General features: G+C 50.3%; 1 long non-coding RNA gene across 1 annotated transcript; it reads left to right on the top strand.

Annotated features, from left to right (window-relative positions):
* The first annotated feature begins 29,401 nt into the window (after positions 1-29,401).
* On the top strand, positions 29,402-66,512 carry LOC143435452 (uncharacterized). Its single transcript, XR_013105772.1, has 2 exons — positions 29,402-29,494; positions 64,939-66,512. It is a non-coding gene; the product is annotated as an uncharacterized LOC143435452 (long non-coding RNA).
* The last annotated feature ends 4,886 nt before the right edge of the window (positions 66,513-71,398 follow it).

The raw sequence follows: 71,398 nt of genomic DNA, 5'->3' as shown, positions 1-71,398 counted from the left end.
CAAGTGGCTGCAAATACAAGGTTTCTGTTTTCATGTAGGTGTGGATTCCTGCAGAGAATGGGCTTCCAATAGACGTGTAACTTCAGGGGTCTGCAGAGGTCAGAGGGGCGAAATGGACCTATGGGTTCATGTTCGTGCTAAGAACAGGACAGCAGTGTGCCCATGAGTGTAAGTGTCTCCAGAGGTCACAGGAGGGAGGTTGCTCTGTGGGTGCAGGTGTCTAAAGAAGCCAGAAAGGGGCCATGGACATGTGAGTGACGTTTTCTTCATGGCCAGATGAGTTCAGTGGACATGGGATTCCAAGTACCTGAAGAGGGCAGAGGGGGGAGGTGGATATAGGAGTGTTGGTGTCTGCAGAGACAGAGAGAGGCAGTGGGCATTTGTGTGCAGTTATCTCCAGGGGCTAGAGTGGTGTAGGTTGTATGTGACTGTAGGTGCCTTCACAGCAAGGGGCAGTGGGCATGCATGTATAGACTATGTCTATACATAGACATGTATACATACTGTCATATGTATAGACAGTGGTCATGTGAATTCAGGTTCCTACAATAGCAAGTGTAGGGCAGTGGGCCAGAGGCAGGGAGCAGGCATGTGAGTGCATGTACATGCAGAGAGCAGAGTGGAGCATTGTGTATGTGAGTGCAGGTGCCTGCATATGCCAGAAAGCAGTATTTACGTCAGTGCAGATTCCTGCACAGGCTAGACAGTCATTGCTTATGTGAATACAGGTGTCTGGAGAGACCAGAGAGGATCAGTGGGCATGTGAGTGCAGGTGCATGCAGAAGCAGGAGTCATGCAGGGGACAGACAAGGGCACTGGATCTGTGAGTAAAGGTGCCTGCATTGGCCAAAGGGTGGCATTTGCAACATCAGTGCTGGTGGCTACTGAAAACTGGTGGGGGCAGTGGGCATATGAGTGTGGGTTCATGCAGGAAACAGGATAGTGAGTGGCCACATTGGTGTGGGTGCCTTTCAGAAGCCAAGTGTGCATTGCTGATGTGAATGCAGTTGCATGTAGATGGCAGGGATGCAGTAGGCATGTGAGTGCAGATACATGCAGAGATTATAGGTGTGCATAATGGGGAAGTGGGCATGTGTGTGCAGGTCCATGCAGAGAGCAGAGTGCAGCAGCAGGTATTTAAGTGTAGATGCCTACAGAGGTCAGAGCTGGGTACTGGAAATGAAAGTGCAGTTGCCTGCAGAGGCTAAAGGGAGGCAGTGGGCACGTGACTGCTTGTGCCTGTAACTCCCAGGGATGCAGTGAGCATGTTGGTGCAGGAGCCTTCAGAGGGCTACATGGAGCAATGGGAATGTGAGTGTACATGCCTGCAGATGGCAGGAGATCAGTGGACTTGAGAGTGCAGGTTCCAGCAGATTCTAGACCAGCAGTTAATATGTGAGTGTAGCTAAGCATCAAGACCAGATGTGGGCAGTGGACATGTCCTCTATAGGGAACACAGATGTGCAATGGGCCCATGAGTGCAGGTGATTGCAGAAGCATGCAGAGGGCAGTGGGTGTGAGTGCATGGACATGTTAACACAGTGCATGCTGAGGACAGGTGAGCCATGGCATGTCAGAGCAGGAGCCTGCTGAGGGCTGAAGTGGTTATTACATATGAGAACGCAGGTGCCTGCAGAGACCAGAGAGAGACAGCAGATATGTGAGCACAGATACCTGCTGAGGGCAGAGGAGGGGAGCGAGCATGTGAGTGCACATATATGCAGAGAGCAGAGGTGAGTAGTGCAGTGGGCATGTGAGTGCATGAGCATGCAGAGAGCAGAGTGTGGCATTGGCTGTGAGTGTGTGCAGACATCACGGTGCTCATGTGTGTTCAGGTACCTCTCAGTAGCCAGGAATGCAGTGCACTTATGAGGGCAGATTTCTGCAGAGGACCGAGAGGGGTTGTGGGCATGAGACTGCATGTGATTCTAAAGGGAAATGAAGGCAGTGGGCATGTAGGGCTGGTGCATGCAGATGCTAGATGGCAGTGGGCTTTTGCATTCAGGATCCTTCAAATGGCCAAGTGAAGCAGTTGGTTTGTGAGTGCACCTGCCTGCGGATGCCAGCAGGACAGTGGATATGTTAGGGCAGCTATGGGCCATGATCACATGTGGGCAGTGGACATGTTAGTTCAGATTACTGCACAAGACAGGCAGACATTGGGTGTGGAAATACATCTGTCTGTAGAGGCCAGAAAGGTGCAGCAGGAAGATGAGTACAGGTGCATGCTGAGGTCAGAAGGTGGCATTGGAAACGTGAGTGCATGTGACTTCAGAAGTTAGGAGGCTGTGAGTGCATGTGTCCACAGAAGATGAAGAGGGCAGTAGGTATGAGTGTAGGTTCCTGCAAATGTCCCCAGAATGAGGTTGGGTGTGTGAACAGATGCCTACAGAGTCAGAAACAGGAAGTACACATGTGACTACAGTTTCTGCTGAGACCAGAGGAGGCCAGTGTGCATGTGAGTTCATGGACCTGCAGAGAGCAGAGTGGAGCAGTGTGCATATGACTGTAGGTCCTGCAGATGCCAGATTGGTCCTGTGTGATGTCTTCTTGTGAATGCGACTCACATGACAAATGCTGGGCAGTGGGCATGTGAGTGCAGGTTCCAAGGAGACCAGTGTGCATGTGAATGCAGCTAAGCACCAAGATCAGATGTGGGTAGTATTCCTGTCCATGCAGACTCCTGTACAAGCCAGGCAGTCATTGGTATATGAACAATAGAGTGGAGAAGACAGAGGGACAGTGGGCAGGTGAGTATAAATACCTGCAGAGAGCAGAGGGACGCAAGAGTGGGCATGTGACTGTAGCTGTCTGCAGAAGACAGATTGTGTAGTGGGTGTTGATGAATGCAGTGGACAAGGGTGTGCATTGTACATGAACGTGCAGGTGTCTGCAGAAATCAACATGAGACCTTGAACCTGTGACTGCCTATGCCTGTAGATTCCTGCGATGTAGTGTGCATGTGTGTGGAGGAGCCTTCAGAGGGCTAGGTGGAGCAGTGGGATGTGAATCCATTGCTGTAGATGCCAGGAGTGCAGTGGGCATGTGAGTGAAGTTTCCAGCACATTCCAGCAGACCTATGAGCATATGAGTGTAGCTAGGAGCAGAGGTGGGCAGGAGACACATCAGTACAGATTCCTGCACAGATCAGGCAGTCATTGTGTTTGTGAATCAGTTATCTGGAGAGGCCAGAAAGGGAAAATTGGCAAGTATGTATAGGTGAGTGCAGAGGCCATTGTGGGGCTGTGGCTATGTGAGTTTATGTCCCTGCAGAGGCAAGGGGTCAGAGTTAATGTGTGTGCAGTTGTCAGTAGAATACAGATAGCAACAGTGGACATGAGAGTGCAGAAGTCCTCTGCGGAAGGAGGATTTCAATGGTCATGTGAGTGCAGGTGCCTGCAGAGAATGCAATTTGGATGGAACATGAGTGCCCATGTCTTCAGGAACCAGATACATGCAGTGGGCATGTGAGTCCAGGTACCAACAGAAGGTATGGGGGCATATTGTGTCTGTGAGTGCAGTGTCCTCAGAGGATAAACAGTGCAGTGGGCATGAGTTCAGGGGCCTGCAGATTGCACAGTGGGAATTTGGCTGTGTGAACAGATGCCTACCTTTGCCAGTCCCACGGGGTATTGAACCTGGATCAGAAGACCTGGAAAGAGAACTGGAGGACAGGGGAACATCAAGAAAGTTGGCTTGTCTATTGGCTGATCAAACTGTACTTTTCATTTTTCACACAGGGTTTATATACACATAGAGGCAGGATGTGGTGAAGGAGGTAACACTGGAATGTAAGTTTCCTCAGGGGGAGTACATACATACATCTTCTAGGACAGGGTTATAGCTGTGTGAAGTAGCAGCGAACAGGTCACTATGACTCTGTCTATGATTCATTTTTTCTTATCCAAGCTGGTACCCTTCACAAAGGCTACCTATCCACAAGACCTATGACTACTTATTCTTGTCCAGGCTGGTAGTTTTCCACTAAGGCTGCCTGTCTACAAGAGCTATAGCTATCTGTTCCAGGGGCAGTGTTTTCCCAGAAAGACCAAGACATTGTGTTAGCAGGCATGCATGGCTGACTCAGGCCCATGGCCGAATTAGGCCTTCAGTGTATAAGCAAGGTTGCTCCTTATACCTACCAAGGCCAGAGAGGGGAGATACTCAAGTGAGTACATTCCTGCTAGGACCAGAGAGGGCAGTAGACATGTCCCCACAGATGCCAGTAATGGATAGACATGTGAGTGTAGGTAGCAAGAAGTCCAGAGTGGGCAGTGGCCATGTAGGTGCAGATGTCCACAGAGGTCACAGGGGTGAAGTGGGCATGTGAGTACATGTGCCTCCAGATGGCAGAGTGGTCAGTTTGATTTTGAGTTTAGGTCCCTGCAGAGGCCAGAGAAGGCAGTGAGCATGTGAGTGTAGACAGGCCGAGGGGAGAGGGTACAGTGGATATGTGAGTGCAGGTGTCTGTTTTGGACAGACAGGGGAGTGGTCCATATGAGGACAATATCCTGCAGATGCCACTGAGAAGCTGTGGCAGAGAGTATAGGAGCTTGTTGTGACCAGAGGGGGGCAGTCACAAGTGACTACATGTTTAGGTATAGAGCAGAGTTGGGCAGTGGGACTGTGAGTGTCCATGCTTGCTGATGATGACTAGAAGTGGGCATGTGAATGCAGGTGCCTGAAGAAGACGGATGGGCACTGTGAGCATGTGATTCAAGGACCTCCAGAGGTGCAGTGTGGGAAGTTGGTCTGTAAATGCAGGTGTCTATAAGGGCCAGGAGCATGTGAGTGCAGGTGCGTGCACAAGACACATGGGGGCAGTGGGACTGTGAGTGCAGGTGCCTGCAGAAGTCATGGAGAGTGAGTGTCTTCAGGAGTACATTTGCCTGCTGAGGTCAGAGTGTGGCATTTGGTGTGTGGACACAGGTTGCTGGAGAGGTCAGAGGCGTGCAGTAGGAAACTAAGTGTGATGGCCTGCAGAGGTCATGGAGGGGGAGTGGCCATGTGAGTACATTTGTCTTCTGAGTACAGAGTGTGGCCTTTGGTGTGAACACAGGGGTCTGAAGACGCCAGAGACATGCAGTAGGAAACTGAGTACAGATGCCTGCAAGGCCAGGGAGGGGTTGTGAGTTCACAGGAAGGCAGAGGGCTTAAGTGTAGGTTTCTACAGATTAGAACATAGCAGCAGGCATGTCAGTGAAGATGCCTGCAGATGCATGAGAGAGGCAGTGGGCATGTGAGCACAGATCCATGCTGAGTCCAGAGAGGGGCAGTGGGCATGTGAGTGCAGCAACATGCAGAGAGCAGAGGTTGGGTAGTGGGCATGGAAGTAAGGGCAGGTAAGGGAGATAAGAGGGCAATTTTTATATGAGGGATGATGTGTGCAGAGAGCAGACAGAGGCAGAGGGCATGTATGTGCAGGTGTCTGCAGAGGACAGAAGAGGTAGTGGGTTTATCCGTGCAAGTGTCTGTGTGTCCAGAGGTTAGAATTCTGAGTGTTTCTGCATGTAAATGTAGAGGTCAGAGAGTAGCAGTGAACATGTGAGAACATGTGTCTGCAAAGACAAGTGCAGATGTGTAGAGAGACCAAAGAGTGGCAGTAGTCTTGAGACTTCATGGCCCTAAAGTGGACAGGCTGGCAGTGCACACGTGGATGCAGTGTGCATGATACTGCAGGAGCCTTCACAGGGCTAATTGGAGCAGTAAACATGTGAATGCACATTCTTGTAGATGCCCGAAGGCAGCTTCCATGTGAGTTTAGCTAAAAGCTGAAACCAGTTGTGGTCAGTGGACAGGTTGGTTCAGATTCCTGCCCAGGCCGGTAAGTCATTGGGTATATGAATGCAGGGGTCTGGAGAGGCCAGAGGTTTGCAGTGGTCATGTGAGTGCACTTGCATCCACAGTTCAGAAGAGATCTGGTGCATGAGAGTGTATTTGCCTGTAGAAGTAACGGGCTTATGGGTATGTAAGTGCAGGTGACTGCAGAAGTCAGAGGGTGCCATTTGGCATATGACTGTCTTTAAGACTAGATGCCAGACACAATAAGTGGGCATTAGGATAACAGGTGCTCATAGAGGCTGAAGAGTGGTAGTGGGCATGTAAGTGCAGGTGCCTGCAGATGTGATAGGAGGTTGCAATATTAGTGCAGGTGCCTATGGAGACAAGACAGGGACCTGGGGTGTGACTACAGTTGTCTGCTGAGAACACAGGGGTACAGTGGGTTATGTGAGTACAAATACCTGCAGAGAGCAGAGGTGGGCAGTGGGCATGTGAGTGCAGAAAGCAGAGGTGTGCAGTGGGCATGTGAGTGCAGAGAGCAGAGGTGTGCAGTGGGCATGTGAGTGCAGACACAGAGGTGTCCAGGGGGCATGTGAGTGCAGACAGCAGAGGTGGGCAGTGGGCATGTGAGTGCAGAGAGCAGAGGTGGGCAGTTCGCATGCAGAGGACACAGTAGAAGTGGGCATGGTAATGCAGGAGCCTGCAGAAGACAATAACACTGTGGGCATGTGTGACCAGGTCCCTACGTAGACCATATCAGGGCAGTGATTATGTTGAGTCCAGTACCCACAGAGCACAGAGTTGGGTCAGTGGACATGTGAGTGTAGGTGTCCACAGAGGCCAGGGTGGTTAGTGCCTATATGTAGACAAGGCCAAGTGTGCAGTGGCCATGTGAGCTCAGATGCCTGCAGAGGGCATAGGTGTGCATTGGTCATGAGAGTGCAGGTGCTGGTAGTGACAAAGGGAGGCTGTGGACATGGGACTGTAGTGACACATCAAGACTACCTGTGTGTGGTTGACATGTTAGTGCAGATTCCTGAACAGGACAGTCATTGGTATGTGAGTGCAGGGATCTCTAGAGGACAGAGAGTTGCAGTGGGAGAGGGAGTGCAGGTCATGCAGATGTCAGAAGAGCACTGAGCATGTGAGTGCAGGAGCCTGCAGAGTCCAGCAAGAGGCTGTGGCATGGCCATGTAGCTGGCTGTAGAGTCCAGAGATGGACAGTGTGCATGTCAGTACATCTGTCTGCAGAGGAAACAGAGGGCTTGTGTGCCTGGAGTCCTGGTGCCTGAGGAGAGCATGACTGGTCAGTGGGCATGTGGGTACTGGTGTCTAGAGAGGGCAGAGTAGGGCACTAGGCAAGGAGCATATCTACCTGTAGACACCAAAGAAAGGAAGTAGCCTGTGAGGTCATGTGTCTGCAGAGGCCAGGGTGTCATGGACATGTAGGTGCAGATGTCCCCAGTGGTCAGATGGGTGAAATGGGCATGTGGGTACAGATGCCTGCAGAGAGCAGAGTGGGTCAGTTTGATTTTGAGTGTAGGTTTCTGCAGAGTCTAGGGAAGGCAGTGAGCATGTGAGTGTAGAGACATGCAGAGGGGAGAAGGGACAGTGGATATGTGAGTGCAGGTGTGTGTCCAGGACAGAGAGGGGAACAGTCCATATGAAGGCAATGCCCTGCAGATGCCAGAGAGAGAGAGAACGGCAGTGGACATGTGAGTTAGGAGACTGCTGTGACCAGAGAAGGGCAGTGGGCATGTGAGTGTTGGAGCCTACAAAGCCAGGATGGCAGTGGGTACGTGATTGAATGCAGAAGTTTGCCAAAGACATGGGCACATAAGCATTTGAGTCTAGTTCTCAAGTCAGGGCACAGGCAGGGTACCTAGAGATGGCATGTGAGTCCAGGTTCCTGCAGTGACCAGGGTGTCATTGACATGTAGCTGCAGGTTCCTGCGGAGGCCACAGGGGTGAAGTGACAATGAGTTCACATTCCTACTAAGGACAGGACAGCAGTGTGCCGATGAGTGTAGATGCCTGCAGACAGTTTAGAGGACACAGTGGGAATATGAGTGCAGGTGTCCAGAGAGGTCAAAGACATGCAGTGGGAATTAGCATGTGACTACAGAGGAAAGGAGGGTAAGTGGGCCTGTGAGTACAGGAGCCTGCAGAGGTCTAAAGTCAGCTGTGTGGATTTAGTGTCCATGCATGCATAGGTCAGGAAGGGTGTGTGCTTGTGAGTGCAGGTGCCAGCGGACAGCAGGAGGGTCGAGATCTTGTGAGTGTAGATAAGCACCATGACCAGAGGTGGGCAGTGGCCATGTTAGTTCAGATTCCTGCACAGGTCAGGCAGTCATTGTGTGTGTGACTGGAGGTGTATGGGACACCAGAGAGGTGTAATTGTCAGGTGAGGGTAGAGGTGTGTGCAGACACAAGGGGGCAGTGGGCATATAGCTGATGTTCCAGCAGAGGCCAGAAAGGTCTGGTTGTCATGTGTAGCCTGGTCCCAGTAGAGTACATGGTTTCAGTTGACATGAAGGTGCATGTTCCTGCAGAGACCAGGATTACAATAGATATATAACAGCAGATTCCTGCAGAGGCCAGAGAGGGCCAGCCTGTGAGCCCAAGTCCATTAGAGAAAGGGGTGTCAATGCATGTGTAACTGGAGGAGACTGCAGAATCCAGAGGGGGGCCTGTGAGCTTATGTTCCTGCTGAGGACAGGATAGCAATGGCCCGTGAGTGTTGGTGTCTCCAAAGGTCAGAGGTGGGAGTTTGGTCTGTGAGTACAGATGTCTACAGAGGCCAGAAAGTGGGTGTGGACATTGAGTGCAGTTTCCTGCTGAGGCCACATGGAGGCAGTGGGCATGTGATTTTGAGTACCTGCAGTGAGCAGAGTGGACCAGTGTCTGTAAGTGTAGATCCCTGAACAGGCCAGAGAGAGGCAGAGGGCATGTGGGTGCAGCTTCCTCCAGAGGAAGGAGAGAGAGCCAGTGGTCCTGAGAGTCCATTTCCTATAGAGAGCAGTGTTTCATTAACATGTGGGTGCAGATGGCTGCAGATGACAGAGTTGGGGGTAGTGGACACATGTGTTCACAGACCTACTGAGGACAGGATGGCAGTGTGCCCTCTAATGCAGGTGGCTCCAGAGGTCAGAACTGGGAGGTCACAGGAGTACCTACAAGTAATGGCAATGGGCATGTCTGGGTAGGTGTTTGTACACAACATATCGGGCATTGGGAGTCTGAGTGCAGGTGTCTGCAGGAGTCATGGAGAGGGAGTGGCCATGTGAGCACATGAGGTCAGAACTGGGAGTTTAAACAGGTGCCTACAATGAATGGCACTGGGCATGTCATGTCAGGTGTTTGCACACAGCATATGGGGCAGTGGGACTCTGAGTGCAGGTGTCTGCAGAGGTCATGGAGAGCAAGTGTCCACAGGAGTAAATTTGTCTGTTGAGGTCAGAGTGTGGCATTTGGTGTGAACACAGGGGTCTGGAGAGGCCAGAGACATGCAGTAGGAAACTGAGTGCAGTGGTTGCAGAGGTCAGGAAGTGTGGTTGTGAGTTCACAGGAAGGCAGTGGGCTTAAGTATAGGTTTCTACAGATTAGAACATAGCAGTAGGCATGTCAGTGAAGGCATCTGTAGGTACATGAGAGAGGCAGTGGGCATGTGAGTACAGGTCTATGCTGAGTCCAGAGAAGGGCAGTGGGCATGTGAGTGTAGCAACATGCAGAGACCAGAGGGGGTTAGAGGGCATGGAAGTAAGGGCAGTTAAGGGAGTTAAGGGGACAATGTTTATGTGAGTGCTGGTGTCTGCAGAGAGCAGAGAGAGGCAGAGGGCATGTATATGCAGGTGTCTGCAGGGGATAGAAGGAGTAGTGGGCTTGTGAGTGCAAGTGCCTGAGTGGTAATAATGTGTCATTTTGAAGTCAGATATTGGCAGTTGGCACATGAGAACATTTGTCTGTAGAGACAAGTGCAAATGCATGGAGAGGCCAGAAGGTGGCAACAGGCTTGACACTGAGTGGTCCTGCAGAGGACAGGTTGGCAGTCGGCATGTGAATGCAGGTATCTGTACATATCAGCAATGCAGTGGGCATGTGAGTGCATCGTCCCCAGAGTAGAGGGCAAGTGGACCTGTGAGTCCAGGAGCCTGCACAGACCTGGGATTCATTAAGATGTGGGTGCAGATGCCTGCAGTGTTCAGAGGGAAAATGATCATGGGAGTTCCCATTCCTGCTGAGGACAGGATAGCAGGTTACCCATGGGTGTAAGTGTCTCCAGAGATCAGATGTGGGAGGGTGGACTGTGAGTGCATGTGCCAACATAGACTGGCAGTGAGCATGTGTGTGCATGTGTCTGCACAAGACACATGGTGCGGATGCCTGTAGAGGTAAGAGTGGTACAGCTGGAATGTGGATGAAGATGTCTATAGAGGCCAGACTAGGGATGTGGACATGTGTGTACGTGTATGTGCAGAGGGCACATGCTGGCAGAGGCCATGTGGGCACAGGTACTTACATATGGAGGATTTGTTCTGCATGTATGTGAGTGTATGCATGCATGCAGAATGCAGGGAAACCACTGTGCTGGACCTAGGCCTCCCTGAACATATGTTGCAGGTGTACGGGTTGGTCTTTATGTGAGTCCTGAACAACTGGAGTGGTGGCTCTTTCAAAAGTTGTTGCCTGGACATGGGATATGCTTTTCTAGCTGTGCTTTTCTATCTGGCCTCAGTGGGAGAGTAAGTGGCTAGTCTCTCTGAGACTTGATGTGCCAGGGTGACAGTATACTTAGGGGTCCATCATGCACTCAGAGAAGTAGTGACGGGAGGCTTGTGGATGAATTGTGGGAGGTGGTAGCCGGGAGTTGGGCAGTGTGCTTTATATAAAGTGAATAATAAAAGATAAATTTAAGAAGTGAGCGGTGGACTTGTAAATGCATTTGTCTTCTGATTCCAGAATGATGCAGTGGGCATGTCAGTGCAGGTCCTGCAGATGCATGAGAGAAGAGTGGGCGTGTGAGTACAGGACCATGCTGAGTCCAGAGAAGAGCAGTGGGCATGTGAGGGCAGGATCATACAGAAAGGGGAGTCACATTGGAGTTCAGATTCCTGCACAGGTCAGACAGTATTGTGTATATGACTGTAGGAAAGTGAAGAGACCAGAGAGGTACACTTGTCAAGTGAGAGTGACTGCAGAAACATAGGTGTTCTGTGAGTATGTGAGTGCAGGGGCCTGCAGAGGCCAGAATGCGGCAGTGTGACTGTGAGTCCATGTACTGTAGGGGTCAGGGTGTGAGTGAACATGTGAGTGCAGGGGCCTGCAGAGGCCAGAAATGGATGGTGTGCATGGGTTTCCAGGTGCCTGCAGAGGACAACGTTTCAGGTTTCATGTAGGTGCAGATTCCTGCAGTGATTAGCATTTAGTCATTAGCATTAGACATGTAACTGCAGGGGCCTGCAGAGACCAGAGGTGGAAAGAGGCCTGCATGTTCACATTCCTAATGAGAACAGGTTAGCCATGTGTCCGTGAGTGTAGGTGGCTCCAGATATCAGACGTGAGAGTTTGCTGTGTGAGTACAGGTGCCTAGAGAAGTAAGAAAATGGACGTGGACATGTGAGTGCAGGTGCCTCCTGGAGACAGATGGCTTCAATGACATGTGATTCCAATCACCTGTAGTGAGGGGCAGTGGGCATAAGGGTGTTGGTGTCTGCACAGGACACAGAGAGACAGTGGGCATTTGTGTGCAGTTACCTGCAGGGGTTAGTGTGGGGTAGATTACATGTGACTGTAGGTGCCTTTAGAGCAAGAGACAGCGGTCATGAAAGTATAGCTTCCTGTAGAGGCCAGAGAATGGCAGAGGACATATGAGTGCAGGAGTCTGCAGAGACACGATGATGGTTTTATATATGTGAGTTGAGGCTTCTCTGTTGGACAGGCTGACATGGGTCATGTGAGTACAGGTGCCTGCAGACAGTGTAGGGGACACATTGGTAATATGAATGCAGGTCCCTAAAAAGGTCAAAGAGATGCAGTGGCAATTAGAGTTCATGTTCCTGCAGAAGTAGGGGGCAGTTGTCATATCACTTCAGTTGCATGTAGAGGCAACAGAAGGGCCGTGGGCATGTGAGTGCAGGTGCCTGCAGAGACCACAGTCAGAGTGGACATGTGAGTTTGGTGTAAGCATAGACCAGAGGTAGGGAGGGAGCATGGGAGTAGAGTTTCTTTCAGTGGCCAGGCAGGGAGGAGGCAAGTGCATGCAGATTCTTACAGAGGCCAGGGTGGCAGTGACATTGTGTGTGGAAGTGTGGACAGAGACCAGAAGTTCCTATAGCACTTGAGAGTTGAGGTTCCTTCAGAGCCCATGCAGGGAAGATTCATATGCTTGCAGCTGCCTGCAGAGGTCAAATGGTGGCAGTGACCCTGGTTGCTCAAGCCCTAACGTGGCCAGGGAAGAATTGGGTATATCACTGCAGGTGTGTTCAGAGGCCAGAGTGGGGTGGTCGGCATGTCAGTACAAGTGAATGCAAGGCCAGAAAGATAGTATGCATGTGACTGCAGGTACCTGCACATGCCAGACATGCAGTGAGCCTGTGAGGTGCACACCCTTTGCAAGGATTGTTGGATCAGTGGTAATGGGAATATACATCCCTGTGGATGTCAGGAAGGCTGTGTGCATGTGAATGCAGGAGACATCAGACTCCAAGAAGTTAGGGGGTATGTGAGTGTAGTTAGCAACCAGACAGTAGAAGGGCAGTGGGCATGTGAGTGCAGCTAATCTCCAAGACCAGATGTGGGCAGTGGGCATTTGAGAGCAAGTGCCTGCAGGGGGCAGAGGGAAGCTTCATTCATGTGAATGCATGTTGCTGCAGGGGACATGCAGGCAGTGTGCATTTGAGTTCAGATGCCTGCAAGAGACTGATGGGACAGTGGACATGTGAGTACATGCATCTGCAGAGGTCAGAAGGGGACAGGTGTCTGTGACTGAAGATACCTGCAGAGGACAGATGAAGGCAATAGAGCATAAGATTATAGGGGTCTACAAGGGTCAGATCAGAGTACAGATACCCACCAAGGGCAGGGTGGGTCAGTGGTCATGTGACTGCATGTTTTTTGTAGACAGAGAGATGTACTATGGGCATGTGTGTGTATGTTTCTGCAGAGGACAGGATAGCAGAGGGCATGTGAGTGCATGTGCTTACAGAAGACAGATGGGGGTCATGGACATGTGACTAGAGATGCCTGCTGAGGACCGAGGTGGGCATGAGCATGTCAGAGCAGGTGCCTGCAAAGAGCAGAGTTAGGCATTGAGTATGAGAATGCAGGTGCCTGCAGAGACCAGAGAGAGGCAGTAGGTGTGTGAGCACAGATGTCTGCTGAGGGCAGAGGAGGGGAGCGGGCATGTGAGTACATGTGCGTGCAGAGAGCAGAGTGTGGCATTGGGTGTTCGAGGACATGCACCTACAGATGCCAGCAGGGCAGTGAGCATTTTCGTACAGCTATGTGTGAAGGCAAGAGTTGGGTAGTGGACTTGTTAGTGCAGATTCCTACACAGGACAGGTAGTCATTGATTATTTGAGTACAGGGGTCTGCAGAGGTCACAGAGCAATAGTGGGAATGTGTGTGCAGATGCATCCAGGAGTCGGAGAAGAACATATCCGCATGTGCCTGTAGAGCCACAGAGGGTCCGTTAGCCTTTGAGTACATGTGTCTGCAGAGAACAGGAATTCATTAGACGTGCAAGTGCAGATACACAGAGTGTGGGGCAATGTACATATGAGGGTTGGTGTGTGTAGAAACCAGGTAAGGGGATGGCTATATGAGTGTGTGTTCCTGCACAGGATGGGGTAGCCATGGGCATGTGACTGCAGGTGCCTGCAGAAGACAGGTGGACACAATGGGCATGTGAGTGCAGGAACATGCAGAGGTCAGAGTGAGGCAGTGTTCCTGTGAGTGTTGGTTCATGCAGAGTCCAGGGTGGTTAGTGTCCAGGAACCTTTCATAGGGCAAACAGATGGTAGCAGTGTAAATGCAGATGCCTGAGATGCCAGGGATGCAGTGAGCATGCAGGGTGGTTAGTGGCCATGTTTGCTCAGGTGCCTTTCAGAGGCCATGTGTGCATTGGTGATGGGAATCCAGATGCCTGCAGATGCCAGGGATGCAGTGGTCAAGTGCTTGCAAGTGTTTCCAGATGTGATAAGTGGGAGTTGCTCTGTGAGACAAGAGAGGGGAAGTGAAAAAGACCCAATTGTGTGCTGAGGACATGGCGGTGCAGTGGGTTATGTGAGTAAAAATACCTGCAGAGAACAGAGGTGGGCAGTGGTCCTGTGACTGCAGTTGTCTGTACATGCCAGGGAAGCAGAGTGCCTGTGAGTGCAGGAGCATTCATAAGTCTAGTTGGAGCAGTGAGCATGTGAACACATGTCTGGTCAGATGTCAGGAGGGCAGTGTTCATGTCAGTACAGGTGCCAGCAGACTTCAGGAGAGCAGTTTGCATGTCAGTGTAGATAAGCAGCAGAACCAGATGGGACAAGGGACATGTGAGTGAAGGTACCTACATACAACACAGGGTTGCTATGGACATGTGAATGCCTGTTCCTTTAGAGGATAGACTTTCAGTATGTATGTGACTGCAGATGCCTTCAGGGGACAGAGGTTGCTATTGTCAGGTGAGTACAGGCATCTCTAGAGGCTAGTGTGAGGCAGTGGCCATTGGAATACAGATGTCTGCAGAGGTCAGAGAGTGCAAGAGGACATGTGACCGTAGGTGCCTCAAGAAACAAGCCAGGCATTGGTTATGTGAGAATGCATGCGTCTGCAGAGGACACAGAGCAGCTATGGGCATTGTGTATGAGAATGCAGGTGCCTGGAGCTCTCAGGGAGCTGCAGTAGGTGTGTGAGCACAGATGTCTGTTGAAGGCAGAGGAGGGGATCCAGCATCTGAGTACATGTGCATGCAAAGTGCAGAGTGCAGAGTGGGACATTGGGCATGTGATTGCAGGTGCCTGCAGAGGCCAGGGTGCTCAGTGGTCAGACTTGTGCAGGTGCCTCTCAGGGGCCAAGAATGCAGTGGACATGTGAGCATCCTCCAGAGGCCAGAGGAGAGTAGTGGGCATTATCGTGCAGGTGCCTGTAGGGACAAAATGAAGGAAGTGGCATGTGAGTGATGGTGAATGTAGATGCCAGATGGGCAGTGCGCACTGACATTCAGAAACCTTCACTGGGCTAAGTGGAGCAGTGTGTATGTGAGTGCATCTGCCTGCGGATGCCAGCAGGGCAGTCTCCATGTCCCTGCAGCTCTTTTCTATGACACATGTGAGCAGTGGCCATGTTAGTTCAGATTCCTTCACAGGACAGGCAGTCATTGTGTGTGTGACTGGAGGTGTAGGGAACACCATAGAGGAGTAATTGTCAGGTGAGGGTAGAGGTGCCTGCATAGACAAGTGGGTAGTGGGCATGTGAGTGTGTGTGCCTGCAGAGAGCAGAGAAGTTTCAAGTGCTTGGGAAGTCTAGGTAGGTAGTAGGCATGTGACTCCATGTACCTGCACATGCCAGGCAGGGAGGGCAGTGGGTGTGTGACTAAGGATGCCTGCAGAGAACAGAGTGGGACAGTAGCCATGTGAGCACAGGGTCTGCAGAGAATAGTATCCTGTTGGATAAGGAACTGCAGTGTGGACAGAGTGCATGTAAGTTCAAGAACCTGCAGAGGCCAGAGCAGGCAGTGGATATGTGAGTGTGGGTTCCTACAGAGCACAAGATACCAGGGGGCGTCGGAGTGCAGGTCCCAGCCAAGACCAGAGGGGTAGCGTTTTTGTGAGTGTAGCTAAGTGCCGTGACAAGAGATGGGCAGTGCACATGTTGAGATGTCTGGACAGGCCAGGAAGGGCAGTGACCATGTGTATCCAAGTGGCTGCAAATACAAGGTTTCAGTTTTCATGTAGGTATGGATTCCTGCAGAGACTGGGCTTCCCATAGACATGTAACTTCAGGGGTCTACAGAGGTCAGAGGGCAGAAGTGGACATATGGGTTCAGGGTCGTGCTAAGATCAGGACAGCAGTGTGCCCATGAGTGTAGGTGTCTCCAGAGGTCAGAGGTGGGAGGTTGCTCTGTGGGTACAGGTGTCTACAGAAGCCAGAAAGGGGCCATGGACATGTGAGTGACGTTTTCTTCATGGCCAGATGGCTTCAGTGGACATGGGATTCCATGTACCTGCAGAGAGCAGAGTTGGGCAGTGGGTGTAACAGTGTAGGAGTCTGCAGAGACAGAGAGAGGCAGTGGCATTTGTGTGCAGTTATCTGCAGGGGCTAGAGTGGTGTAGGTTGCATGTGACTGTAGGTGCCTTCCCAGCAAGAGGCAGTAGGCATGGACGTATACGTATCTGTAGAGGCCAGAGAAGGGCAGAGGGCATCTGAGTGCAGGTGCCTGTAGAAGCCAAGGTCATAGTGGTCATGTGAATTCAGGTTCCTACAATAGCAAGTGTAGGGTAGTGGGCCAGAGGCAGGGAGCAGGCATGTGAGTGCATGTACATGCAGAGAGCAGAGTGGAGCATTGTGTATGTGAGTGCAGGTGCCTGCATATGCCAGAAAGCAGTATTTATGTCAGTGCAGATTCCTGCACAGGCTAGACAGTCATTGCATATGTGGGCATATGTGGCTAAATGGTCATGTGCATATGGGGAAGGTGGACCTGTGAGTTCATGTTCCTGGGGAGGATATGATGGCAGAGGGCCCTTGAGTGCAGGTGTCTGCAGAGGCCATCAGGGGACTATGGGGACTAGAACCTGTAGAGAACAGAGTGAGACAGTGATCACGTGAGTGATGGAGCCTGCAGATGGCAGGACAACAGTGTGCATGTGAGTTCAGATGCCTGCAGGATACTGATGGGACAGTGGGACTGTGAGTGCATGCATCTGCAGGTGTTAGAATGGGTCAGTTTGTCTGTGACTGAGGTGCCTGCAGAGGACAGATAGGGACAGTGGACAACTAATTATATGTGCCTATGTGGGTGAGATGGAGGCACTGGAAATATGAACACAGGTACCCACTGAGAACAAGGTTGCTCAGTGAGCGTGTGACAGCATGTTTCTGTAGAGAACAGAGCTGGACTGTGGGCATAGGTTCCTGCAAGGACAGGATAGAGGTGCATTTGAATGGAGGTTTCTGCAGAAGACAGATGTGGAGAGTGAACATGTTAACACAGTGCATGCTGAGGACAGAGGTGAGCCATGAGCATGTCAGAGCAGGAGCCTGCTGAGGGCTGAAGTGGTTATAACATAAGAATGCAGGTGCCTGCAGGGACCAGAGAGAGGCAGCAGATATGTGAGCACAGGTACCTGCTGAGGGCAGAGGAGTGAGCAGGCATGTGAGTGCACATGTATGCAGAGAGCAGAGGTGAGTAGTGCAGTGGGCATGTGGGTGCATGTGCATGCAGAGAGCAGTGTGTGGCATTGTGTGTGTGTGTGTGTGTGTGTGTGTGTGTGTGTGTGTATGTATGCAGACACCAGGGCGCCCATGTGTGTGCAGGTACTTCTCAGAAGCCAGGAATGCAGTGGACTTATAAGGGCAGATTCCTGCAGAGGACCAAGAGGGGTTGTGGGCATGAGAGTGTATGTACCTCTAGAGGGAAATGAAAGCAGTGGGCATGTAGGGCTGGTGCCTGCAGATGCCAGATGGCAGTGGGATTTTGCATTCAAATAACCAAGTGCAGCAGTGGGTATGTGAGTGCACTCGCCTTTGGATGCCAGCAGGACAATGGCTGTGTTAGGGCAACTATGGGCCATGATCACATGTGGGCAGTGGACATGTTAGTTCCGATTACTATACAGGACAGGCAGTCATTGGGTGTGTAAATACATCCATCTGTAGAGGCCAGAGAGGTGCAGTGGGCACATAAGTACATATGCATGCTGAGGTCAGAAGGTGGCATTGGACATGTGAGTGCATGTGACTTCAGAAGACAGGAGGCTGTGAGTACATGTGTCCACAGAAGATGAAGAGGTCATTTGCCATGAGTGCAGGTGCCAGCAGATGTCCCCAGAGAGAGGTGGCTGTGTGAACAGAGGCCTAAAAAGTCACAGAGTGACTACAGTTCCTGCTGAGTCCACAGACAGCCAGTGTGCATGTGAGTCCGTGGACCTGCAGAGAGCAGAGTGGAGCAGTGTGCATATGACTGTAGGCCCTGCAGAGGCCAGATTGGTCCTGTGTGATGTCTACTTGTGCATGAGACTACACACGACAAATGCTGGGCAGTGGGCATGTGAGTGCAGGTTCCCAGGAGGCCAGTGTGCATGTGAATGCAGTTAAGCACCAAGACCAGATGTGGGTAGTATTCCTGTCCATGCAGACTCCTGTACAAGCCAGGCAGTGATTGGTATATGAACATTAGAATGGAGAAGACAGAGGTGCAGTGGGCAGGTGAGTATAAATACCTACAGAGAGCAGAGGGAGGGGACAGTGGGCATGTGACTTTAGCTGTCTTCAGAAGGCAGATTGTGCAGTGGGTGCTGATGCCTGCAGTGGACAAGGGTGTGCATTGGACGTGAATGTGCAAGTGTCTGCAGAGACCTACATGAGACCTTGAACCTGTGACTGCCTGTTCCTGTAGATTCCTGGGATGTAGTGCGCATGTGTGTGGAGGAGCCTGCACAGGGCTAACTGGAGCAGTGGGAATGTGAATCCATTGCTATAGATGGCAGGAGTGCAGTGGGCATGTGAGTGAAGTTTCCAGCAGATTCTAGCAGATGTGTGAGCATATGAGTGCAGCTAAAGGCAGAGGTGGGCAGGAGACACATCAGTACAGATTTCTGGTGAGTGCAGAGGCCATTGTGGGGCTGTGGCTATGTGAGTTTATGCCCCTGCAACAAGAGGTCAGAGTTCATTTGTGTGTAGTTGTCAGTAGATTACAGATAGGGACAGTGGACATGAGAGTGCAGAAGTCTGCTGAGGAGGGAGAATTTCAATGGTCATCTGAGTGCAGGTGCCTGCAGAGGATGCAGAGGGGATGGAGCATGAGTACCCATGTCTTCAGGAACCAGGTATGTGCAGTGGGCATGTGAGTCCAGGTACCAATAGAAGGTATGGGGCCATATTGGGTCTCAGAGGCAGTATGGGGGCAGTGTCCTCAGAGGATAAACAGTGCAGTGGGCATGAGTGCAGGGGCCTGCAGATTCCACAGTGGGAGGTTGGTTGTGTGAACAGATGCCTACTTTCCCCAGTCTCAGGGAGCATTGAGCTGGAATCAGAAGACCAGGAAAGACAACTGAAGGACAGGGGAACACAAAGAATGAGGGCTTGTCTATAGCCTGATCAAACCTTACTTTTCATTTTTTACACACAGGGTTTACATACATAGAGGCAGGATGTGGGGAAGGGGATGACACTGGAACGTGTGTCCTCAGAGGGAGTACAGCCATCTAGGACAAGGTTTTAGCTGGGTGAAGTAGCAGGGACAGGTCACTATTACTCTATGATTCATTTTTTCTTAAGCAAGCTGGTACCCTCCACCAAGGCTACCCATCGACAAGACCTATGACTATTTGTTCTTGTCCAGGCTGGTAGTTTTCCACTAAGGCTGCCTGTGTACAAGATATCTGTTCCAGCGTCAGTGTTTTCCCACAGAGACCAAGAATTGTGTTACAGGAATGCATGGCTGACTCGGGCCCATGGCTGATTTAGGACTTTAGTGTATAAGCAAGTTTGCTCTCAACACCAGGCCAGAGAGGAGAGATATTCAAGCAAGTACATTCCTGCAAGTACCCGTTGATGCCAGTAGACATGTCCCCACAGATGCCAGAAATGAATAGACATGTGCATGTAAGTAGAAAGAAGTCCAGAGTGAGCAGTGGACATGTAGGTGTAGATGTCCCCAGTGGTCAAAGTGGTGAAGTGGGCATGTGGGTACTGGTGCCTGCAGAGGGCAGAGTGGTCAGTTTGATTTTGAGTGTAGGTCCCTGCAGAGTCTAGGGAAGGCAGTGAGCATGTGAGTGTAGGGACATGCAGAGGGGAGAGGGGACCGTGGATATGTGAGTGCAGGGGTGTGTCCAGGACAGAGAGGGGAACTGTACGTATGAGGACAATGGTCTGCAGATGCCAGGGAGAAGCTGTGGCAGAGAGTATAGGAGCCTGTTGTGACCAGAGGGGGGATGTCACAAGTGACTACATGTTCATGTAGAGAGCAGATAGAGGGCAGAGTTTGACTGAGGAGAGATGGACTGTGAGTGTCCATGCTTGCTGATGATGACTAGAAGTGGGCATGTGAATGCAGGTGCCTGCAGAAGACAGATGGGCACTGTGAGCATGTGATTCAAGGACCTCCAGAGGATGGAAGTGAGAAGAGGTTCTGCCAGTGCAGGTGTCTACAAAAGACATGAGCATGTGAGTGCAGGTGCCTGCACAAGACACATAGGGCCAGTGGGACTCTGAGTGCAGGTGTCTGCAGAGGTCATGAAGAGCGAGTGTCTACAGGAGTACATTTGTCTGTTGAGGTCAAAGTGTGGCCTTTGGTGTGAACACAGGTGTCTGGAGAGGCCAGAGACAAGCAGTAGGAAACTGAGTCCAGTGGCCTGCAGAGGTCGGGGGGGGGGGGGGTTGTGTGTGCACAGGAAGGCAGTGGGCTTAAGTGTAGGTTTCTACAGATTAGAACATAGCAGTGGGCAGGTCAGTGAAGGCGCCTGCAGGTGCATGAGAGAGGCAGTGGGCATGTGAGTACAGGTCCATGCTGAGTCCAGAGAAGGGCAGTGGGCATGTGAATGCAGCAACATACAGAGAGCAGAGGTGGGTAGTGGGCGTGGAAGTAAGTGCAGTTAAGGGAGTTAAGGGGACAATGTTTATGTGAGTGCTGGTGTCTGCAGAGAGCAGAGAGAGGCAGAGGACATGTATATGCAGGTGTCTACAGGGGACAGAAGGGTGGTAGACTTGTGAGTGCAGGTGCCTGAGTAGTCAGAATGTGTCATGTAGAGGTCAGAGTGTGGCAGTGAGCATGAGAGAACATTTGTCTGCAGAGACAAATGCAGATGCATGGAGAGGCCAGAGAATGGCAGTAGGCTTGAGACTGCATGACCCTGAAGTGGACAGAATGTTAGTGCACATGTGCATGCAGTGAGCATGATACTGCAGGCCCCTTCAGGGGGCTTTTTGGAGCAGTGAGCGTGTGCATGCACTTTCCTGTAGATGGCAGGAAAGCAGCATGGGAGTTTAGCTAAGGGCCAAAACCAGATGTGGTCAGTGGACATGTTGGTGCAGATTCCTGCCATAGAGTGACCGTAGGCTTGAGACTGCATGTTCCTACAGAGTAAATGCTGGCAGTGGGCATGTGAATTCAGATGCCTGCAGGAGATAAATAGGGGTAATTGTGAGTGCATGCATCTGCAGAGATCAGAAGAGGACAGTTTGCCTGTGGCTGAAGGTACCTGCAGAGAAAAGATGGGGACAGGGACATGAGAGTAGAGGTGTCTCCAGGATCAGATGGGGTAAGTGGATTTCTGGATACAGGTATCCAGTGGGTATGTGACTGTATGTGAGTGTAGGTTCACACAGACACCACAGAAGGCAGTGGGCATAAGTGTAGGTTTCTGCAGAGTGGAGACTAGCAGCGAGCATGTGAATGCAGGTACCTACAGATGACAGAATGAAGCACTGCACGTGTCAATGAAGGTGCTAAAAATGCATGAGAGAGTTTCTGGGTGTGTGTGTACACGTCCCTGTTGCGTCCAGAGAAGGGCAGTGGCCATGTGAGTGCAGAAACATGCAGGGAGAAAAGAGCTGGGTAGTGGGCATGTGACTTCAGGGACATGCATAGAACAATGCAGGGTAGTTCACAAGGGAGCAAGCTACCTGTAGACACCAGAAAAACTCAGTGGGCACATGAGGGCAGGCGCCTACAGTTTAGGGCATCCATGGACATGTAGGTGCAGATGCCTTCAGAGACCATAGGTGGGCATTGTACACAATAGTGCAGGTGCCTGTAGAGACACAGGGAGGGGGTGGGCATGTGACTACATGTGCCTGTTGATGCCAGGGTCAGTGGTCAAGTGACTACAGGTGCCTTCTGATGCCAGTGAAGCATTGTGAGTTTGAGTTCAGCAGCCTTCAGAGAGTTAACTGGAGCAGTGGGTATGTGACTACTCATGGCCCCTGATGCCATGAGTGCAGTGGGCATGCAGTGCATGTTCCATCAGAAGCCAGCAGTGCAGCAGGTATGTGAGTATAGCTAACAAGAAGAGCAGAGGTGAGCAGTGGACATGTTAATGCAGATCCCTGCACTGGACAGGCAGTTGTTGTGTGTGTCATTAGAGGTGTCTGGAGAGGACAAAAAGGTGCAGTGTGTAGGGCAGAGCAGAGGCCATTGTAATGCAGTAGGTATGAGTGTATGTGCCTCCAGAGGTGGGTCGGGTAGTCATCCTGTGAGGCAGGAGACTGCATAGAATAGAAGAAGAAACATGAATGTGAGTGCAGGTGCCTGCAGACACCAGGTATAGGTGCATATGTAGGTGTAGGTGTCTTAAGAGGCCGGGAGGGGAAGTGGGTCTGTGAGTTCATGTTCCTGCAGAAGACAGGATAGCAGTGTGCCCATGAGTGTCGGTGCCTCCAGAGACCAGATGTGGGAGGTTGAGCTACAAGGACATGTGCTGGGTATGGCTGGCAGTGGGCATGTGACTGCAGGTGTCTGCACAAGACACATGGGGCCACTGGACCATAGAGGAGGGGCAGTGGGTATGTGACTACACTTGTCTGCAGAGAGCAGAGGAGGGCAGAGGCCATGTGAGTTCAAGAACCTGTCTAGAGCAGAGTAGGGCAGTGTGCATATGGTTGGAGGTGTCTGCAGAGGACACAGAGGCAGTGGGCATTTGTGTGAACAGGTCTGCTGGGGCTGGAGTGGGGTAGATTGCATGTGACTGTAGGTGCCTTTAGAATCCAGCAGGAGGCAGTGGCCGTGGAAGTATAACTACCTGTAAAGGCCAGAGAAGTGCAGTGGGCATGTGAGTGCAGGTGCCTGCAGAGACCTGATGATGCTTCGGTGCATGTGAGTGCATGCTTCTCCATAGGACACGGTGTCGGGGTACACATGAGAGTGTGTGCCTGCAGAAGACACCAGAAGAGACCATGCAAGAAGTGGGCATGTGAATGCAGGTGACAGGAGCAGCCAGGGAAGGGCAGTGGGCATGTGAGTGCAGGTGTGTTCAGAGGTCAGAGTTGGGGGCTGGGCATGTCACTGAAAGTAGAAATAGCTTGGCAGGTACCTCTGCATGCTAGGGATTTAGTGCACCTGTGAGTGCTGCAGGCTTCATCTAGCTAATCTCAGCAGTGGGAACAGGAATGCATATTCCTGCAGATGTCAGGAAGTTGGTGGGCACGTGAGTGCAGGTGGCTGCATATGAGAGTAATGTAGTGTGCATGTCAGTGTAGGAGCCATAAGAGGGTGAATTGGAGCATTGTGAATGGGGATGTACATTCCTGCAGATGCCAGACATGTGGGTGTAGATGCCAGTGGATGTCAACAGATGCCAGTAGAATAGTGTCTAGTGTAGCAAAGGGAAAAGATCAGATGTCTGTGGTGGACAAGTTAGTGCAGATTCCTGCCCAGGCAAGGTAGACATTGAATGCAGGTGAATGCAGTGTCCAGCGAGAGGCAGTGGACATGTCAATGCAGGAACCTGCAGGGGACAGATATATAGTGTATGCTTTTGAGTTTAGGTGTGAGTGCCTGTGCATCCAGAGGGTGGCATTGCCATGTGGTTGCATGGAAATTTAGAGGCCAGAGAGTGGCAGTGGGCACGTCAGTACAGCTGTTTGCGTAGACAAGTCAGATGCACCAAGATGTCAGAGATTGGTAGTAGGCTTGAGACTACATGTTCCTGCACAGGACAGGCTGGCAGTAGCCCTTGACTTGCAGATGCTTTCCCATGCCAAGGATGCAGTGAGCATGATACTGCAGGAGACTTCAGAGAGCTAATTGTAGCAGTGAACATGTGAATGTACATTCCTCTAGATGCCAGGAAGGCAGCAGCCATGGGAGTACAGATAGGCACCAAGACAGATGTGGACAGTGGACATGTTGGTGCAGATTCCTGCCCTGGCCAGGCAGTCACTGGGTATATGAATGCGAGTATCTGGAGAGGCCAGAGGGGTACAGTGTTCCCATGAATGAAGGTGTATCCACAGGTCACAGGAGGTGATGTGCATGTGAGTGTGTTTGCCTGTAGAAGCAAGGGGCTTGTGGGTATGAGTGTAAGTGCCTGAAGAGGCCAGAAGGTGCCATTTGTCATATGAGTGTCTGTAAGTGAAGATGCCAGAGAGAAGTGGGCATTATAATACAGGTGCCTATAGAGGCTGAAGAGTGGTAGTTGGCATGTAAGTGCAGGTACCTGCAGAGGCCAGAGTGTGCCATTTGGCATATGACTGTCTTTAAGAATAGATGCCAGAGACAACAAGTGGGCATTAGAATACAGGTGCCCATAGAGGCTGAAGAGTGGTAGTGGCACGTAAGTGCATGTGCCTGCAGATGTGATAGGAGGCTGTGAGTTCATGTGTCTGTAGAAGCCATGGAGTCATGGACATGTAGGTGCAGATGTCCACAGAGGTCAGGTGGGTGAAGTGGGCATGTGAGTACAGGTACCTGCAGAGGGCACAGTGGGTCAGTTTGATTTTGAGTGTAGGTCCCTGCAGAGTCTAGGGAAGGCAGTGAGCATGTGAGTGTAGAGACATGCAGAGGGGAGAGGGGACAGTGGATATGTGAGTGCAGGGGTGTGTCCAGGAAAGAGATGGGAACTGTCCATATGAGGACAATGGCCTGCAGATGCCAGAGAGAAGCTGTGGGCATGGGAGTGCAGGTGCCTTCTGAGGATACAAGATTTCTATAGTAATGTGAGAGCAGGTGTCTGTGGAGGCCAGAGGGGGCATTGGTAACGTCCTTGTCCATGGCTGCAGGGTAAGAAGTGTGCAGTGGGCATGTGAGTTCAGATGCCTACAGAGTGCCATGGAAGACAGTGTACTTCTGAGTGCAGTTGCCTGCAAAGGCCAGAGGAGGGCAGTATACCTCTGAATGCAGGTTTTCTGGAGAGTCCAGAGAGGGTGCAGTGTATATGAGTCCAGATACCTGAAGAGGCCAGGGAGTAGTAATGGGCTTCTGAGAGCAAGTAACTGTGGGGGTCAGATAGAGACAGTGGACATGGGAGGACAGGGGACTGCAGAGGTCAGAGAGAGGCAGTGGGCCTGTGAGTGCACATGCCTTCAGAGAACAGAGAGGAGCAGTAGGCCTGTCCGTGCAGGTGCCCTCAGAGGAGAGAGGAGTGGAATGGACAAGTGAGTTCCGGTAACTGGAGAGTCCACAGAGAGGCCGTGGGAATGGGAATCCAGAGTCCTGCAGAGACTAGAGAAGGACAGTGGACATGTGAGTTCATGTACATGGAGAGGGAACAGAGGTGCAGGGGTAACAAGGGTGTGTGTGCCTGCAGAGGCCAGAGAGTGTCAGAGAGCATGTGAGTGCAGGGTCCTGCAGAATACAGCCTGGCAGTGAACCGTGAGTACAGGAGCCTGCAGAGCAGGGAGAGTTTGGTGGGTATGTGTGTGAGAGTGTCTGTAGATGCCATAGGAGGGCAGTGTGTGTGTGTAAGTGCAGGATCCTGGAGAGGCCAGGGTCACGGCGACATGTGATGTTGGTGTGGGCATAGACCAGAGATACACAGGGAGCATGTAATTATAGTTTCCTTCAGAGTCCATGAATGGAGGAGCCAAGTGCTTGAAGGTACCTACCAAGGTCAGAGGGTATCAGTGAGCATGTTAGCTCAGGTTCCTAAAGAGGCCAGGGAGGAAGTGGGCATGTGAATGCAAGTGACAGGAGCAGCCACGGAAGGACAGTGGCATATCATTGCAGGTGTGTTCAGAGGCCAGAGTGAGGTTGGGCATGCCACTACAAGTGCTTGGAAGGTCAGGCAGATAGTATAGTATGTAGGTGACTGCAGGTTCCTGCACATGCCAGGCATGCAGTGCACCTGAGAAGCTCACACCCTTTGGAAGGATTATTGGATCAGTGGTAATTGGAATACACATGCCTATACATGCTAGGAAAGCAGTAGGCATGTGAGTACATGTGTCTGCAGAGGACAAAGAGAGGCACTGGGCATTAGTGTACAGTTACCTGCAGGGGTTAGTGTGGGGTAGATTACATGTGACTGTAGGTGCCTTCACAGCAAGAGGCAGTGGGCATGGAAGTATAGCTACCTGTAGATGCCAGAGAAGAGGAGTGGGCATGTGAGTGCAGGAGTCTGCAGAGAACAGATGGTGGCTTTGTGCATGTAAGTTTAGGTTTCTTTGTTGGACAGGCTGGCAGGGGATATGTGAGTGTTGGTGCCTGCAGACAGCATAGAGGACACATTGGGAAGTGTAGATGCCTACAGAGGTCAGAGCTGGGTACTGGAAATGAAAGTGCAGTTGCCTGCAGAGGCTAAAGGGAGGCAGTGGGCATGTGACTGCTTGTGCCTGTAACTCCCAGGGATGCACTGAACATGTTGGTGCAGGAGCCTTCAGAGGGCTACATGGAGCAATGGGAATGTGAGTGTACATGCCTGCAGATGCCAGGAGAGCAGTGGACTTGAGAGTGCAGGTTCCAGCGGATTCTAGACCAGCAGTGCGCTTGTGAGTGTAGCTAAGCATCAAGACCAGATGTGGGCAGTGGACATGTCCTCTATAGGGAACACAGATGTGCAATGGGGCCATGAGTGCAGGTGATTGCAGAAGCATGCAGAGGGCAGTGGGTGTGAGTGCAGGCATGCCTGTAGAGAGGAGGGGTAGTGGTCATGTGAGTGCAGTTACTTGTGGATACAAGCATGTGATTTGACATGTAAGTACAGTTTCTTAACAGATCAGAGAAGGAAAGTGGACCTGTGAGTTCAGGTTCCTGGGGAGGATATGATGGCAGAGGGCCCTTGAGTGCAGGTGCCTGCAGAGGCCAGGGTAACAGTGGACATGTGAGTGTTGCTCTGTTCATAGACAAGAGGTTATCAGGAAACTTAAGAATATTGGAGTTATTCCAGAGTCAGGTCAGTGCAGAGGCATGTGCACACAGGTCCCTACTGATGTCAGAGGGTGTCAGTGCGCATGTGCTTGCTGGGTTTGAAGCGCTTAGGCAAGATGTGGGCATGTGAATGCAGGTGATGGGAACAGCCAGGCAAGGGCAGAGGGCATGTAAGTTCAGGGGCATGCAGAGGCCAGAGGGGTGCAGTGGGCATGTGAGTGGAGATCTCTTCAGAGAACAGAGAGGAGCAGTAAGTCTGTCCTTGTAGGTGCCCTCAGAGGATAAAAGAGTGGAATGGACAAGTGAGTTCAGGTAACTGGAGAGTCCAGAGAGAGGCAGTGGGCATGGTAATGCCTGTTACTGCAGAAGGCAGTGCACATGTGAGTTCAGATGCCTGCAGGATACTGATGGGACAGTGGGTCTGTGAGTGCATGCATCTGCAGTGGTCAGAATCAGGCAGTTTGTCTGTGATGAGGTGCCTGCAGAGGACAGATAGGGACAGTGGACAACTAATTATATGTGCCTACATGGGTCAGATGGAGGCACTCGAAATATGAACACAGGTACCCACTGAGAACAAGGTTGCTCAGTGAGCGTGTGACAGCATGTTTCTGTAGAGAACAGAGCTGGACTGTGGGCATAGGTTCCTGCAAGGACAGGATAGAGGTGCATTTGAATGGAGGTTTCTGCAGAAGACAGATGTGGAGAGTGGACATGTTAACAGAGTGCATGCTGTGGACAGAGTTGAGCGATGGGCATGTCAGAGCAGGAGCCTGCTGAGGACTGAAGTGGTTATTACATATGAGAATACAGGTGCCTGCAGAGACCAGAGAGAGGCAGCGGATATGTGAGCACAGATACCTGCTGAGGGCAGAGGAGCAGGTGGGCATGTGAGTGAGTGCACATATATGCAGAGAGCAGAGGTGAGTAGTGCAGTGGGCATGTGAGTGCATGTGCATGCAGAGAGCAGAGTGTGGCAGTGTGTGTGTGTGTGTGTGTGTATGTGTGTGTGTGTGTAGACACCATGGTGCCCAATTTTGTGTAGGTTACACTAGTAGCTAAGAATCCAGTGCACATGTGAGTGTGGATTCCTGCAGAGGACCAGAAGGGGTCGTGTGCACGGGAGTGCATGTGATTCTAGAGGGAAATGAAGGCAGTGGGCATTAGGGCTGGTGCCTGCAGATACCAGATGTCAGTGGGCTTTTGCATTCAGGATCCTTCAAATGGCCAAGTGGAACAGTGGGTATGTGAGTGCACTTGCCTGCGGATGCCAGCAGGACAGTGTCCATGTTATGGCAGCTATGGGCCATGATCACATGTGGGCAGTGGACATGTTAGTTCAGATTCCTGTACAGGTCAGGCATTCATTTGGGGTGTGAATACAGCTGTCTGGAGAGTCCAGAGCGGAGGAGTGGGCACATGTGTGCAGGTGCCTGCTGAGGTCAGAAGGTGGCATTGGAAATGTGAGTGCATTTGACTTCAGAAGACAGAGAGGAGCCTGTGAGTGCAGGTGACCTCAGAGGATAAAGTGTACAGTGGTCCTGAGTGCAGGTGCATGCAGTTGTCCCCAGAGTGAGGTTGGCTGTGTGAACAGTTGCCTATAAAGTCAGAGACAGGAAGTGCACATGTGACTACAGTTCCTGCTGAGACCAGAGGAGGCCAGTGTGCATGTGAGTCCATGGACCTGCAGAGAGCAGAGTGGAGCAGTGTGCATATGACTGTAGGTCCTGCAGAGGCCAGATTGGCCCTGTGTGATGTCTACATGTATATGAGACTACACAAGACAAATGATGCGCAGTGGACATGTGAGTGCAGGTTCCAAGGAGGCCAGTGTGCATGTGAATGCAGCTAAGCACCAAGATCAGATGTGGGTAGTATTCCTGTCCATGCAGACTCCTGTACAAGCCAGGCAGTCATTGGTATATGAACACTAGAATGGAGAAGACAGAGGGGCAGTGGGCAGGTGAGTATAAATACCTGCAGAGAGTAGAGGGAGGGGACAGTGGGCATGTGACTGCAGGAGTCTGCAGAAGGCAGATTGTGCAGTGGGATGATGCCTGCAGAGGCAACAAGGTGTGCATTTGTCATGAACGTACATGGATCTGCAGAAACCAACATGAGACCTTGAACATGTGACTGCCTCTTCCTGTAGATTCCTGGGATGCAGTGCGCATGTGTGTGGAGGGGCCTTCAGAGGGCTAAGTGGAGCAGTGGGAATGTGAGTCCATTGCTGTAGATGCCAGGAGTGCAGTGGGCATGTGAGTGAAGTTTCCAGCAGATTCCAGCAGATGTGTGAGCATATGAGTGTAGCTAGGAGCAGAGGTGGGCAGGAGACACATCAGTACAGATTCCTGCACAGACCAGACAGTCATTGTGTTTGTGAATGCAGTTATCTGGAGAGGCCAGAAAGGGAAAATTGGCAAGTAAGTGTGGGTGAGTGCAGAGGCCATTGTGGGGCTGTGGCTATGTGAGTTTATGTCCCTGCATAGGCAAGGGGTCAGAGTTCATGTGACTGCAGGTGTCAGTAGAATAGAGATGGGGTCAGTGGGCATGAGAGAGCAGGTATCCTCTGAGGATGGAGGATTTCAATGGTCATGTGATTACAGGTGCCTGCAAAGGATGCAGAGGGGATGAATGTGAGTGCCCATGTCTTCAGGAACCAGATATGTGCAGTGGACATATGAGTCCAGGTACCAACAGAAGGTATGGGGGCATACTGGGTCTGTGAGTGCAGTATCCTCAGAGGATAAACAGTGCAGTGGGCATGAGTGCAGGGGCCTGCAGATTCCACAGTAGGAGGGTGGGTTGTGTGAACAGGTGTCTAACAAGGGCAAAGTTAGGAAATATGCAAGTCAGTACATTGCCTGGTACAACCTGAGGAGGGCAGTGGACATCTCCTAACCGATGTCAGGAGGAGAGAGGCATGTGAGTGTAACTAGCAAGAAGAACATAGGTGGGCATGGACATATCAATGCAGATTCCTGCACAGGCCAGGGAGTCCCTGTGTGTGTGATTGGAGGTGTCTGGGGAGGACAAAGAGGTGCAGTGGGATGGGGAGTGTAGGTGAGTGCAGAGTCCTTTGGAGGACAATGGGTGTGTGAGTGCATGTGCATGCAGAGGTGGGGTGGAGCAGTGGTCCAGTGCAGGCAGGTACCTGCAGGAGCCAGAGAGAGGCAGAGTTTGTAAATGCAGCTTCCTGCTATGGCCACAAGGGGGCAGTGTGCATATGAATGAGATACATGGAAAGAGCAGCCTGTGGTATTAGGAATGTAAATGCAAATGCCTACAGATGCCAGCAGGGCAGTGGACATATAATGACAGATTCCTGCACAGAACATGAAGTCATCTGGTGTGTGAATGGTGTCTAGAGAGGACAGTGTGCTGCAATGCTCCCATGAGTACAGGTGAATGCAGAGACATGGGGACAGTGGGGTTAAGTGTATGTGCCACTAAGGGGGCAGTGGTCATGTGAGTGAAGGTGACTGCAGGGCATAGAAGAGGACAAAGGGTATCTGATTATAGTTGCCTGCAGAGACCAGAGAGAAGATGTGAGCCTTTGTTTGCAGGTGCCTGCAGGGGACAGAGAAGGGCAGTGGGACTGAGTAAGGTGTCTGCAGTGCCCTGAGGGTGACATTGACCATGTGAACACAGGTGCCTGCAAGGGTACAGACAGGCATTAGGTCTGAGAGGATAGCTATCTGTAGATGCCAGAGAAGAGTAGTTGGCATGTGAGTTCGGGTGTCTGCAGAGACCAGCATGTGATGTGATATGTAGTGCAGGTTCTGCAGAGGTCAGTGGGGATAACTGGGTCAGAAGTGGAAGTGGGGCTGTGAATTCAGGTTTCTGAGGAGGACAGAAAGCAGAGGGCCCTTGAGTGCAGATGTCTGTAGATGACATCTGGAGACTGTATTTGTGAGACTAGAGCCTGTAGAGAGCAGGGTATGTCAGTGATCATGTGAGTGTAGGATCCTGCAGATGGTAGGATACCAGTGGGCATGTGAGCCCAGGTGCTTGCAGAAGACAGAAGGGCACAGTGGGCATGTGAGTCAAGGTCTCTACTGAGGTCACAGTGGGGGGGGGCAGTAGTCATTGTGAGTACAGTGACCTGCAGAGAGCAGAGTTGGGCATTGGGCATGTGAGTGTAGGTGACTGCAGAGGACAGCGTGATTAGTTGGCACATTTGCACAAGTGTGTTTCATAGACCAAGAGTGCAGTGGACTGTGAGCTCAGATGCCTGCACAGGACATAGGTGTGCATTGGTTGTGTGAGTGCAGGTGCTGGTAGAGACAAAGGGAGGCTCTAGACATGGGCCTAGATGTGTGTGGTTGACATTTGAGTGCAGATTCCTGCACAGGACAGACAGTCATTGGTGTGTGAGTGTGGGTGTCTCCAAAGGACAGAGAGGTGCAATGGGAGAGTGCATTTCATGCAGAGGTCAGAAGAGCACTGAGCATGTGAGTGCAGGAGTCTGCAGAGACCTGCAAGAGGCTGTGGGCATGGGCATGTAGCTTCATCTAGAGTCCAGAGAGGGACAGTGGACATATGAGTGCACCTGTCTGTAGAAGAAAGCGGGGGCTGGTAGGCCTGAAGTCCATGTGCCTGCAGAGAGCATGACTGTGCAGTGGCCATGTGGGTACAGGTGTCTGCAGAGGGCAGAGTAGGGCACAGGTCATGGAGCATGTCTACCTTTAGAGACCAGAGAGATGCAGTAGGCTGAGAGTCCATGTGTCTGCAGAGACCAGGTGTCATGGACATGTAGGTGCAGATGTCCGCAGAGGTCAGATGGGTGACATGGGCATGTGGTTACAAGTGTCTGCAGACTGCAGAGTAGGTCAGTTTGATTTTCAGTGTAGGTCCCTGCAGAGTCTAGGGAAGACAGTAAACATGTGAGTGTAGAGATGCAGACGGGAGAGAGGACAGGAGATACATGGGAGCATGGTGCCTTGAGTGTAGGTGCCTTCAAAGGACTAGGGGTACAGTTGGACTGAATGAAGTTGACTACAGAGTCCTGCGGGGGCAGAGTACAGGTGGGTACAGTTTCTCCCTGAGGGAAGATTGTGCCAGTGTATATGAGGGTATATTCATGTAGAGGCCAGGAAAGGCAGTGGGCGTTAAGTGTAGGTCTCTGAAGAGTGGCGGGTGGAAGTGGGCATGTGAATGCAGGTGTCTGCAGAAGCCAGAAGAATGCACTGCACATCCAGTGAAGGTGCTGGCAAATGCATGAGAGAGATTCTGGGTATGTGTGTACAGAACCCTCCTCAGTCCAGAGAAGGGCAGTGGCCATGTGAGTGCAGAAACATGCAGGGAGCACAGTGCAGGTCAGTGGGCATGGGAGTACAGCTACCTGTAGATGCCAGGAAAAGGGAGTGTACACGTGAGTGCAGGTGCATGCAGTGTTTACTGTATCTTGGACATGTAGGTGCAGATGCCTTCAGAGACCAGAGCTGGGCAGTGTACACAATAGTGCAGGTGCCTGTAGAGACACAGGGAGGGGGTGGGCATGTGACTGCACATGCCTGTTGATGCCAGGGTCAGTGGGCAAGTGACTGCAGGTGCCTTCAGATGCCAGTGGAACATTGTGAGTTTGAGTGCAGTAGCCTTCAGAGAGTTAACTGGAGCAGTGGGTATGTGAGTACTCATGCCTGCTGATGCCATGAGTGCAGTGGGCATGCCAGTGCATGTGCCATCAGATGCCAGCAGTACAGTCAGTAGGTAAGTGTAGCTAGCAAGAAGAACACAGAAAGGCAGTGGACATGTTAATGCAGATTCCTGCACATGTCAGACAGTTGTGTGTGTCTTAGGAGGTGTCTGCAGAGGCCAGAGATGTGCAGTTGGAAGGTGCGTGCAGGTGTCTGCAGATAGAATTGTGGTGCAGTGGGTATGCAGGTGCACATACCTGCAGGGGTCAGAGGTGGGCATTGGACATGAGAGTGCAGATGCATGCAGAGGTGTAAGGAGACAGTAGGCATGTGACTGCAGGTTCCTGCACATTTCAGGGATGCAGTGCACATGTGAGTGCAGCAGCCTTCCTTGTGTTAATTAGATCAGTGTGTATGTACATGCACAGACCAGCAGAGGTCAGGAGAGCAGAGCTCATTGTAGGGCATCTAAGCAGCAGGAAGACTTGTGGGCAGTGGACGTGTGAGTGAAGATTTCTCCATGGGACAGACAGTCACTGTGTATGTGAATAGAATACAGTCACTGAGTATGTGAATGAAGCAGGGTATGTGAGACAGGTGTCTCTAGAGGACAGAGACCTGCAGTGGGACAGTTAGGGCAGGGAAATGCAGAGGTCACACGTTGGAGATTGGCCTTGCATTCAGGTGTCTCTGAGGTCAGAGTTGGCAGTGGTCATGTGAGGTCATGTGCCTGCAGAGCCCAGAGACGGGCTGTTGGGCATGTGCGTGTATTTCCCTGTTGGGAGCTGACTTTAGTAGAAAGCGGCTAGATCAGCTTTGCAGCCATCTGGAATGATAAACCCTGATGAAAGACTTGGTTGTCAAAAGCCTATAACAGCTGAAGCACACTCTGATAAATATATTGTTTATCCCACATAGCTTGTTTTGCTGTTTAGTGACCTCAGCTGTATGGTGCACGTGGCATGAGTTCATGGGCTCCTGGCAGGATTTATAAGCTGCGCCTGGGAAGGGATCTCAGGCTCGCCATCTTGACTACCAACTGCTAAGCATCCTGAGTAAACTGCTGTGAGAAGGATTTGGTTGTTCCCTGTCTTAATTCCTGCTGGTCAGGGATGGCGCGGCACATTTCCCTTCTGAGGTAGAGAGTCAATGGGAATGAGTGTAGATGTCTGCAGAGCCCACAGTTGTCAGTGTCCATGTGAGCACAGATTCCTGCATGGCCACAGTCGTTGGTTATGTGAATACAGGTGACTGTAGTGGCCGGTGATGTGCAGTGGTCATGAGAGTGCAGAGTCCATAGGGGGAGCGAGTATCACACTTGTGTTCCTGCATAAGCAAGGGGGCAGTTGTCACATGGGGACAGTGTACTGCAGTGTATAGAAGGTGAGCGTGTGTTTCCAGGTGCCTGCAGGTGATGGAGTCGGGTAGTTTGCATATCAGTGCAGGTGCCTATAGAGGTGTCTGTGTGTGTGTGTGTGTGTGTGTGTGTGTGTGTGTGTGTGTGTGTGTGTATAGGGGGGATATGGGCATGAGGGTAAAACTACATTCTCAGTTCAGAACATGGTGTTGTCATGTTATTTCTCATTGCTGCCCAGGCCAGACAGTCATTGTGTATGTGAGTGCAGGTATCTCTAGAGGACAGAGAGGTGCAGTGAGAGAGTGAGTGCAGGTCATGCAGAGACCTGAGGCCATTGAGCATGTGAGTGCAGGAGCCTGCAGAGACAAGCAAGAGGCTGTGGGAATGGACATGTAGCTTCATGTAGAGTCCAGAGAGGGACAGTTGTCATGAGAGTTTATTAACTATAGAGACCAGTTACATGTGGGTGCAGATGGCCGCAGATGTCAGAGTTGGGGGTAGTGGACACATGTGTTCACAGACCTACTGAGGACAGGATGGCAGTGTGCCATTGAATGTAGATGCCTCCAGAGGTCAGAACTAGGAGGTCAGACGGGTGCCTACAAGGAATGGTGCTGGGCATGTCAGGTCAGGTGTTTGCACACAACATATGGGTCAGTGGGACTCTGAGTGCAGGGGCCTGCAGAGGTCATGGACGGGAGTGGTCATGTGAGTACATTTGTCTGCTGAGGTCAGAGTGTGGCCTTTGGTGTGAACACAGGTGTCTGGAGAGGCCACAGACATACAGTAGGAAACTGAGTAAGGTGGCCTGCATAGGTCAGGGAGGGGTTGTGAGTTCACAGGAAGGCAGTGGGCGTAAGTGTAGGTTTCTACAGATTAGAACATAACAGTGGGCATGTCTGTGAATGCACCTGCAGGTGCATAAGAGAGGCAGTGTGCATGTGAGTACAGGTCCATGCTGAGTCCAGAGCAGGGCAGCGGGCATGTGAGTGCAGCAACATGCAGAGAGCAGAGGGGTTTAGAGGGCATGGAAGTAAGGGCAGTTAAGGGAGTTAAGGGGACAATGTTTATGTGAGTGCTGGTGTCTGCAGAGAGCAGAGAGAGGCAGAGGGCATGTATGTGCAGGTGTCTGCAGGGGACAGAAGGGGTAGTGGACTTGTGAGTGCAGGTGCATGAGTGGTCAGAATGTGTCATGTAGAGGTCAGAGTGTGGCTTGGGCATGAGAGAACATTTGTCTGCAGATGCATGGAGAGTCCAGAGAGTGGCAACAGGCTTGAGATTGCATATTCTTACAGAGGACAGGCTGGCATTGGGCATGTGACTGCAGGTGTCTGTACATGTCAGGGATGCAGTGTGCATGTATGTGAGTGCAGGAGCCTCCATAGGTCTAGTTGGAGCAGTGAGCGTGTGAATTCATGTTGATTTAGATGTCAGGAGGGCAGTGTTCATGTCAGTACAGGTGCCAACAGGTGAGCAGTTGGCATGTTAGTGTAGCTAAACAGCAGGACCTGATGGGACAGGTGACATGTGAGTGCAGGTGCCTACAGATGACACAGGGTCACTATGGCCACCTGAATGCCTGTTCCTTTAGAGGACACACTTACAATGTGTATGTGTGTGCATATGCCTTCAGAGGACAGAGGTCGCAATTAGTCAGGTCTAGAGGCTAGTGTGAGTCGGTGGTCAATGGATTGTGGGTGCCTGCAGAGGACTGACAGTAGGCATGTGAGTATAGGTGCCTCGAGAGGATACAGTCACGTGAATGACTGTTCCTGCAGAGGACATAGTGGCAGTGTGCATGTGAGTGCAGATGCCTGCAGGAGACAGATGGGGCTGTAGGACTTACTGTCAGCTCATGTATCTGCAGAGATCAAAGGGGGCAGTGTGTCTGTAGCTCAAGGTGCCTGCAGAGGATATATGGGGATGGGACAAGGGAGTAGAGGTGCCTACGTGGGTCAGATGAGACAGTGGACGTATGGATACAGGTAGTCACTGAGGGCACAGTGGGTCAGTGATCATGTGACTATATGTTTTGTATAGAGATGGAGACTAGGTATAGGTTACTGTAGATGGCAGGGTAGGAGTGGGCATGTGAATGCAGATTCCTGCAGAACAGAGGTGTTGGCATGTTAACAGTGGACATGTTAGTTAGGACAGCTATGGTCCAAGACTACGTATGGGCAATGGACATGTTAGTTCAGATTCCTGCACAAGCCAAGCAGCATTCGAGGTGTGAATACATGTGTCTGGAGAGGCCAGAGAGGAGCAGTGGGCACATGAGGGCAGTGCATTCTGTGGACAAAAGCAGTCAGTGGGTAAGTCATTTTTTGTGCCTTCAGAGAGAGGGGGCTGTGGTATGTGAGTGCAGGTTTCTTTAGGGTACAGAAGAGAGTGACAGGCATGTGGGTACCTGTATCTGCAGAGGCCAGAGATTGGATGCTTTTGCCTGTGCCAGGTGTATTCAGGGGACAGAGATGGTCAGTCTGCATGTGTCTGCGTGTGTCTGTAGAGGCCACAAAGGGTCAGTGGTCCTTGTAGTGCAGGAGCCTGCAGAGACCAGCAAGAGGCTGTGGCATGGGCATGTATCTGTGTATAGAGTCCAGAGTAGGGCAGAGGGCATGTGCGTGCATTGTCCCCAGAGTAGAGGGCAAGTGGGCCTGTGAGTCCAAGAGCCTGCACAGACCTGGGACTCATTAAGATGTGGGTGCAGATGCCTGCAGTCGTCAGAGGGAAAATGACCATTGGAGTTTACATTCCTGCTGAGGACAGGATAGCAGGTTATCCATGGCTGTAGGTATCTCCAGAGATCAGATATAGGAGTGTGGACTGTGAGTGCATGTGCCAACATAGACTGGCAGTGAGCATGTGTGTGCATATGCCTGCACAAGACACATGGTGCAGATGCCTGCAGAGGTAAGAGTGGTACAGCTGGGATGTGGATGAAGATGTCTATAGAGGCCAGACTGGGGCAGTGGGCATGTGTGTGCATGTATGTGCAGAGAGCACATGCAGGCAGAGGCCATGTGGGCACAGGTTATTACACAGGGAGGATTGGGCTATCCTGTATGTGAGTGTACATACATGCAGAGGGCAGGGAAATCACCAGGCTGGAACTAAGCCTCCATGAATACATGTTGCAGATGTCCAGGTTGGTCTGCATGCGGGTCCTGAACAACTGGAGTGGTAGCTCTTTTAAAAGTTGCTGCCTGAACATGGTATATTCTCTCCTAGCTGGGCTGCCCTATCTGGCATCAGTGGAAGAGGAAGTGGCTAGCATCCCTGAGACTTGAAGTGCCATGGTGATATTATACTTAGGGGTCTATCACCCACTCAGAGAAGTAGTGGCAGGAGGCTTGTGGATGAATTGTAGGAGGAGGTGGCCGGGAGAGGGGCAGTGTACTTTATATAAAGTGAATAATAAAAGATAAATTTAAGAAGTGAGCAGTAGACTCATAAATGCAGTTGTCTGAGTGCAGAATGATGCTGTGGATATGTCAGTGCTGGTCCTGCAGATGCATGAGAGAGGAGTGGCCATGTGAGTACAGGTCCATGCTGAGTCCAGAGAAGGGCAGTGGGCATGTGAGGGCAGCAGCATGCAGAGAGTGGAGTCACATTGGAGTTCAGATTCCTGCACAGGTCAGGCAGTATTGTGTATATGACTGCAGGAATGTGAAGAGACCAGAGAGGTACACTTGTCAAGTGAGAGTGACTGCAGAGACATAGGGGTTCTGTGAGTATGTGAGTGCAGGGGCCTCCAGAGGCCAGAAATGGATGGTGTGCATGGGTTTCCAGGTGCCTGCAGAGGACAACGTTTCAGTTGTCATGTAGGTGCAGATTCCTGCAGTGATTAGCATTTAGTCATTAGCATTAGACATGTAACTGCAGGGGCCTGCAGAGACCAGAGGTGGGAAGAGGCCTGCATATTCACATTCCTAATGAGAACAGGTTAGCCATGTGTCCGTGAGTGTAGGTGGCTTCAGATATCAGACGTGAGAGTTTGCTGTGTGAGTACAGGTGCCTAGAGAAGTAAGAAAATGGATGTGGACATGTGAGTGCAGGTGCCTCCTGGAGACAGACGGCTTCGATGACATGTGAGTCCAAGCACCTCTAGAGAGGGGCAGTGGGTGTAAGGGTGTTGGTGTCTGCAGAGGACACAGAGAGACAGTGGGCATTTGTGTGTAGTTACCTGCAGGGGTTAGTGTGGGGTAGATTACATGTGACTGTAGGTGCCTTCACAGCAAGAGGCAGTGGGCATGAAAGTATAGCTACCTGTAGAGGCCAGAGAATGGCAGAGGACATGTGAGTGCAGGAGTCTGCAGAGAGCAAATGATTGTTTTGTATATGTGAGTTGAGGCTTCTCTGTTGGACAGACTGACATGGGTCATATGAGTGCAGGTGCCTGCATAAAACACAGGGGACACATTGGTAATATGAATGCACGTTCCCAGAGATCAAAGAGATGCAGTGGCAATTAGAGTGCATGTTCCTGCAGAAGTAGGGGGCAGTTATCATATCACTTCAGTTGCATGTAGAGGCCAGAGAAGGGCCATGGGCATGTGAGTGCAGGTGCCTTCAGAGATTTGGGTCACAGTGCACATGTGAGTTTGGTGTAAGCATAGACCAGAGGTGGCCAGGGAACATGGGAGTAGAGGTTCTTTTAATGGCCAGGCAGGGAGGAGGCAAGTGCATGCAGGTCTTACAGAGGCCAGGGTGGCAGTGGGCATTGTGTGGAAGTGTGGATATAGACCAGAAGTTTCCAGGGTGCATGTGAGTAGTAGTTCCTTCAGAGCCCATGCGGGGAGGATGCATATGCATGCAGGTGCCTGCAGAGGTCAGATAGTGTCAGTGAGCCTGGTATCTCAGGTTCCTAAGGTGGCCAGGGAAGAAGTGGGCATGTCAATGCAGGTGTGTTCAGAATCCAGAGTGGGGTGGTGGGCATGTCAGTGCAAGTGAATGGAAGGCCAGGAAAATAGTATGCATGTGACTGCAGATACCTGCACATGCCAGACATGCAATGAGCCTGTGAGGTGCACACGCTTTGGAAGGATTATTGGATCAGTGGTAATGGGAATGTGCATTTCTGTGGATGTCAGGAAGGCAGTGGGCATGTGAATGCAGGAGACATCAGACTCCAAGAAGTTAGGGGTATGTGAGTGTAGTTAGCAACCAGACAAAAGGAGGGCAGTGGGCATGTGAGTGCAGCTAAACTCCAAGACCAGATGTGGGCAGTGGGCATTTGAGAGCAGGTGCCTGCAGGGGGCAGAGTGAAGCTTCATGCATGTGAACATCTGTTCCTGCAGGGGACATGCAGGCAGTGTGCATGTGAGTTCAGATGCCTGCAAGAGACAGATGGGACAGTGGACATGTGAGTACATGCATCTGCAGAGGTCAGAAGGGGACAGGTGTCTGTGACTGAAGGTACCTGCAGAGGACAGATGAAGGCAATAGAGCATAAGATTATAGGGGCCTACAAGGGCCAGATCAGAGTACAGATACCCACCAAGGGCAGGGTGGGTCAGTTGTCATGTGACTGCATGTTTCTGTAGACAGAGAGGTGTACTATGGGCATGTGTGTGTATGTTCCTGCAGAGGACAGGATGGCAGTGGGCATGTGAGTACATGTGCTTACAGAAGACAGATGGGGGTCATGTACATGTGATTAGAGATTCTTGCTGAGGACAGAGCTGGCCATGAGCATGTCAGAGCAGGTGCCTGCAAAGAGCAGAGTTTGACAATGTGTATGAGAATGCAGATGCCTGGAGCTCTCAGTGCGGCAGTAGGTGTGTGAGCACAGATGTCTATTGAAGGCAGAGAGGGGAGCAGCCATCTGAGCCCATGTGTGTGCAGAGTGCAGGGTGGGACACTGGGCATGTGATTGCAGGTGCCTGCAGAAGCCAGGGTGCTCAGTGGTTAGCGTGTGCAGGTGCCTCTCAAGGGCCAAGAATGCAGTGGACATGTGAGCATCCTCCTGAGGCCAGAGGAGAGTAGTGGGCATTATTGTGCAGGTGCCTGTAGGGACAAAATGAAGGAAGTGGCATGTGAGTGATGGTGAATGTAGATGCCAGATGGGCAGTGGGCACTTGGCTAAGTGGAGCAGTGTGTATGTGAGTGCATCTGCCTGTGGATGCCAGCAGGGCAGTGTTCATGTCAGTGCAGCTATGTTCCAAGACACATGTGAGCAGTGGCCATGTTACTTCATATTCCTGCACAGGACAGGCAGTCACTGTGTATGTGACAGGAGGTGTAGGGAACACCATAGAGAGTAATTGTCAGGTGAGGGTAGAAGTGCCTGCAGAGACAAGTGGGTAGTGGGCATGTGAGTGTGTGTGCCTGCAGAGAGCAGAGAAGGGCAGTGGTCATGTAATTCCTGTGCCTGCAGAGGCCAGAAAGGTCTGGCTAACATGTGTATGCTGGTGCCAGCAGAGTACATGGTTTCAAGTTCCTTAAAAGACCAGGTTCTTCCAATATGTGTGTGGCGTGTGTGTCAGTGTGTATATACACAGATTTCTGCAGAAGAGCTCTGAGCGTAGGTCCAAGTGGAGAACAGGTTGTCTGCAGACGTCTAGGTATAAATGCCTACAGAGGCCAGAGTCGGCAGTGGGCCTGTGAGTTCACACTCCTACTGAGCACAGGATAGCAGTGTGTCCATGAGTGTACCTATCTTCAGAGGTCACAGTGGAGTTTGGCTTGTGAGTGCAGGTGCCTGCAGAGACCAGGGATGGGAGCTGGGCATTTGAGTGCATGAGTCTTCAGAGGGTTAAGTTAAGCTCTGGGTATTTAGTATACACACCTGCAGAGGCCAGTGTGGCAGAGAACCCGTGAGTGGAAGTGTAGACATAGACAAGAGGTTCCCTCATATAGTGATTCCTGCAGATCTCATTCAGGGTGCTGGCATGTGCCTACAGGTATCAGCAGAGGTCAGAGCCTGTCAGGGAGCCTGTGAGTGCAGGTTCCTAAAATGACTCTGTATGAAGCACTCATGTGAATACATGAGACAGGAGCAGCCAGGTAAGGACAGTGGGCATGTGAGTGCAGGTGTGTTCAGAGGCCAGAATGAGGTGCTGGGCAAGTAGGTGCAAGTGCTTGGGAAGTCTAGGTAGGTAGTAGGCATTTGACTACATGTACCTACATATGCCAGGCAGGGAGGGGCAGTGGGTATGTGACTAAGTTTGCCTACAGAGAACAGAGTGGGACAATGGCCATGTGAGCACAGGGTCTGCAGAGAATAGTATCCTGTTGTACATGGGACTATAGTGTGGACAGTCTGCATGTGAATTTAGAAACCTGCAGGGGCCAGAGCAGGCAGTGGATATGTGAGTGCAGGTGCATGCAGAAGCAGGAGTGCTGCAGGAGAGACACAAGGGCAGTAGATCTTTGAGTAAAGGTGCCTGAAGTCGCCCAATGGGGGCATTTGCAATTTGCAATGTCAATGCTGGTGGCTACAGAAAACTTGTGGGGGCAGTGGGCATATGAGCATGGGTTCATGCAGGAGCCTGGATAGTGAGTGGCCACATTGGTGTGGGTGCCTTTCAGAGGCCAAGTGTGCATTGCTGATGTGAATGCAGTTGTCTGTAGATGGCAAGGATGCAGTGACCATGTGAGTGCAGGTACATGCAGAGATCAGAGGTGTACAGAATTGGGAAGTGGGCATGTGTGTGCAGGTCCATGCAGAGAGCAGAGTGCAGCACCCTTCAGTAGGATACTGGGCAAGTGAGTATTTGAATGCACACACCTGCTGATTCCATGAGTGCAGTGGGCATGCCAGTGCATGTGCCATCAGAAGCCAGAGGCAGAGGGTATGTGAGTGTAGCTAGGAAGAAGAGCAGAGGTGGGCAGTGGGCATGTTAATGCAGATTCCTGCACAGGACATAGTCATGTGTGTGTGTGACTGTAGACATCTGGAGAGGCCACAGATGTGCAGTGGGCAGTTTAGTATTGGTGAATGCAGAGGCCTTTGGAGTGCAATGGGTATGTGACTGTATACACTTGCAGAGGTTGGGGTGGGGCAGTACAGATGAGGGAATGTGACTGCCATGAATAGAAGAATAAAAGTTCATGTGAGTACAGGTGCCTGCAGAGACCAGGTGTAGGTATACATGGAGATATAAATGCTTACAGAGGCCAGAAGGGGGAAGTGGACATGTGACTACCATTCTGCTGAGGACACGATAGCAGTGTGCCCATGAGTGTTGGTGCTTCCATAGGTCAAATGTGGGAGGTTGGTCTGTGAGTGCAGTGTATGGTCATGCCAAGGACAGGATGGCCATGGACATATGACTGCAGTGGTCTGCAGAACACAGATGGAGCAGTGGCCATGTGAGTGCAGTTGCCTGCAGAGGCCAGGAGGCAGTGGACATGTGAGTGCATGTTTGTTCATAGACAAGAGGTTATCAGGAAACCTAAGGATGTTGACATATCTCAGAGGCAGGTCAGTGCAGAGGCTTGTGCACACAGTTGCCTACAGATGTCACAGGGTGTCAGTGCGCATGTGCTGTGTTTTGAAAAGGCCAGACAAGAAGTGGGCATGTGAATGAAGGTGATGGTAACAGCCAGGCAAGGGCAGAGGGCATGTAATTACAGGAGCATGCAGAGGCCAGAGTTGGGCAGTGGGCATTTGCATACAGGTTTCTTAGGCCAGAGGAGTGCGGTGGGCATATGAGTGCAGATCTCTGTCCGTGCAGGTGCCCTCAGAGGATAGAAGAGTGGAATGGACAAGTGAGTTCCGGTAACTGGAGAGTCCACAGAGAGGCAGTGGGCATGGGAATGCCTGTTCCTGCAGAGGACAGGCTGGAAGTGTGCATGCAAGTTCAGATGCCTCACTGTGAGTGCATGCATCTGCAGCACTCTGAATGGGGCAGTTTGTCTGTGACTGAGGTGCCTGCAGAGGACAGATAGGGACAGTGGACACCTAATTATATGAGCGTACATGGGTCAGATGGGGCACTGGAAATATGAACACAGGTACCCACTGAGAACAAGGTAGGTCAGTGAGCGTGTGACAGCATGTTTCTGTAGAGAGCAGAGCTGGACTGTGGGCATAGGTTCCTGCAAGGACAGGATAGAGGTGCATTTGAATGGAGGTTTCTGCAGAAGACAGATGTGGAGAGTAGACATGTTAACACAGTGCATGCTGAGGAAAGGTGAGCGATGGGCATGTCAGAGCAGGAGCCTGCTGAGGGCTGAAGTGGTTATTACATATGAGAATGCAGGTGCCTGCAGAGACCAGAGGGAGACAGTAGCTGTGTGAGCATAGATACCTGCTGAGGGCATAGGAGGGGAGCAGACATTTGAGCACATGTGTGTGCAGAGTGCAGAGTGGGACACTGCGCATGTGATTGCAGGTGCCTGCAGAGGCCAGAGTGCTCAGTAGTCAGGCTTGTGCAGGTGCCTCTCAGGGGCCAGGAATGCAGTGGACATGTGAGTGTCCTTCTGAGGCCAGAGGAAAGTAGTGGGCATTATCGTGCAGGTGCCTGTAGGGACAGAATGAAGGAAGTGACATGTGAGTGATGGTGAATGTAGGTGCCAGATGGGCAGTGGGCACTGACATTCAGAAACCTTCACTGGGCTAAGTGGAGCAGTGTGTATGTGAGTGCATCTGCCTGCGGATGCCAGCAGGGCAGTGTCCATGTCAGTGCAGCTATGTTCCAAGACACATGCGAGCAGTGGCCATGTTAGTTCATATTCCTGCACAGGACAGGCAGTCATTGTGTATGTGACTGGAGGTGTAGGGAACACCATAGAGGAGTAATTGTCAGGTGAGGGGTAGAGGTGCCTGCAGAGACAAGTGGGTAGTGGGCATGTGAGGGTGTGTGCCTGCAGAGAGCAGAGAAGGGCAGTGGTCATGAAATTCCTTTCCTGCAGAGGCCAGAATGGTCTGGTTATCATGTGTATGCTGCTGCCAGCAGAGTTTATGGTTTCAATTCCTGAAAAGACCAGGCTTCCGAGTTGTGTGTGTGTGTGTCTGTGTGTGTGTGTGTGTGTGTGTGTGTGTACACAGATTTCTGCAGAAGAGCTGTGAGTATAGGTCCATGTGGAGAATAGGATGTCTGCAGACATGTAGGTATAAATACAGAGGCCAGAGTGGGCAGTGGGCCTGTGAGTTCACACTCCTACTGAGCACAGGATAGCAGTGTGACCATGAGTGTACATATCTTCAGAGGTCAGGGTGGAATTTGGCTTGTGAGTGCAGGTGCCTGCAGAGACCAGGGATTGATTAGAGCTTGGCATTTGCATGCAGAAGCCTTCAGAGGGCTAAGTTAAGCTCTGGGTATTTAGTGTACACACCTGCAGAGGCCAGTGTGACAGAGAACACGTGAGTGGAAGTGTGGACATAGACAAGAGGTTCTCTGGGCACATACAATGGATCCTGCAGAGTCCAGTCAGGGAGAGGGCATGTGCCTGCAGGTGCCTGCATGTGCCTGCAGAGGACAGAGCTTGTCAGTGAGCCTGTGAGGGCAGGTTCCTGATGTGACCCTGCATGAGGTGCTCATGTGAATACAGGAGATAGGAGCAGCCAGGTAAAGACAGTGGGCATGTGAGTGCAGGTGTATTCAGAGGCCAGAGTCGGGTGCTGGGCATGTAGGTGCAAGTGCCTGGGAAGTCTATGTAAGTAGTAAGCATGTGACTGTATGTACCTGTACATGCCAGGCAGGGAGGGGCAGTGGGTATATGACTAAGGTTAGCTGCAGAGAACAGAGTAAAACAGTGGCCATGTGAGCACAGGGTCCACAAAGAATAATATCCTGTTGGACATAGGACTGCAATGTGGACAGTCTGCATGTAAGTTCAGGAACCTTCAGAGGCCAAAATATGCAGTGGATATGTAAGTGCAGGTGCATGCAGAAGCAGGAATGCTGCAGGGGACAGACAAGAGCAGTGGATCTGTGAGAAAATATGCCTGCAGTGGCCGAAGGGGTGCATTTGTGACATCAGTGCTGGTGGCTACTGAAAACTGGTGGGGGCAGTGGGCATATGAATGTAGGTTCATGCAGGAGCCAGGATAGTGAGTGGCCACATTGGCGTGGGTGCCTTTCAGAGGCCAAGTGTGCATTGCTGATGTGAATGCAGTTGTCTGTAGATGGCAGGGATGCAGTGGGCACGTGAGTGCAGAGACATGCAGAGATCAGAAGTGTGTAGAATGGGGACGTGGGCATGTGTGTGCAGGTCCATGCAGAGAGCAGAGTGCCACAGCAGGTATATAAGTGTAGATGCCTACAGAGGTCAGAGCTGGGTACTGGAAAGTGCAGTTGCCTGCAGAGGCTAAAGGGAGGCAGTGGACACGTGACTGCTTGTGCCTGTAACTGCCAGGGATGCAGTGAGCATGTTGGTGCAGGAGCCTTCAGAGGGCCACATGGAGCAATGGGAATGTGAGTGTAGGGGCTGGAGAGATGGCTCAGTGGTTAAGAGGACTGACTACTCTTCTAGAGGTCCTGAGTTCAAGTCCCAGCAACCACATGATGGCTCACAACCACCTGTAATGGGATCTGATGCCCTCTTCTGGTATGTGTGAAGACAGCTACAGTGAACTCATAAATAAATAAATAAGTAAGTAAATAAATAAATAAATAAATAAATTCTTTAAGAAAAATAAAAAGAATGTGAGTGTACATGCCTGCAGATGCCAGGAGAGCAGTGGACTTGAGAGTGCAGGTTCCAGCAGATTCTAGACCAGCAGTGCGCATGTGAGTGTAGCTAACATCAAGACCAGATGTGGGCAGTGGACATGTTCTCTATAGGGAACACAGATGTGCAATGGGCCCATGAGTGCAGGTGATTGCAGATGCATGCAGAGGGTAGTGGGTGTGAGTGCATGCGTGCCTGTAGAGAGGAGGGGTAGTGGTCATGTGAGTGCAGTTACTTGAGGACACAAGCATGTGTTTGACATGTAAGTACAGTTTCTGAACAGATCAGAGAAGGAAAGTGGGTCTTTGAGTTCAGGTTCCTGGGGAAGATATGACAGAGGGTCCTTGAGTGTGCAGAGTGTGGCATTGGGTTTGTGTGTGAAGACACCCTGTTGTTCATGTGTGTGTAGGTTCCACTAGTAGCCAAGTATCCAGTGTGCATATGAGTGTGGATTCCTGCAGAGGACTGAAAGGGGTCATGTGCACGAGACTGCATGTGATTCTAGAGGGAAATGAAAGCAGTGGGCATGTAGGGCTGGTGCCTGCAGATGCCAGATGGCAGTGGGATTTTGCAGGATTCTTCAAATGGCCAAGTGGAGCAGTGTGTAGGTGAGTGCACTTGCCTGCGCATGCCAGCAGCACAGTGTCCATGTTAGGGCAGCTATGGGCCAGAATCACATGTGGGCAGTGGACATGTTAGTTCGGATTACTGCACAGGACAGGCAGTCATTGGGGGTGTGAATACAGCTGTGTAGAGAGGCCAGAGAGGAGGAGTGGGCACATGAGTGCAGGTACATGCTGAGGTCAGAAGGTGGCATTAGACTTGTGAGTGCATGTGACTTCAGAAGACAGAAAGGAAGGAGCCTGTGGGTGCAAGTGTCATCAGAGGATAAAATGTACAGTGGGCATGAGTGCAGGTGCCTACAGATGTCCCCAGAGTGAGGTTGGCCGTGTGAACAGATGCCTACAAAGTCAGAGACAGGAAGTGCACATGTGACTACAGTTCCTGATGAGACCAGAGGAGGCCAGTGTGCATGTGAGTTCATGGACCTGCAGAGAGCAGAGTGGAGCAGTGTGCATATGACTGTAGGTCCTGCAGAGGCCAGATTGGTCCTGTGTGATGTCTACTTGTGCATGAGACTACACAAGACAAATGCTGGGTAGTGGGCATGTGGGTGCAGGTTCCAAGAAGGCCAGTGTGCATGTGAATGTAGCTAAGCACCAAGATCAGATGTGGGTAGTATTCCTGTCCATGCAGACTCCTGTACAAGCCAGGCAGTCATTGCTGTATGAACACTAGAGTGGAGAAGACAGAGGGTCAGTTGGCAGGTGAGTATAAATACCTGCAGAGACATGAGACCTTGAACATGTGACTGCCTGTGACAGTAGATTCCTGGGATGCAGCGTGCATGTGTGTGGATGAGCCTTCAGAGGTCTAAGTAGAGCAGTGGGAATTTGAGTCCACATGCTATAGGTGCCAAGAATGCAGTGGACATGTGAGTGAAATTTCCAGCAGATTCCAGTGAACCTATGAGCATATGAGTGCAGCTAGGAGCTGAGGTGGGCAGGAGTAATATCAGTACAGATTCCTGCACAAACCAGGCAGTCATTAGGTTTGTGAATGCAGTTATCTGGAGAGGCCAGAGAGGTGAAATTGGCAAGTGAGGGTTGGTGAGTGCAGAGGCCATTCTGTGGCTGTCCCTATGTGTGTTTATGTCCCTGCAGAGGCAAGGGGAGAGAGTTCATGTTAGTGCAGGTGATAGTAGAATACAGATGGGGACAGTGGGCATGAGATGGCAGGTGTCCTCTGAGGATGGAGGCTTTCAATGGTCATGTGAGTGCAGGTGCCTGCAGAGAATGCAGAGGGGATGAAACTTGAGTGCCCATGTCTTCAGGAACCAGGTATGTGCAGTGGGCATGTGTGCAGGGGCCTGCAGATTCCACAGTGGGAGGTTGGCTGTGTGAACAGATGCCTACCTTCCCCAGTCCCTTGGGGCATTGAACTGGGATCAGAAGACCTGGAAAGAGAACTGGAGGACAAGGGAACATGAAGAATGATGGCTTGTCTATAGGCTATTCAAACTACACTTTTAGTTTTGTCACACAGGGTTTATATTCACATAGAGGCAGGATGTGGTGAAGGAGATGACACTGGAATGTGAGTGTCCTCAGGGGGAGTACAGCCATCTAGGACAGGGTTTTAGCTGGGTGAAGAAGCAGGAACAGGTCACTATTACTCTGTGTATGGTTCATTTTTTCTTAATCAAGCTGACACTCTCCACAAAGGCTACCCATCGACAAGACCTATAACTACTTATTCTTATCCAGGCTGGTAGTTTTCTACTAAGGCTGCCTGTTCTCAAGAGCTATAGCTATCTGTTCCGGGGTCAGTGTTTTCCCATGGAGACCAAGACATTGTGTTAGCAGGCATGCATGGCCCACTCAGGCCCATGGCCGATTTAGGCCTTCAGTGTATAAGCAAGGTTGCTCCCTACACCTATCAAGGCCAGAGAGGGGAGATACTCAAGTGAGTACATTCCTGCTAGGACCAGAGAGGGCAGTAGACGTGTCCCCACAGATGCCAGAAATGGATAGACATGTGAGTGTAGGCAGCAAGAAGTCAAGAATGGGCAGTGGCCATATAGGTGCAGATGTCCACAGATGTCAGGTGGGTGAAGTGGGCATGTGGGTACAGCTGCAGAGAGCAGAGTGGTCAGTTTGTTTTCAGTGTAGATCCCTGCAGAGGCTAGGGAAGGCAGCGAGCATGTGAGTGTAGAGACATGCAGAGGGGAGAGGGGACAGTGAGTATGTGAGTGCAGGTGTGTGTCCAGGGCAGACAGGGGAACTGTCTATATGAGGACAATGGCCTAAAAATGCCAGTGAGAAGCTGTGGACATGAGTGTAGGAGCCTGTTGTGACCAGAGGGGTGTAGTTGCCATGTGAGTGTAGATTTCTTCAGAGAACAGAGAGGAGCAGTACATCTGTCCGTGCAGGTTCCCTCAGAGGATAGAAGAGTGGAATGGACAAGTGAGTTCAGGTAACTGGAGACTCCAGAGAGAGGCAGTGGGCATGTGAGTGCAGGTGTCTGTCCAGGGCAGAAAAGGGAAGTGGCCATATGAGGACAGTGCCCTGCAGATGCTAGAGAGAAGCTCTAGGCATGTGAGTGTAGGAGCCCATGGTGACCAGAGTGGGGCAGTGGGCAAGTGAGTGTAGGAGCCTGCTGTGATCAGAGGAGGGATGTCACAAGGACTACATGTTCAGGTAGTGAGCAGAATTGGGCAGTGGGACTGTGAGTGTCCATGCCTGCTGATGATGACTAGAAGTGGGCATGTGAGTGCAGGTGCCTGCAGAAGACAGATGGGCACAGTGAGCATGTGATTCAAGGACCTACTAAGTCACAGGTGGCCAGTTGTCATGTGAGTCCATGTACCCGCAGAGAGCAGAGTTGTGCAGTGGGTAAAAGTGTGTGTGTGTGTGTGTGTGTGTGTGTGTGTGTGTGTGTGCAGAGACAGAGAGAGGCAGTGGGCATTTTTCTACAGTTGGCTGATGTGGGTAGAGAGGCATAGATTGCATGTGGGTGTAGGTGTCTCGAGAATCCAGCAGGAGGCAGTGGGCATGGAAGTATAACTAACTACCTGGCGATGCCAGAGAAGTGCAGTGGGCATGTGAGTGCAGGTGCCTGAAGAGACCAGATGGTGGTTTGGTCATTTGAGTGCATGTCTCCATAGAACAGGCTGGCAGTGAGCATGTGAATGTGTGTGCCTGCAGAAGACACATGGGGGCCATGGGCCTTGAGTGCAGCTGTCTGCTGAGGTCATAGGGGTGCAGTTGGTCTGTGAATGAAGATGTCTACAGAGGCCTGTGGGACAGTGTCCATGCTAGTGCAGGTTCTTACAGAGGGCAGATATGGCCAGCATGTATGTGAGTACAGGAACATGCAGGGGCCCGGGAAGTCAGTGGACATGGGGGTAGGTTATGCTGATGGGGAGATAACTGTGTCCTTGTGCCTGCAGATGCCTACAGAAGACAGAGTGTACATGTCTGTGAATAGGTTTGTCAGCACATCTCCCTGCTCAGGGCAGAGAAGGGCAGTGGGCATGTGAGTGCAGGAGCATGCAGAGAGCAGAGTGGGTTAGAGGCATGGGCATATAGCTACCTAAGGTGCAAGAAGAAACAGTGAGCCTATGAGTCCAGGTGTCTGCAGAGAGCATGTGTGAGCAGACATGTGGGTGTAAATGCCTGCAGAGGACAGTGTAGAGACTTCAGCATGTGATGTCACGTTCTTGCTGAGGACAGGATGGGCATGAGTGTAGCTGATTCCAGAGGTAAAATGTGGTTAGTTGTTCTGCAAGTGCAGAAGTCTACACGGGCCATGAGCATGTGAGTGCAGGTGCCTGCACAGAACACATGGAGGCAGTTTGACTCTGAGTGCAGGTGCCTGCAGAGGTCATGGAGGAGGAGTGGCCATGAGAGTACATTTGCCTGCTGTGGACAGAGTGTGGCATTTTTTGTAAACACAGGTGTCTGGTTAGGCCAGAGACATGCAGTAGGAAACTGAGTAAGGTGGCCTGCATAGGTCAGGGAGGGGTTGTGAATTCACAGAAATGCAGTGGGCTTAAGTGTATGTTTCTACAGATTAGAACATAGCAGCAGGCATGTCAGGGAAGGCATCTGCAGGTGCATGAGAGAGGCAGTGGGCATGTGAGTACAGGTCCATGCTGAGTCCAGAGAAGGGCAGTGGGCATGTGAGGGCAGCAACATGCAGAGAGCAGAGGGGTTTAGAGGGCATGGAAGTAAGGGCTGTTAATGGAGTTAAGGGGACAATGTTTATGTGAGTGCTGGTGTGTGCAGAGAGCAGAGAGAGGCAGAGGGCCTGTATGTGCAGGTGTCTGCAGGGGACAGAAGGGGTAGTGGGCTTGTGAGTGCAGGTGCATGAGTCGTCAGAATGTGTCATGTAGAGGTCAGAGAATGGGAATGGACATGAGAGAACATTTGCATTTAGACACAAGTGCAGATGCATGGAGAGGCCAGAGATTGGCAACAGGCTTGATAATGCTATTCCTGTAGAAGACTGGCTGGCAGCATGTATGTGACTGCAGGTATCCCTACATGCCATGCATGCAGTGGGCATGTGCGTGCAGGAGCCTTCATAGTCTAGTTGGAGCAGTGAGCATGTGATCTCATGTCCATTCATATGTCAGAGGACAGTGTTCATATCAGTACAGGTGCCAACAGGAGAGCAGTTTGTGAGTGTAGCTAAACAGCGGGACCAGATGGGACAGGGGACATGTGAGTGCAGGTGCCTACAGACAACAAAATGTCACTATGGCCATGTGAATGCCTGTTCCTTTAGTAGACAGACTTACAATGTGTATGTAAGTGCAGATGCCTTCAGGGGACAGAGGTTGCAATTTGTCAGGAGAGTACAGGTGTCTCTAGCAGAGAGTGTGAGTCAGTGGTTATCGGATTGTGGGTGCCTGCAGAAGAGTGACAGTAGGCATGTGAGTGTAGGTGCCTCACAAGTACACAGGGCAGCTCTGGTCATATGAATGACTGTTCCTGCAGAGGACAGGCTGGCAGTGTGCATGTGAGTGCAGATGCCTGCAGGAGACAGATGGTGCTGTAGGACTTACTGTCAGCACATGGATCTGCAGAGGTCAGAAGGGGGCCGTGTGACTGTGGCTCAAGGTGCCTGCAGAGCACAGATGGGGAAAAGGGACATGGAAGTAGAGGTACCTACATGGGTCAGATGGGACAGTGGATGTATGGATACAGGTAGTCACTGAGGGCACAGTGGGTTCGAGAGCATGTGACTGCATATTTTGTAGAGAGCAGAGATGCACAGTGGGTATAGGTTCCTGTAGATGACTTGGTTGCAGATGCCTGCAGTAGAAAGATGGCGGCAGGGGACATGTTAGGGCAGCTATGGTCCAAGACTATGTATGGGCAGTGGACATGTTAGTTCAGATTACTGCACAAGCCAAACAGCATTCGGGGTGTGAATACATGTGTCTGGAGAGATCACAGAGGAGCAGTGGGGACATGAGGGCAGTGCATTCTGTGGACAAAAGCAGTCAGTGGGTAAGACATTATTTGTGCCTGCAGAGATAGGGGACTGTGGTATGTGAGTGCAGGTGTGTCCAGGATACAGAAGAAGGCGACACTCATGTGAGTACCTGTGTCTGCAGAAGCCATAGAGAGGATACTTATGCCTGTACCAGATGTATTCAGGGGACAGAGAGCATCAGTCTGCACGTGACTGCCTGTGTTTGTAGAGGCCACAGAGGATCCTTTGAGTGCAGGTGCCTGCAGAGGCCTGAACATGGCATTAGACTCTTGAGTGCCCTAACATTCACAAGACAGAGAGGAGCCTGTGGGTACAGGTGTAAAAGTCTTTAGATGCCAGCCGGGCAGTGGGTATGTGACAACAGATGCCATCATATGCTAAAACAGGACAGTACTTGAGAGTGCAGTTACGTGTCAAGGTCATATGTAGACAAGGGGCATGTGAGTGCAGATCCCTGCATAGAGCAATCAGTCACTGTGTATGTGAACTCTGGTGTCTCTAGAGAGGTGCAGTGGACCTGAGAATGTGACTGCAGAGGCCATAGGAGCACAGTGGTATGTGTGTGCTGTGTGCCTTTAGAGGCAAGAGGGATACATGACAAGTGAGTGCAGGTGCCTACATAGGGCAGAGAGCATCAGTGGGCATGTGAATGAAGGTAACTGTAGAGTCCAGAGAAGGGCAGTGGGCATGTGAGTTCATGTGCATGGAGAGGGAACAGAGATGCAGTGGGAACATGGGTGTGCGTGCCTGCAGGGGGCAGAGAGTGTCAGAGAAGATGTGAGTGCAGGGTCCTGCAGAATACAGCCTGGCAGTGACTTGTGAGTACAGGAGCCTGCAGAGCAGGAAGGGTTTGGTGAGTATATGAGTGCCACTGTCTGCAGATGGCCGAGGAGGGCAGTGTGTGTGTGAGTGCAGGTACCTGCAGATAGAGGGGGACTGTGGCCATGTGAGTGCAGAGGCCATGGGGGCCATGGGTGTGTAAGTTGTGAGCCTGCAGAAGCACAGTAGGCAGTGGTCACATGAGGGCACTTTACTGCAGTGTATAGAAGATGTCATGAGCATGTGTCCAGGTGCCTGCAGGTTATGGAGTGCAATACTTTGAATGTGAATACAGGTGCCAGCAGAGGCTAAGGTGTGTGTTTGTGTGTGTGTGTGTGTGTGTGTGTGTGTGTGTGTGTGTGTGTGTGTAAAGCTACATGCCAAGATCAGAGGTAGGTGTTGACATGTTAGTGCAGATTCCTGACCAGGCCAGACAGTCATTGGGTATGTGAATGCAGGTGTGTCTGGAGAGGTGCAGTGGGAACATGGATTCAGGAGCATGCAGAAGTCAAACGGCATTGAGCATGTGAATGCAGGAGCCTGAAGAGACCAGCAAGAGGCTGTGGCATGGGCATGTAGCTGTGTAGAGTCCAGAGTAGGACAGAGGGCATGTGTGTGCATTGTCTCCAGAGTAGAGGGCAAGTGGGCCTGTGAGTCCAGGAACCTGCACAGACCTGGGATTCATTAAGATGTGGGTATAGATGCCTGCAGTGGTCAGAGGGAAAATGACCATGGGAGTTCCCATTCCTGCTGAGGACAGGATAGCAGGTTACCCATGGCTATAGGTGTCTCCAGAGATCAGATGTGGGAGGGTGGACTGTGAGAGCATGTGCCAACATAGACTGGCAGTGAGCATGTGTGTGCATGTGCCTACCCAAGACACGTGGTGCAGATGCCTGTAGAGGTAAGAGTGGTACAGCTGGAAAGTGGATGAAGATGTCTATAGAGGCCAGACTGGGGCAGTGGGCATGTGTGTACATGTATGTGCAGAGGGCACATGCGGGCAGAGGCCATGTGGGCACAGGTACTGACAGAGGGAGGATTGGGCTATCCTGTATGTGAGTATACATACATGCAGAGGGCAGGGAAATCACTAGACTGGAACTAAGCCTCCCTGAACATATGTTGCAGGTGTGTGGGTTGGTCTTTGTGTGGGTCCTGAACAACTGGAGTGGTGGCTCTTCCAAAAGTTATTGCCTGGACATGGGTAATGCTCTTCTAGCTGGGCTGCTCTATCAGGCCCCAGTGTGAGAGGAAATGGCTAGCCTCCCTGAGAGTTGATGTGCCAGGGTGACAGTATACTCAGGGGTCCATCACCCACTCAGATAAGTAGGGGAGGGAGGCTTGTGGATGAATTATGGGAGGAGGCAGCCAGGAGAGGGCAGTGTACTTTATATAAAGTGAATAATAAAAGATAAATTTAAGAAGTGAGTAGTGGACTTGTAAATGCTGTTGTCTTCTGAGACCAGAATGATGCAGTGGGCATGTCAGTGCAGGTCCTGCAGATGCATGAGAGAGGAGTGGGCATGTGAGTACAGGGCCATGCTGAGTCCAGAGAAGAGCAGTGGGTATGTGAGGGCAGGAACATGCAGAGAGGGGAGTTCATATCCCTGCACAGGTCAGGCAGTATTGTGTATATGACTGCAGGAATGTGAAGAGACCAGAGAGGTACACTTGTCAAGTGAGAGTGACTGCAGAGACCTAGGGGTTCTGTGAGTATGTGAGTGCAGGGGCCTCCAGAGGCCAGAAATGGATGGTGTGCATGGGTTTCCAGGTGCCTGCAGAGGACAAAGTTTCAGTTGTCATATAGGTGCAGATTCCTGCAGTGATTAGCATTTAGTCATTAGCATTAGACCTGTAACTGCACGGGCCTGCAGAGGCCAGAGGTGATAAGAGGCCTGCATGTTCACATTCCTAATGAGAACAGGTTAGCCATGTGTCAGTGAGTGTACGTGGCTCCAGATATCAGACATGAGAGTTTGCTCTGCGAGTACAGGTGCCTAGAGAAGTAAGAAAATGGACGTGGACATGTGAGTGCAGGTACCTCCTAGAGACAGACGGCTTCAATGACATGTGATTCCAAACACCTCTAGAGAGGGGCAGTGGGTGTAAGGGTGTCAGTGTCTACAGAGGACAGAGAGAGACAGTGGTCATTTGTGTGCACAAGTCTGCAGGGGTTAGTGTGGGGTAGATTACATGTGACTGTAGGTGCCTTTACAGCAAGAAGCAGTAGGCATAGAAGTATAGATACCTGTGGATGCCAGAGAAGAGGAGTGACCATGTGAGTGCAGGAGTCTGCAGAGACCAGATGATGGTTTTGTGCAGGTGAGTTCAGGCTTCTCCATTAGACAGGCTGGCAAGGGACATGTGAGTGTAAGTGCCTGGAGACAGCATATGGGACACATTCGTAATTTGAGTGCAGTTGCCCTGAGAGGTCAAAGAGATGCAGTGGCAATTAGAGTGCATGTTCCTGCAGAAATAGGGGGCAGTTGTCATATCACTTCAGTTACATGTAGAGGCCAGAGAAGGGCCATGGGCATGTGACTGCAGTTGTCTGCAGAGACCAGGGTCACAGTGGACATGTGAGTTTGATGTAAGCATAGACCAGAGGTGGCCAGGGAGCATGGGAGTAGAGGTTCTTTCAGTGTCCAGGCAGGGAGGAGGCAAGTGTATGCAGGTGTTTACGGAGGCCAGGGTGGCAGTGGCATTGTGTGTGGAAGTGTGGACAGAAACCAGAAGTTCCCAGGGTGCATATGAGTAGTAGTTCCTTCAGAGCCCATGTGGGGAGGATGCATATGCATGCAGGTGTCTGCAGAGGTCAGATGGTGGCAGTGAGCCTGGTAACTCAGGTTCCTAAGGTGGCCAGAGAAGAAGTGGGCATGTCACTGTAGGTGTGTCCAGAATCCAGAGTAGGATGGTGGGCATGTCAGTGCAAGTGCTTGGGAAGGCCAGGAAGATAGTATGCATGTAACTGCAGGTACCTGCACATGCCAGACATGCAATGAGCCTGTGAGGTGCACACGCTTCGGAAGGATTATTGGATCAGTGGTAATGGGAATGCGCATTCCTGTGGATGTCAGGAAGGCAGTGGGCATGTGAATGCAGGAGACAGCAGACTCCAAGAAGTTAGGGGGTATGTGAGTGTAGTTAGCAACCAGACAAAAGGAGGTCAGTGGGCATGTGAGTGCAGCTAAACTCCAAGACCAGATGTGGGCAGTGGGCATTTGAGAGCAGGTGCCTGCAGGGGGCAGAGGGAAGCTTCATGCATGTGAACATCTGTTCCTGCAGGGGACATGCAGGCAGTGTGCATGTGAGTTCAGATGCCTGCAAGAGACAGATGGGACAGTGGACATGTGAGTACATGCATCTGCAGAGGTCAGAAGGGGACAGGTGTCTGTGACTGAAGGTACCTGCAGAGGACAGATGAGGGCAATAGAGCATAAGGTTATAGGGGCCTACAAGGGTCAGATCAGAGTACAGATACCCACCAAGGGCAGGGTGGGTCAGTTGTCACGTGACTGCATGTTTCTGTAGACAGAGAGATGTACTATGGGCATATGGGTGTAGGTTATTGCAGAGGACAGGATGGCAGTGGGCATGTGAGTGCATGTGCTTACAGAAGACAGATGGGGATCATGGACTTATGACTAGAGGTGCCTGCTGAGGACAGAGGTGGGCATTAGCATGTCAGAGCAGGTGCCTGTAAAGAGCAGAGTTGGGCATTGTGTATGAGAATGCAGGTGCCTGCAGACACCAGAGTGAGGCAGTAGTTGTGTTAATGCAGGTTCCTGCACATGTCAGACAGTTGTTGTGTGTGCCATTGGAGGTGTCTGCAGAGGCCAGAGATGTTCAGTGGGAAGGTGAGTGCAGGTATCTGTAGATAGAATTGTGATACAGTGGGTATGCAGGTTCACATACCTGCAGAGGTCAGAGGTGGGCATTGGGCATGAGAGAGCAGGTGTATGTAGAGGTGTAGGGAGACAGTAGGCATGTGACTGCAGGTTCCTGCACATTTCAGGGATGCAGTGCACATGTGAGTGCAGCAGCCTTACTTGGGCTACTTAGATCAGTGTGTATGTACATGCACAGACCAGCAGAGGTCAGGAGAGCAGCGCTCATGTAGGGCATCTAAGCAGCAGGAAGACTTGTGGGCAGTGGACGTGTGAGTGAAGATTTCTCCATGGGACAGACAGTCACTGTGTATGTGAATAGAATACAGTCACTGAGTATGTGAATGAAGTTGTCTCAAGATGGCAGAGCAGGGTATGTGAGACAGGTGTCTCTAGAGGGCAGAGACCTGCAGTTGGACAGTGAGTGCAGGGACATGCAGAGGTCACATGTTGGAGATTGGCCTTGCATTTAGTTGTCTGTTGAGGCCAGAGTTGGCAGTGGGCATGTGAGGTCATGTTCCTGCAGAGCCCAGAGACAGGCTGTTGGGCATGTGCCTGTATTTCCCTTCTGAGGTAGAGAGAGTCAATGGGAATGAGTGTAGATGCTTGCAGAGCCCACAGTTGTCAGGGTCCATGTGAGCACAGATTCCTGCATGGCCACACAGTCGTTGGTTATGTGAATACAGGTGACTGTAGTGGCCAGTGAGGTGCAGTGGTCACGAGAGTGCAGAGTCCATAGGGGAAGCGGGTATCAGAGTTGTGTTCCTGCATAAGCAAGGGGGCGGTGGTCACATGAGGACACTGTACTGCAGTGTATAGAAGGTGAGCATGTGTGTCCAGGTGCCTTCAGGTGATGGAGTCAGGTAGTTTGCATGTGAGTGCAGGTGCCTATAGAGGGGTGTGTGTGTGTGTGTGTGTGTGTGTGTGTGTGTGTGTGTGTGTGTGTGTAGGGGGTTGTGGGCATTAGGGTAAAAGTACATTCCCATATCAGAACTTGGTGTTAACATGGTAGTTCTGATTGCTGCCCAGGCCAGACACTCATTGTGTATGTGAATGCAGGTATTCCTAGAGTTCAGAAGACTGCAGTGGGAAATTAAGTGCAGGTCATGCGGAGGCCAGAGGCCATTGAGCATGTGAGTGCAGGAGCCTGCAGAGACCAGCAAGAGGCTGTGGCATGGCCATGTAGCTGACAGTAGAGTCGTGAGAAAGAAAGTGCACATATGCATAAATTATCTGCAGAGGAAAGAGAGTTCTTGTGGGCCTATGAGTCCAGGTACTGGTAGACACTAGAGGGTACCATTTGGCTTGTGAGTGAGGTAAGTGTAGACACCAGAGAGAAGAAGTGGGCATTCGAATACTGGTGCCTATAGAGGCCGAAGAGTGGTTGTGGGCATGTAAGTGCAGGTGCCTGCAGATCTGATAGGAGGTTGCAATATTAGTGCAGGTACCTATGGAGACAAGACAGGGACCTGGGATGTGACTACAGTTTTCTGCTGAGGAACCAGGGGTGCAGTGGGTTATGTGAGTACAGATACCTGCAGAGAGCGGAGGTGCAGTGGGCATGTGAGTGCAGAGAGCAGAGGTGGGCAGTGGGCATGTGAGTGCAGAGAGCAGAGGTGGGCAGTGGGCATGTGAGTGCAGAGAGCAGAGGTGGGCAGTGGGCATGTGAGTGCAGCGAGCAGAGGTGTGCAGAGGGCATGTGAGTGCAGCTACATTCAGAGAGCAGAGGTGGGTACTTGGCATGGAAGTAAGGGCAGTTAAGGGAGTTAAGGGGGCAATGTTTATGTGAATGCTGGTGTCTGCAGAGAGCAGAGAGAGGCAGAGGGCATGTATGTGCAGGTGTCTGCAGGGGAAAGAAGGGGTAGTGGGCTTGTGAGTGCAGGTGCCTGAGTGGTCAGAATGTTTCATGTAGAGGTCAGAGAGTGGCAGTGGGTATGTGAGAACATTTGTCTTTAGAGACAAGTGAAAATACATGGAAAGGCCAGAGACAGGCAGTACCCTCGAGACTTCATGTTTCTTCAGAGGACAGGCTGGCAGTGGTATTTGCAGGTATCTCTACATGCCTCGCATGCAGTGGGCATGTGAGTGCAGGAGCCTCCATAGGTCTAGTTGGAGCAGTGAGCATGTGAACACATGTCTGGTCAGATGTCAGGAGGGCAGTGTTCATGTCAGTACAGGTGCCAGCAGACTTCAGGAGAGCAGTTGGCATGTGAGTGTAGCTAAACAGCAGGACCAGATGGGACAGGGGACATGTGAGTGCAGGTGCCTACAGACTGCACAGCATCACTATGGCCATGTGAATGCCTGTGCCTTTAGAGGACAGACTCACAATGTGTATGTGAGTGCATATGCCTTCAGGGGACAGAGATTGCAATTTGTCAGGTGAGTACACGTGTCTCTAGAGGCTAGTGTGAGGCAGTGGCCGTTGGATTATGGCTTCCTGTAGAGGACAAACAGTAGGCATATGAGTGTAGGTGCCTCATAAGGACTCAGTCATATGAATGCCTGTTCCTGCAGAGGACATACTGCCAATGTGCATGTGAGTTCAGATGCCTGCAGGAGACAGATGGGGGCTGTAGGACTTTACTGTGAGTGCATGTTTCTGCAGAGGTCAGAAGGGAGCAGTTTGCCTGTGACTGAAGGTGACTGCAGAGGACAGGTGGGTGCATTTGACTTGAGAGTATAGGGGCCTACATGGGTCTGATGGGGCAGTGGGCATAGGAATACAGATACCCAACAGTGGCAGGGTTGGACAGTGGTCATGTGACTGCACATTGCTCTAGAGAGTTGGACAGTGGGCATATGGGTGTAGGTTATTGCAGAGGACAGGATGGCAGTGGGCATGTGAGTGCATGTGCTTACAGAAGACAGATGGAGGTCATGGGCATGTGACTAGAGATGCCTGCTGAGGACAGAGGTGGGCAATGAGCATGTCAGAGCAGGTGCCTGCAAAGAGCAGAGTTGGGCATTGTGTATGAGAATGCAGGTGCCTTCAGAGACCAGAGAGATGTAATGTGTGTGCAGATGCATCAGGAGACAGAGAGGGACAATTTGTGCATGACCGCATGTGCCTGTAGAGCCACAGAGGGTCAGTTAGCCTTTGAGTACATGTGTCTACAGAGAACAGGAATTCAATGGTCGTACAAGTGCAGATACACAGAGTGTGGGGCAGTGTACATATGAGCGTGGGTATGTGTAGAAACCAGGTATGAGGATGGCTATATGGGTGTGTGTTCCTGCACAGGATGGGGTAGCCATGGGCATGTGACTGCAGGTGTCTGAAGAAGACAGGTGGACAGAGTGGGCATGTGAGTGCAGGAACATGCAGAGGTCAGAGTGAGGCAGTGTTCCTGTGAGTGTTGGTTCATGCAGAGTCCAGGGTGGTTAGTGACCGTGTGTGGCCAGGAACTTTTCATAGGGCAAACATATTGTAGCAATGTAAATGCAGATGCCTGAGATGCCAGGGATGCAATGGTTATGTGCTTGCAGGTGTTTCCAGATTTGATAAGCGGGGGTTGCTCTAAGAGACAAGAGAAAGAATGTAGCCATGTGATTCCAGTTACCTGCTGAGAACATGGGGGTGCAGTGGGTATGTGAGTATATATACCTATAGAGAGCAGAGGGAGGGGACACTGGGCATGTGACTGCAGGTGTCTGCAGAGGATAGATTGTGCAGTGGGTGTTGATGCCAGCAGAGGCCAAAGGTGTGCATTGGGCATGAACGTGCAGGTGTCTGCAGAGACCAACATGAGACCTTGAACATGTGACTGCCTGTCACTGTAGAATCCTGGGATGCAGTGTGCATGTGTGTGGAGGAGCCTTCACAGGGCTAAGTGGAGCAGTGGGAATGTGAGTCCATGTGCTATAGATGCCAGGAGTGCAGTGGGCATGTGAGTGAAGTTTCCAGAAGCTTTCAGCAGATCAGTGAGCATATGAGTGTAGCTAGGAGCAGAGGTGGAGATGAGGCACATCAGTACAAATTTCTGCCCAGAGCAGGTAGTCATTGGGTTTGTGAATGCAGTTGTCTGGAGAGGCCAGAGAGGTGAAATTGGCAACTGAGGGTAGGTGAGTGCATAGAACATTGTGGGGGCCTGGGGGCTGTAGCTACGTGAGTATATGTCTCTGCACAGATAAGAGGACAGAGTTCATGTATGTTCAGATGTCAACAGAATACAGATGGGAAAAGTGGGCATGAGAGATCAGGTATCCTCCTCGGAGGATGGAGGATTTCAATGGTCATGTGAATGCAGGTGCCTGCAGAGGACAGAGGGAGATGGAAACATGAGTGCCCATGTCTTCAGGGACCAGATATGTGCAGTGGGCATGTGAGTCAGGTACCAACATAGTGCATGGGGTCACATTGGGTATGTGAGTGCTGGAGCCTCTGGAGGGAGAACTGGAGCATTGGGAATGGGAATGTTCATTCCTTCAGATACCTGAAAGACAGTGGGCACGTGAATGCAGGTGCCATCAGATTTCAGGAAGACCAAGGGCATGTAATGATAGCTATAATTGGGTGTCTAGAAGACAGGGGGCCTGTGAGTATAGCTATCAACCAGACAAGAGGTGGGCAGTAGAAATGCCAATGCAGATTCCTGCACAGGCCAGGCAGTAATTTGAGTATATTAAGAGAATTGTTTCAAGAGGAGAGAGAGGTGCACTGGACACTTGAGGGCTGAAGTGTTAGTGAGCAGTACCTATGAGTTTATGTGCCTGCAGAGGCAAGGGGGCAGTGGGCATGAGAGTTCTGGTGACTGTAGTTTATAGAAGAGGGTATGGGGCATGTGAGTGCATGTATTTGCAGAGGGCAGAATAGGGCAATGGGCAGGGAGCATATCTACCTGTAGAGACCAGAGAGGGGCAGTAGGCTGTGAGTTCATGTGTCTGCAGAGAACAGAGTGTCATGGACACATAGATGCAGATTTCCACAGTGGTCAAATGGGAGAAGTGGACATGTGGGTACTGGTGACTGTATATATCACAGTGGCTCAGTATGTTTTTGAGTGTAGGTTCCTGCAGAGGCTGGGGAAGGCAGTGAGCGTGTGAGTGTAGAGACATGCAGAGGGGAGAGGGGGCAGTGGGTATGTGACTGCAGTTGTCTTAGACCCCAGGGATACACTGGGAATTTGAGTGAAGAAGCATTCAGAGGGCTAAGTGGAGAATAGGAAAAGTGAGGGCACATGTCTGCAGATGCCAGGAGGGCAGTAGGCATATAAGTGATGTTGCCAGCAAGTCCAGGAGAGCCGTGTGCATCAGAGGGCAGCTAAACACCAGGAACAGGATGTCAGCAGTGGACATGTTAGTGCAGATTCCTGCACAGGTCAGTCAGTCATTGTGTATGTGAATGCTGGTGCCTGGAGAGACCAGAGGAGTGCAATTGTCCTGTGAGTGTAGAGGCATAGGGGGCTGTGGGTTTGAATGATGGAGAAGGAAGGAGGCTGTGGTCATGTGACTGCAGGTGTCTGCAGAAGACAGATGGGGGCAGTGGGCATGGGAGTGCAGGTGCCTTCTGAGGATACAAGGTTTCAATAGTAATGTGAGAGCAGGTGTCTGCAGAGGCCAGAGGGGGCATTGGTAATCTGAGTGTCCATGGCTGCAGGGTAAGAAGTGTGAGTGCAGTTGCCTCCAGAGGCCAGAGGAGGGCAGTAATCCTCTGAATGCAGGTTTTCTGGAGAGTCCAGAGAGAGTGCAGTGTATGTGAGTCCAGATACCTGAAGAGGCCAGAGAGTAGTAATGGGCTTCTGAGAGCAAGTAACTGTGGGGGGCAGATAGAGACAGTGGACATGGGAGGACAGGGGACTGCAGAGGTCAGAGATCTTCAGAGAACAGAGAGGAGTAGTAGGCATGTCAGTGCAGGTGCCCTCAGAGGAGAGAGGAGTGGAATGGACAAGTGAGTTCAGGTAACTGGAGAGTCCAGAGAGAGGCCATGGGCATGGGAGTACAGGGTCCTGCAGAGACTAGAGAAGGACAGTGGACATGTGAGTTCATGTGCATGGAGAGGCAACAGACGTGCAGTGATAACACAGGCATGTGCCTGCAGAGGCCAGAGAGTGTCAGAGAGCATGTGAGTGCAGGGTACAGCAGAATATAGACTGGCTGTGACCTGTGAGTGCAGGTGTGTTCAGAGGCCAGAGTTAGGTGTTGGTCATATCAGTGCAAGTGCTTGGAAAGGCCAGGGAGATAACATGTATATGACTGCAGGTTCCTGCACATGGAAGGCATGCCATGAACCCAAGAGGTCCACACCCTTTGGAAGTATTATTGGGTAAGTGTTAACGAGAATGCACATGTCAGGAAGGCAGTAGGCATGTGAATGCAGGTGACATCAGACTCCAAGAAGTTAGAGGGTATGTGAGTGTAATTAGCAACCAGACAAATGGTGTGCAGTAGAAATGTCAGTGCAGCTTCCTGCACAGTCTGGGCAGTCAATGGGTGTGTGAATCTCTGGAGGACAGAGAGGTGCAAATGCAGGAAAGAGTGTGTGCCAGCACAGAGGAGGGACCAAGGGACATATGAGGCAGTGAATATGTGAGCACAGGTGCCTTCTGTGGCCACAGGAGGGCAATGGGTGTGTGAGTTCCATGCAGGAAGCAGTGAGTCAGAGAACATGGGAGTGTAGAGGTAAGCAAGGCTGTGGTCATGTTTTTGCAGGTAGCTGGAGGATATGGAACAGGGCAATGAGTATGTTAATACAGGAGCATGCAGAGAGCAAATTGGTGCAGTGGGCATAAGGCATAGCTACCTGTACACACCAGAGAGTATTAGTGGCTGTGGGCATGTGAGTGCAGAGAGCAGATATGTACAGTGGGCATGTGAGTGCAGAGAGCAGATGCAGGCAGTGAACATGTGAGTGCAAACTGCAGAGATGAGCAGTGGGCATGAGAGTATGGAGAGCAAATGTGTGCAATGGGCATCTGAATGCTGAGAACACATGTATACAGTGTCTATGTGACTGTATAGTGCAGAGACGGGCAGTTGGCATGAGATTGCAGAGTGCACAGGTGGGAACTGGGCATGTGAGTACAGAGTGAAGAAGTGGGAAGTGGGCATGTGAGTGCAGAGAACAGATGTGTAAAGTGGGCTTATAAGTGCAGAGATCAGAGGTAATCATTGGGCACGTGCGTACAGAGAGCAGATGTAGGCAGTGGGCATGTGAGTGCAGAGAGCAGACTGTGCAGTGGGCATGTGAGAGTAAGAGGGCAGAGGTGGTTAGTAGGCATGTGAGTTCAGAGAGCAAATGTGGGCACTGGGCATGTAAGTGCAGAGGGTAGTTGTGTACAGTGGGCATGTGAGTATAGAGGACAGATATTGACAGTGGACATTTGAAGTGCTGAGAACATTGGCTGGAAGTGGGCATGTGAGTGGAGAGAGCAGAGGTGTGCAGTGAACATGTGAAGGCAGAGATCAGATGTGTGTAGTGGGCATCTAAGTGCAGACAGCAAGTGTAGGCAGTTGATGTCAGTGCATGAAGCAGAGGTGTGCAGTGGGCATGTGAGTGCATGGAGCAGAGGTGTACAGTGGGCATGGGTGCAAAGGAAAGAGGCCAGCAGTTGGCATGTGAGTGCATTTAGCAAATGTGGGCAGTGGGCATATGGGAGCAGAGGGCAGGTGTGTGGAGTTGCCATGTAAGTACAGAGAGCAGAGATGGGCAGTGGGCATGTGAGTACAGAGAGCAGAGATGGGCAGTGGGCATGTGAGTGCATTTAGCAGATGTTTACAGTGGCTATGTAGTGCAGAGAGTAGAGTTGTATAGTGGGCATGTGAGTTCAGCGAGCAGAGGTGGGAGTGGGCATGTGAGTGCAGAGAGCAGAGGTGGGCAGTGGGCATGTGAGTGCAGACAGCAGAGGTGGGCAGTGGGCATGTGAGTGCAGACAGCAGAGGTGTGCAGTGGGCATGTGAGTGCAGAGAGCAGAGGTGTGCAGTGGGCATGTGAGTGCATGGAGCAGAGGTGTGCAGTGGGCATGTGAGTGCAGAGAGCAGAGGTGGGCAGTGGGCATGTGAGTGCAGGAACATGCCGAGAGATCAGTGCCGGGCAGTTTTCATGGTAGTAGAACCCCCTGTAGATGCCTGAAAAAAGCAGTGGGTAAGTGAGTGGAGCTGCATGCAGAGTTTTTGGTGTCTGTAGGCATGTAGATGCTGATGCCTTCAGAGACTAGAGTTGGGCATTGTACATGATAGTGCAGTTGCCTCTAGAGACACAGGGAGGGGGTGGGCCTTTGACTGCATATACCTGTTGATTCCAGGGGTCAGTGGGCATGTGACTGCAGGTTCCTTCTGATGGCAGTGGAGCACTGTGAATTTGAATGCAGCAGCCTTCAGAGCGCTAACTCAAGCAGTGGGTGTTTGAATGCACATGCCCACTGATGCCATGAGTGCAGTGGGCATGCCTGTGCATGTGACATCAGATGCCAGAGGGTATAGCAGTGGGTATGTGAGTGTAACTAGCAAGAAGAGCAGAGGTGGGCAGTGGACATGTTAATGCAGACTCCTGCACAGGACAGGCAGTTATTGTATATGTCATTGGAGGTGTCTGGAGAGGACAGAAAGGTGCAGTGGGAAAGTGAGTGTAGGTGAATGCAAGGCCCATTGCAAGGCAGTGGGTGTGAGTGCAGGTACCTGGAGAGATATGGTGGGACATAGTCATGTGAATGCAAATGAATAGAAGAGAAATTCATAGAGCATGAGCTATTAGTGTTATGTTCAGGAAATTTTCCCCTATGCCAATGTGTTCTTTCCTACTTTTTCTTCTATTAGATTCAATGTATCTGGTTTTATTTGGAGGTCCTTTATCCACTTGGACTTGAGCTCTGAAAAAGAGATAAGAATGAGTCAATTTGCATTCTTCTACATGCTGACCACGAGTTGAACCAGGACCATTTGTTGAAGATGCTTTCTTTTTTCCACTGAATGGTTTTGGCTTCTTTGTCAAAGATCAAGTGACCTTAGGTGTGTGAGTTCATTTCTGTTTCTTCAATTCTATTCCACTGATCTACCTGCCAATATCATGTAGTTTTTATCACTATTTACCACCTGCCTCTGCCTCCCAAGTGCTGGGATTAAAGGTGTGCGCCACCACTGCCCGGCTTTGGAAGTTCTTTTTATTGTTGAAAATGGTTTTCACTAATGGGACGTCATAAAATTGCAAAGCTTCTGTAAGGCAACGGACACAGTCAACAAGACAAAACAGCAACCCACAGATTGGGAAAAGATCTTTACCAATCCTATATCTGATAGAGGGCTAATATTCAAAATATATAAAGAACTCAAGAAGTTAGACTCCAGAGAACCAAATAGCTCTATTAAAAATGGGGTATAGAGCTAAACAAAGAATTCTAAACTGAGGAATACTGAATGAAATGTACCTAAAGAAATGTTCAACATCCTTAGTCATCAGGGCATGCAAATCAAAACAACCTTGAGATTCCACCTCACACCAGTCAGAATGGCTAAGATCAAAAACTCAGGTGACAGCAGATGCTGGCAAGGATGTGGTGAAAGAGGAACACTCCTCCATTGTTGGTGGGACTGCATGCTGGCAAAACCACTTTGGAGATCAATCTGGTGATTCCTCAGAAATTTGGAAATAATTCTACCCAAAGACCCGGCTATACCACTCCTGGACATATACCCAAAAGATGCTCCAACGTATAACTAGGACACATGCTCTACTTTGTTTATAGCAGCCTTTTTTTATAATAGCCAGAAGCTGGAAACAACCCACATGTACCTCAACAGAAGAATGGATACAGAGACTGTGGTATATTTACACTCAGATATTAAAATTAATGACTTCATCAAATTCGCAGGAAATGGATGAAACTAGAAAATATCATCCAGAGTGAGGTAACCCAGATACAAAAGGACACACATTGTATATACTTATTGACAAGTGGATATTAGCCCAAAAGCTCAGAGTACCAACGATACAAGCTACTACCATATGGAGTTTAAGAAGAAGGAAGACCAAAATGTAGATGCTTCAATCCTGTATATTATGAGAAAGAAAGCAATCATAGGAAGTAGAGGGAGGGAGAGAGGAGGGGAAGGGAAAAGGGGGCAGGATCAGGTTTTGGAAGGGACAGGAGAGAAGTCAGGAAATTGAATAGAAACATGCAGCACTAGGGGATGGAGAACTGGGGATAGCTACTAGAAAGTCCCAGACTCCAGGAAAGCAAGAGGCTCCCAGGACCCAACAGAGATAATTTTAGCTAGAGACCACTTCCAGTAGATAGACATGGCACCCAGTTGATATATGGGGCCACCAAGCATCTCAAAAATTTTAACCTAGAAATGTTTCTTTCCAAAGGAAAGATAGACAAAATTGGAACCGATACTGAAGGAAAAGGCAACCAGAGACCACCATACCTAGGGGTCCATCCCATCTGCAGACACCAAACCCCCACACTATTACTGATGCCAAGAAGTGCTTGCTGACAGGAGCCTGGTATGGCTGTTCCTTGAGATGGTTTTACCAGCACCTGGCCAATACAGATGCACATACTCACAGCCAACCATCAGAATGAACCAGGGTAACCCAATGGAAGACATGGGGAAGGATTGAAGGAGCAAAAGGGAATTGCAACCCCATAGGAAGAACAATATCAACCAACCAGATCCCCCGAGCTCCAAGGGCCATGAAGGGACCCATGGCTCCAGCTGCATATGTAGCAGAAGATTGCCTTATCTGGCATCAAGGGGAGGAAGGCCCTTGGTCTTGTGGAGGCTAGATGACCCAGCATAGGGGGATGCTAGATCAGTGAGGCAGCAGTGGGTGAGTAGGTGGAGGAGCATCATCATAGAGGCCAAGGGGAGGGGGAGGAGGTAAGGGATGGGAGAGCATTGTGAATGGGTAACCGGGAAGGGGGATATCATTTGAAATGTAAATGAATAAAATGATTAATAATAAAAAAAAATAAGTTCATGTGGCTGCATTTGCCTGCAGTTGCCTCTTGGGGGCAATAGTCTGTGAGGGCAGATGCCTGCTGAGGTCAGGGAGGGGCAATCAGTATGTGACCATGCTTGCTTGCAGAGAGCAGAGGAGGGCAGAGGCCATGCGAGTCCAAGTACCTGTAGAGAGCCGAGTGGGTCCATGGACTTGAATATAGGTGACTGCAAAGCCAGAGAGAGTAAGTAGCATTTGTTTAAAGATGCCTATAAGGAATAGAGCGGGGTAGGCTGCAGGGGAGCACCGATGCCTGTAGAGGAAAGTGGAGGGAGTAGTGTGCATGTGGCTTGTAGGTACATACTGAGGCCAGCATGGGCAGTAGACATGTGAGTATATGCTCTTACAAGGGACAGGATGACAGTGGTCATGTCAGTGCAGGTGCCTGCAGAAGACAGGTGGAGGCAGTAGGCACATGACTGCAGGTGCATGCAGAGACCAGAGAGAACAGGAGACATGTGACTGCAGATCCCTGCAGAGGCCACAGAAGGGAGTTATCAAAACACTGACATGTTATGTTCTCTCTGTTCTGTTGTACCCCATGTGTTTGTTAGGGTGTTGAATGAGCTGTATGTAAACCCTTCCTGGAAGGGTAATAGTATTTTTAAAGAACAAAATATTTCTAGAAATGGTCTTCACTATCCTGTTCCCTTTCTTTTGGTTTGAGAGTGTGCTCTGACTTACACATGCATCAGTTGTGTTAGTAGACCTAGAAACAGCTTGGAGGCTCTGTTTTTCTTTAGTTAACAACTAGTTAAATGCCACAGATATCTGGATGCTCTATTTTCAGTTGATTCAATCTATTATAATAATAATCCAGATGATGTTATTAATCTGTGGACCTGAAATACTCTAGTCTTCTCTATGTTGTATTACTGTTGTTTGCAGTCATCCCACACTGAGATGGTCCTGATTCACACCTAACTCTGTAGTAAAAACATACAGGATGTTTTAAAACAATTGTTCTGTCTGCCTAATATGCTGTTTGCTGGGAACCACAGAAACACATACACACAGAGAAACACATCACATATGGCTGCCTGTACTCTGACAATTAAAAGCTTATCAATTAGTTGATACTGCTAAATCTTTCTGTATTGATTTTCATTAAATCTAGTCTGTCTATAGTACAAATATAGACAATGGCTAAAATATATGAATGAAAAGAAATTGATACCTCACCACAATTTTAAAAATCCATACTTTGAGAACTAATAAAGCTATTCTATTTCAAAATTGTAAATGTTCTCCTGTAAAGATAGCAATTTAACATAGGAACCAAATGTTTGGTTTCTTTTACATTTTCATCTATCATACACTACATCCCAACTGAAGTTGCTTCTCTCTCCCCTCCCCACAGTTTCTTTCCCCTACCTCCCTTTCGAAAGATCCACCTCCCCTCAGAAAAGAGCAGACCTTCCATGGACATCAACCTAATAAGGCATAACAAACCACATTTAAGTCCAGGCACCTCCCCTCATATCAAGGCTGGACAAGGCAACCCACTAGGAAGAAAAGGGTCCCAACACAGGTAAAAGAGCCAAAGCCAGACCCTGATCCCACTGTTAGGAATCCCACAACAACACTGACCTACACAGCCATAACATATATGCAGAGGACCTAGGTCAGACCCATACAGGATCCCTGATCTCTGTGAGCCCACTTGAGTCGCAGTCAGTTGATTCTGTAGGCCGTGCTCTTGTGGTCTCCCTGACCTCTCTGGTTCCTCCAATCCTTCCTCCCCTTCATCCCCAGAACTCCCCAAGCTCTACCAAATATTTGGATGAGGGACTCTGGATCTGCTCCCATCTGTTGCTGGATGAAGTCTCTCTGGCCTCTCTGATGATGATCATGGTAGCCTCCAGTCCTTAACATCCTGCAGGCATATCAAGCTGTAAGTTAGCGGTTTTGTGGCTGGGTTGGTATCCAAATCCCTCTACTTGAGGTCTTGCATGAAGAACCCAATTCTTTTGTCTAAACCAACAAGACATTCTTAAAGAAATTGTATTTTGTGATGAACTTAGATATTAAATTTGTTGAAATTTCTGTTTCTATTTCAGACATTTGGCTATATGGGAGCTTGTTTCCACAATGTCTGACTTTATTTAAGGATCATGTAATGTGGAAATATTTTAAATCACCACTTTGTAAGCAATCATTTTAAATAGACTCAAGTACAATAAACCTATTCTACCAAAGTTTATAGAATTTTCATCGGAAATAGATTTTTTATAGTTCTATATTGTGCTACTTGTTGCTAGGTCTACATATAAGAGGAAACATAAACTAACTAAACTTAAAAAATAAATTTAAAAATTCTAAAAGTACTAGATACCTGTAAATCTATATGTAATTACTCAATTTTCAAAACACTTCTACTCTTTTTAGTTGTTTTGAAACTTTATAATGAACTATTGTCTGTTACTTAGGAGTTGTGTTTTCAAGAAGCCTTACCAATGGAAAGGTCTACAGAAAATCTTCTGACAAAGGAAACTGAAAAGATTTTTGAGATGCTAGGATATTACTCATAGAATAAGCAATGTAACTCAGTTATGCCTGACCTGAAAGTCACTTTCATACCTCAAAAGCTTGAAACGGGCCTAAAGAATTTTTTTTTGGCAATAATTGACATCTGTCACTTAGCTGTCTCCCTCAACTGTGGGTTCCCATCAGACTAACTGAGGTTAGCCTAGCATTGTGAGACAATGGAGAAGGAGCCATCAAATGGTTAGTTGGCATTGTCTTTAGCTAATAATGTTTAGAGACAAAGAGGAACATAGCCAAAACTGAAATAAAGTTATGTTTGGCATGGTAGCATGTGCCTGGAATCCCAGCACCTGGGTAGCTAGGCTTCACAAGGAAACACTGTCTTGATCAAATGAGATAAGATTGCTTATAGCAAGCATCACCAACAGAATACAAGAGATAGAAGAGAGAATCTCAGGTGCAGAAGATACCATAGAAAATATTGACACAAGTGTCAAAGAAAATGCAAAATGCAAAAAGTTCTTAACACAAAATATCCAGGAAATCCAGGACACAATAAGGAGACCAAACCTAAGGATAATAGGTATAGATGAGAGTGAAGATTCCCAACTTAAAGGGCCAATAAATATCTTCAACAAAATTATAGATGAAAGCTTCCCTAATCTAAAGAAAGAGATGCCCATAAACATACAAGAAGCCTATAGAACACCAAATAGACTAGACCAGAAAAGAAATATCCCCCGTCACATAATAATCAAAACACCAAGTGCACAAAACAAAGAAAGAATGTTAAATACAGTAAGGGGAAAAGGCCAAGTAACATATAAAGGCAGAAATATCAGAATTACACCAGACTTCTCACCAGATACTATAAAAGCTAGAAGACGCTGGACAGATGTCATACAGACCCTAAGAGAACACAAATGCCAGCCCAGGCTACTATATCCAGCAAAACACTTAATTACCATAGAGGGAGAAACCAAGATATTCCACGATAAAACCAAATTTATACAATATATTTATACAAACCCAGCATTACAAAGGATAATAGCAGGAAAGCTCCAATCCAAGGAGGGAAATTATACCCTAGAAAGAGCAAGACAGTAACCCTCTTCGAACAAATCCAAAAGAAGGCAGTCACACAAAGATAATTTCACCTCTAATAACAAAAATAACATGAAACAGCAATCACTGTTCCTTAATATCTCTTAACATCAATGAACTAAATTCCCCAATTCAAAGATATAGGCTAACTGACAATACATAAACAGGACCCAGCATTTTGCTGCATACAGGAAACCCATGTCAGTGACAAAGACAGACTCTACCTTAGAGTAAAAGGCCAGAAAACAATTTTTCAAGCAAATGGTCCTAAGAAACAAGCTGGAGTAGCCATTCTAAAATCTCCAGCCCGAGAATACAAGGGAGGACTCATGGCTCCACCTGTATAGGTAGGTGAGGGTGGCCTTGCCAGTCATCAGTGGAAGTGGACAGCCTTGGTGCCTGAAAGTTTGGATTCCCTAGTGTTGGGGAATTTGAGAGCAGGGAGGCGGAAATGGGAGGATGGTGGGAGCACACCCTCATAGAAACTCCCAGAATTATATGGATTCAACATGACAGAGGCAGGCTGCCAGAAGACTAGATTCCAGAATTCAAACAAAAAAATTATCTTGATACTAAAATTTGTTTTGAGAATTTTATATTGCAGAATACACAGCCTTGGTGTATCTACTCATCAAGCAAGCTGGGCAGACCTGCTCAAACCTCTGATGTCCTGGAATGCCA

This window comes from Arvicanthis niloticus, chromosome X (assembly GCF_011762505.2).
Source record: "Arvicanthis niloticus isolate mArvNil1 chromosome X, mArvNil1.pat.X, whole genome shotgun sequence".
Classification (NCBI taxonomy): domain Eukaryota; kingdom Metazoa; phylum Chordata; class Mammalia; order Rodentia; family Muridae; genus Arvicanthis; species Arvicanthis niloticus.
This window is presented reverse-complemented; position numbering and strand designations above follow the sequence as displayed.